Source organism: Ambystoma mexicanum, chromosome 8 (assembly GCF_040938575.1).
Source record: "Ambystoma mexicanum isolate Mex_15411 chromosome 8, UKY_AmexF1_1, whole genome shotgun sequence".
NCBI classification, from domain to species: domain Eukaryota; kingdom Metazoa; phylum Chordata; class Amphibia; order Caudata; family Ambystomatidae; genus Ambystoma; species Ambystoma mexicanum.
In genome coordinates this window covers 106,937,780-107,009,868 of record NC_090929.1, presented here as the reverse complement: position 1 = coordinate 107,009,868, position 72,089 = coordinate 106,937,780, and positions in this window count along the sequence as shown.

Below are 72,089 nucleotides of genomic sequence, written 5' to 3'. Positions count from 1 at the left end.
AAAAAACTGAATCCAACCGCTAATGCCTTCATTATTCTGCTATGCATTCTTAAAAAACTGAATCCAACTGCTAATGCCTGCATTATTCTGCTATGCATTCTTAAAAAACTGAATCCAACTGCTAAGGCCTGCATTATTTTGCTGTGCATTCTTAAACACTGTATCCAGCCACTAAGGCCTACATTATTCTGCTAGGCATTCTTAAAAACGGAATCCAGCCACTAAGGCCTGCATTATTCTGCTGTACATTCTTAAATATGGAATCCAGCTGCTAAGGCCAACAGTATTCTGCTGGGCATTCCTAAAAACTGAATCCAGCCACTAAGGACGGAATTAGTCTGCTATGCATTCTAAAAAATTGAATCCAGCTGGTAAGGCGACACTATTCTGCTTTGCATTCTTAAAAACCAAATCCAGCCACTAAGAGCTGCATTATTCTGCTGTGCATTCTTTAAAATTGAATCCAGCTGCTAAGGCCTATAGTATTCTGCTGTGCATTACTAAAAACTGAATCCAGCCACTAAGGACAGCATAAGTCTACTATGCATTCTAAGAATTGGAATCCAGCTCTCAAAGCCTACGCTATTCTGCTATGCATTCTTAAAAACAGGATCCAGTCAATAAGGTTTGCATTGTTCTGCTATGCATTCTTAAAAACTGAATCCAGGCACCAAGCCCTGCATTATTCTGCGGTGCATTCTAAAAGGTCGAATCCAGCTGCTAAGGCCTACATTAGTCTGCTATGCATTCTTAAAAATTGAATCTAGCTGCTAAATCCTACATTATACTGCTAGGCAGTCTTAAAAATGGAATCCAGCCACTAAAGCCTGCATTATTCTGTTATGCATTCTTAAAAAAACTGAATCCAACTACTAAGGCCTGCATTATTCTGTTATGCATTCTTAAAAATATAATCTACCCACTAAGGCCAACATTATTCTGCTATGCAATCTTAAAAATTGAATCCAGCTGCTAAGGCCTTCATTATTCTGCTATGCATTCCTAAAAGACTGAATCCAACTGCTAAGACCAGCATTTTTCTGCTATGCATTCTTAAAAACGGAATCCAGCCACTAAGGCCTGCATTAGTCTGCTATGCATTCTTACAAATTGAATCGAGCCACTAAATCCTGCATTATTCTGCTATGCATTCTTAAAAAACTGAATCCAGCCAATAAGGCCTGCGTTAGTCTGCTATGCATTCTTAAAAATTGAATCCAGCTGCTAAAGCCTACACTATTCTACTATGCATTCTTCAAAACTGAATCCACCCACTAAGGCCTGCGTTAGTCTGCTATGCATTCTTAAAAATTGAGTCCAGCTGCTAAGGCCCACACTACAACTCTATGTATTTTTAAAAGCACAATCCAACCACTAAGGCCTGCATTATTCTGTTATGCATTCTTAAAAATATAATCTACCCACTAAGGCCTTCATTATTCTGCTATGCATTCCTAAAAGACTGAATCCAACTGCTAAGACCAGCATTTTTCTGCTATGCATTCTTAAAAACGGAATCCAGCCACTAAGGCCTGCATTAGTCTGCTATGCATTCTTACAAATTGAATCGAGCCACTAAATCCTGCATTATTCTGCTATGCATTCTTAAAAAACTGAATCCAGCCAATAAGGCCTGCGTTAGTCTGCTATGCATTCTTAAAAATTGAATCCAGCTGCTAAAGCCTACACTATTCTACTATGCATTCTTCAAAACTGAATCCACCCACTAAGGCCTGCGTTAGTCTGCTATGCATTCTTAAAAATTGAGTCCAGCTGCTAAGGCCCACACTACAACTCTATGTATTTTTAAAAGCACAATCCAACCACTAAGGCCTGCATTATTCTGCTATGCATTCTTAAAAAAACGGAATCCAACTACTAAGGCCTGCATTATCCTGTTATGCATTCTTAAATATTTTATCTACCCACTATGGCCAACATTGTTCTGCTATGCATTCCTAAAAATGAATCCAGCCACTAAGGCCTGCATTATTCTGCTGTGCATTCTTAAAAATGGAATCTAGCTGCTAAGGTCTACACTATTCTCCTATGCATTCTTAAAAACTCAATCCAGCCACTAGGGCATGCATTATTCTGCTATGCATTCTTTAAATGGAATCCAGCCACTAAGGCCTACATTATTCTGCTATGTATTCTTAAAATCTGAATCTGGCCACTAAAAAACAGACTCCAACCATTAGTTCCTGCATTATTCTGCTATGCATTCCTAAAAACTAAGCCTGGCAACTAAGGATTGTGTTATGCTGCCATAGAAGTGTAGAAACACCAAATTCGAGTCACTGCGGCCTGCGTTAGTCTGCTACACATTCCTCAATAATAATTTGGCCACTAAGGCCAGTGTTATTCTCCCATTTATTTCTAAAAATTCAATATGGCCTCAAATGCATGTGCCTCGCTCCTCTGTATTCCTAAAAAAAATGAATCTGACCACTAAGACCTTTGTTATTCACCCATGTATTGTTAAAAACGGGATCTGGCCACTAAAGCCCGTGCTATGCTCCTAGGTATGTCTAAAAAATTGAATCTGGCCACTGAGGCCTGCATTAGTCTGCTATGCATTCTTGCAAACTGAATCCAGTCACTAAGAACTGCATAATTCTGCTGTACATTCTTAGAATCTGAATCCAGCCACTAAGGCTTGCATTTACCTGCTATGCATTCTTAAAGATGTAATCCAGCTGTATAAGCCTACATTATTCTGCTGAGCGTTCTTAAAAACTGGATCCAGCCACGAAAGCCTACATTATTCTGTTATGTATTCTTAAAAACTACATCCAGTCATTAAGGCATACATTATTCTGCTATGCATTCTTAAAAAATGAATTCAGCTACTAAGGCCTGCATTATTTGACAGTGCATTCTTAAAAATGTAATCCAGCTGCTAAGGCCTACATTAGTTTGCTATGCATTCTTAAAAATTGAATCCCGCTGCTAAGGCCTACACTATTCTGCTATGCACTCTTAAAACTAAATCCAGCCAGTAAGTATTACAATATTCCGCTATGCATTCTCAAAAACGGAATCTGGTCACTACGGTCTGTGTTATGCTCCAATGCAATTCTAAAAAAACTAAATCCAGCCACTAAGGCTTGCATTATTCTGCTATGCATTCTTAAAACTGAATCCAGCCCCTAACGCCTACATTATTCTGCTATGCATTCTTAAAATCTGAATCTGACCACTAAGGCCTGTGTTATGCTCCCATCTAAGTCTAAAAAACAGACTCCAGCCATTAATTCCTGCATTATACTGCTATGCATTCCTAAAAACTAAATCTGGCAACTACGGACTGTGTTATGCTCCCATGTAAGTGTAGAAACACCAATTTTGAGTCACTGCGGCCTGCCTTAGTCTGCTACACATCCCTAAATAGTAAATGTAGCCATTAAGGCGTGTGTTATTCTCCCATTTATTTCTAAAAATGGAATATGGCCTCAAATGCATGTGCTATGCTCCTCTGTATTCCTGCAAAAATTAATCTGACCATGAAGACCTGTGTTATTCTCCCATGTATTTTATAAAATGGAATCTGGCCACTAAGGCCTGTGCTATGCTTGCACATAAGTCTAAAAAATGGAATCCAGCTACTAAGGCTTGCATTATTCTGCTATCCATTCTTAAAAACCGAATCAAGCCTCTAAGGCTTGCACTATTCTGCAATGCATTCTTAAAAACTGAATCCGGCTTCTAAGGCCTGTGTTATGCTTCCAGGTAAGCCTAAAATGGAATCTGGCCACCTATGCCTGCATTAGTCTGCATGCATTCTTGCAAACTGAATCAAGTCAGTAAGGCCTGCATTGTTCTGCTGTGCATTCTTAAAATCTCAATCCAGCCACTAAGGCCTGCTTTAGTCTGCTATGTATTCTTAAAAATGTAATCCAGCTGCGTAAACCTTCATTATTCTGCTAAGCATTCTTACAAGTTGAATCCAGCTGCTAAGGCCTACATTTTTCTGCTATGCATTCTTAAAAACTGAATCCAGCCACCAAGGCCTACATTATTCTGCATGCATTCTTAAAAACTGAATTCAGCTACTAAGAACTGCATTATTCGACTGCGCATCCTTAAAAATGTAATCCAGCTGCTAAGGCCTACATTAGTCTGCTGTGCATTCTTAAACATTGCATCCAGCTGCTAAGGCCTACACTATTCTGCTATGCAGTCTTAAAACTGAATATAGCCAGTGAGGACTACATTATTTTGCCATGCATTCTCAAAAACTGAATCTGGCCACTGGGGTCTGTGTTATGCTGCCATGCAATTCTAAAAAATGGAATCCAGCCACTAAGGCCTGCATTTTCTGCTATGCATTCTTAAAACTGAATCCAGACACTAAGGCCTACATTATTCTCTTCTGCATTCTTAACATCTGAATCTGGCCACTACGGCCTGTGTTATGCTGCCATGTAAGTCTAAAAACACAAAATGTCATCACTGCAGCCTGCATTAGTCTGCTACACAGTCCTAAATACTAAATTTGGCCACTAAGGCCAGAGTTATTCACCCATTTATTTATAAACATGGAATATGGCCTCAAATGCATGTGCTATGCTCCTCTGTATTCCTAAAAAAATTATCTGACCAATAAGACCTGTGCTATGCTCCCATGTAAGTCTAAAAAACGGAATCCAGATGCTAAGGTTTGCATTATTCTGCCATGCATTCTTAAAAACTGAATGCAGACTCCACGGCCTGTGTTATGCATCCAGGTAAGTCTAAAACAATGGAATCTGGCCACTTAGGCCTGCAGTAGTCTGCAATGCATTTTTACAAACTGAATCCAGTCACTAAGGGCCTCATTACACGGAAGGCGGTGAGCCATGGCGCTATTAGCGCCATGGCTCATGCCGGTAAAATACTGGCACCGCCTTGGCGGAAAGGGGATTTACCGCCCCATTCCAAGGTTGGTGGGGCGGTAAATCCCCCTTCCGCCATTGCCCTTCCCCATTCCCATTTCTGCCCCATAGGGCTCTATGGGAATGGGGAAGGCGCTAATTACGGCACTGCAATTTTGCGGTGCCGTAATTAGCTCCGAGGTCCCTTAGCGGGTTGGTTTTTAACGCCTGCAAAAAGCAGGCGTTAAAGCACCAACCCGCTAAGGGACCTCGTAGTAAGGCGGTAATGGTTAACGGTCACCGTTACCATTAACGGTGGCCGTTAACCATTACCGCCTTCCGTGTAATGAGGCCCTAAGACTTGCATTATTCTGCTGTGCATTCTTAAAATCTGAATCCAGCCAATAAGGCCTGCATTAGTCTGCTATGCATTCTTAAAAATGTTACCCGACTGCTAAGGCCTACATTATTCTGCTAAGCATTCTTAAAAACTGAATCCAGCCACTAAGGCCTACATTAGTCTGCTATGCATTCTTAAAAATAAATCCAGCTGCTAAGGCCTACACTATTCTGCTATGCAGTCTTAAAACTGAATCCAACCAGTTGTCAGTCTAGAAAAATGGATACCTCTCATATGTGACGGCAAACGTATTTTGGTGGCCGTGGGCCAACCGTCTCATGCACAATATGACAGACATATAGGTTTCCGAGTTTGCAATGAACGGCCATTTTGATGTAACAAGGATCACCATTTTGTTTTCTAACCATTATTCATTGCTTTCTGTTCTTATTGCTTCGCAGTACATTTTCTGCTTACACTGCTCGACTGTAAAACATTGTTGTCTGCACGTGAAAGGACAAGGCTGCAGGGCCGCGAGGATAACAAGAGTTTGTTGAAACACAACGTAGGCAGCGCCAGGAAAGAATGCCCGGCTCCCTCTCGAATGTAGCCTTGAAGCAGAGCTGCAGGGCATTTAATAATTTCGCAGCTGCCAGCCAGTCTCGTTATATGGTAGAATATGTTCAGAATAAAGCAGCTAAAGGCTTGAATGATGCTCTTTTTACGGCCCCCCTTTACTGAGCCCTGTTACTGCGTGTCAGCTCCCAGGACACGAATAGCACCTCATAGATAGCAAGGTCTGGAATGCAACTCTTCCCCCGTATGTAGCTCGCTTCCAAGAACAGAAGCACTGTGTTCTGTTCAACAACTGAAAGATGCCTCCGCACTTGCAAATTGCATATTGTTACTAGAATAGATATTTGAAGGTGTCATAATTGTCAGAAGTGTCCATCATCACACCGAGTTCAAAGAAACCCAATAAAGGGGGGTGTTAAACATGTCATAGCTGATTGTATGATATGCATTTTGTATATATGTAACTGATGTACGTAATTCACTCTCTTGCGTCCCTAGAGGTCTAGAGATACATGTCGCGGGGCTTGATACCGAGTTGGCCAACTGAGACTTTTTGCTTTGCAATAAACCCTAGCTTTGGGAATACAACCTCGTGTCTGGCGTATCTATCGTGTGTGGTGACTCGCCTTGTTTCCATAGACGTAAAGACCCCTAAGGGCCCCTTTCAAGATGGCGCCCGAATAGGGACCCTCCCCCACTTGTTCCATTGCATACGTTGTAATTGAGTCAAGGCAGAGAACGGCGAGGACTGGACGATCGAGCCGGGATCAAGAGGTGTTCGGGCGCCCTGTAGAAGTGATGAGAGATTCCTTTGCAGATCTGCACACATCTGATCCCTGATCGACGTGCCTGGCTAGAGAACAAGGAGGCGAGGGTCTCGAAACGAGGCGGAAGCCAAGAAACGCAGACACAACGTCATTGGTTGCGTCAGTATACAGATGACTTGTGTCCGAAAGGACAAATTGATTTATCAGGTGAGTCATTCCCCGTTTCAAAGTAATCCTGATATTGGTTGAGAGTTGACTTTGCAAAATCAAACGCCCTAGGTAAGGTTGATTAACCAGGGGGAAGGTTGAAACATGCCTGGGGTATTGTCCACACTAGCGGGGTTTTTCAGCTGTGGTAGACAATCTTTGGAAGATGGCCAAATTGCACCACCTGGGGGAACACCGGCATATGAGATGTATGTGAAGTATGGAGTGGGTGCAATAATATTCTGTGTGACTTGGCATAGGCAAACCAGAACGCAACAAGACCATCAGTGGCCGATTAATGGTAGTTTTGAGATAGCGAGAATAGATAACTTGGAAAGGGTGTTGATAAGAAAGAAAGCGCGTCCTGCAGCATTTGATATCGTTAAGGACTGGAGAAGGGAAGCAATGCTCCGATTTAGAAGTAGAGCGAAGCATGCGTGCAGGCATAAATCGAAAGGTGAAGTAGCGGAAGAAAAGGAAGAGCAGGAGTGGACTGAGAGTCTAAGGAGGTCAGGTAGACGTGACCAGTTGAATGTAGAAAAAATATACCCACAACGAGAATTACACATAGTAGATGAATTGATAGAAAACATATTGACCCATACAAAACAAGGCCCAAGATCAGAAGTGAGGCCAAACACGTCAGTAACTAGTGCCCAAACCCCACCCACAGCCCAAACTCTCCCTCCTGTAGCTCAAGCCCTCCCACAGCCACAGATCGCGCACGCAACACTTCCTATTAGCCAACCAGGCCCACAGCAGACACTCCGTGTTCCCATTGCCCCATCCGTACCTCCCGCCTTAGACAAAGACTCAGTACCGTCCGTTCCTCCCGGGGTTGAATTTGAAACCACGGGGGCGAGAGGCAGGACTGAACAACGGGGATGCACGAGGGTAACTCGCACTGCGATCAGCAAAGAAAGGAAGGTGGAATTGCAGCAACAGGCAGAGATGTATATAGACGGGAATGATGGGACGACAACATTGGCTCCGATATATGACTTCCAAAGAAGCAACGAAAGACAGGTAGTGTTGAATGTATGGGTGAATATTTGGTGGAGAAATGGAAACAGTTTATTGGGAAATTACCACCGCAGCGATTGTTAGATTTGAATGCATTAGCACGCTGTAGGGAGAGGGATGAAGAAGTGAGAGAACATGTATATGGACTTTTTGAACTTAAAAATGAATTAGATAATGATTATGCCGAAATGTTTACTACACCTGGGTACAGGGGTAAGGATATCGGGAGACATAGGAAGGGAATGCAGGGGTCACATAATGGACGGCAGCAGTTACCATCGCCGGGGCAGAAGGCGATGGTGGACGGATTATCGTTGTTAAAACAGGTGGGGGAAGACTTAAAAGTATGCCTACTAAAAACACAGGTTCTACTGCAGCAAGTAGCAGGACACAATAGAGGGAGAGGAAACGCACAAGGGAGGAGTAATTCGAATATGCATGGGGGAACAGTGGGACCAAATCAGTGTGCGTATTGTAAGGAGAAAGGACACTGGCGAGCGCAATGTCCGCATCTGTAGAATAGAAATGGGTCTGGTCAGAGGAGACAGCATAGAGGGCATCAAGGAGCGAATGGACCAAATAGGAATAGTATGCAGCAGTACCACAATAATAGAGGTAATCAAAACCAAGCCCAAAACCAAAGTGCCCCTAACCCGAGTCAGGGACAGCAAAACCAACAGTATGGAAACCAGAGTGGGGGAAATAGAGGGAAGAGTAGGAACGTTTTCGATACACAGCCAAACATGTATTACAGTAACAGTAATGATTACACATCGGACAATGTGTTATTTCCCCAATAGGACAGCCCAGGACGGGGTCGGAACCAGTGTCTATTCCCATGAATCAGAGAGGACCCTATGTAGAAATGAGAGTCGGGAATGAGGAGCACCGCTTTCTTGTAGATACAGGAGCGCAACAGTGTTCCATAGACCATCACTTGGTTCCGGATATACCACTGTCAGGGCAAAATAATGTTTCCGTAGGGTTCGTAGGTACACCGGTCATAAACCCAGTGTCCCAACCAGTCCCAGTTACTATAGGACCATTCCCTGAACATTGTCCTTTCCTTTTAACAGAAAATTTTGGGGAGAACCTGTTGGGATTAAATTTGTTGAAAAAATTAGGTTCCGTTATACATTGCACGGCAGACGGGGTGTTCCTAACGATTTGGCCACAAGATGCCCCTGTGTCAGAATTCATGTCTGAAACTTTACCAGGAGAACTAAGTAAAGTGCCAACCTGTATATGGGCAATGCATGACAACGATGTAGGATGCTTGAAAATAGAGCCAGTAAAGATAATTTTGAAAGAGGGTGTTACCCTACTGCGAATTCCCCAATACAGAATTTCGGCTGAAGGTGAGAAAGGTTTGAAGAGTATTGTTACAGATTTGGTGAAATTAGGGGTAATTGAAGAAATTACAGGCAATACATGCAACAGCCCGGATCTTCCAGTTTATATAAAAGGAGGCAATGAAGTACTATACCGTTTCATAATTGATTTGCGTACGCTAAACAAAGTAGTAGATCCACAATTTCTCTTAGTGCCAGATGTCACTACAATATTGACAATGATACCTGTTTCAGCAGAATACTTTAGTGTAGTTGATCTAAAAAATGCGTTCTTTAGCAGATATGACAAGGACAGCAGATATTTGTTCGCGTTCACATTAGGAGGATGATCATTTACATTCACGCGGATTCCACAAGGTTACACGGAAAGTCCAAGTATTAACAGTAGTGCATTGAAAGAACAGCTAGACATGCTAGACTTACCAGTAGGTTGTGTACTCTTGCAATACATAGACGATCTATTATTAGCTGCTGACACAGAGGAGATTTGTAAAGAAAGCACTGTATTACTACTGTCACACCTAGCGGCACATGGCCATGAAGCTAGTTTGAAGAAATTTCAATATAATCGAAAGGAGGTGGCTTATTTGGGCTACCTACTTTCGAAAGAAGGGAGAAGGCTAACGCCAGAACGCATAGAAAGTATTTCTTGTATGCCTATTCCAAAGACACAGAAAGGAGTCAGAGCCATAATAGGCATGGCTTCATATTGCCGACAATGGATCGGTCATTTTGCGTTAATTGTGAAACCGATGGTGAATTTGACTAGAAAGGATGCGGTTATGCCTTTACAGTGGGATGAGGAATGTCACAAAGCATTTGATCAATTGAAAACTGCATTATGTTCTGCTCCAGTTTTGGGCACACCAAATTATGAGAAGGTTTTTAGACTGTTTGTGTGTGAAAGTGAAGGATGTGCATTGGTGGTTTTGACACAGGAACAAGGTGGAAGAAATAGGCCATGCGGCTATTTTTCTTCTGTGCTGGACCCTGTAGCACGCGCACTACCACAATGTTTGCGATCTGTCGCAGCGGCTGCTGCGTCAGTGAAACAAACGGAAGGGATGGTATTGGGGCATACTTTAATTCTGATGGTGCCACATGCCATAGACGTTCTATTAAATAGAAAACAGATGCAACACCTCTGCTAGATTGTCAAGATATGAGATTATCTTGTTTGCGCCCCATATCCAAATTATGAGGTGTAGCGCTTTGAATCCTGCAGAATTAATGCCACTACCCATAAAAGAAATTGGGGAGAATGAATCACCCCCCCATGATTGCTTAATGGTCACTGAGGAAGAAACCAAGGGGAGAGTTGATTTAAGTGATACCCCACAGAAAGAGCCAGATGGAGAGTTATTTTGTGACGGCTCTTGTTTTAAATTACCTGATGGCACGACAACCGCCGCGTACGCTATCACTACCCTAGAGAGCGTTGTAGAAAGCAAAAGAATCCCCTACAACTCGGCACAAGCCGCAGAGATAATAGCATTGACCAGAGCCTGCGAGATTTCTGAAAATTTGAATGAGAATATATATACTGATAGTCAGTATGCTTTTGGGGTGGTTCATAACTTTGGTCGACTCTGGGCTGAGAGAGGGTTTTTGACATCACATGGTGCCAGAATTCAACATGGCCCTTTGATTGTATAATTGCTGTCTGCACTCACGCTTCCAAAGCGCCTAGCAATAGTGAAATGCGAGGCACACAAAAAGGTAACATGCAAAGTAGGAGAGGGAAACGCGTTTGCAGACAGAATTGCGAAACAAACTGCCACTGATTTAAATACCAAAATGATGACGGTTCAGGCTGAGGAAGTACCCTGTATGATAGAAAATGGAGTTGCCACTGTCAAAGAAATGCAGGCCGAAGCTACGGCCGATGAAATACAAGGGTGGGCAGAGGGCTCTGCTGAGTTAGATCTGGAGGGTTGTTGGGTGGACAAGGGAACTAGAAACTGGATGTTGCCAAATTCGTATGCGACTGCAATGGTCACAATGGCCCACAGACCTACTCACATCTGTGCAAAAAAGATAATACAGCACCTATCTACAGTATGGCAGAATGTAAAAATAAAAAAGAATGCAGAGAGGTTGGTGCAGAACTGTATCACGTGTTTACAACACAATGTAGGAAAGGGAACAGTGACTACAATATGCAGTTTTGGCCCGCCCTCTATGCCTTTTGAGGTGATCCATTTTGATTTCATAAAGATGGAGAAATGCCAAAATTTGAAATATGTCTTAGTGGTGATCTGTGCATTCAGCAAGTGGGTGGAGGCATATCCCTTAAAAGACTGCACAGCAAGGAGCACGGCAAAGGTAATGCTTAAAGAATATTTTTCCCATTTTGGCTTGCCCCGTGTCCTATGGTCAGATAATGGCCCACATTTTGTGGGCGCAGTGGTGTTACAGATATGTGCGGGTCTTTAGATTGATAAGAGATTCCATAGTTCAAGGCATCCGAGTTCGGCCGGTCTTGTGGACAGGCACAACGGGATACTCAAGTTAAAAATCAGAAAGATATGTGCAGGAAGCAAGTTGAGTTGGGTGGATGCATTACCAATAGCGCTATTATGCATGCGTACATCTGTACAGGCTAAAACTGGGCTCTCCCCGTACAAAATCGTAATGGGGAGGCCGGCAAATGTTTGGTGCGCACCTCAGCCAAAACGAGGTAGAACATCCTGTGCTTAGTACTTATTGTGGCCTTTTAATTCAGAAATTGCATTTGATTCATCAGCAGGTGCAGGAGGCTCTACCAGTAAGATACACCGGTCCGGGGCACGCGCTGGAGCCAGGCGACTGGGTGCTGCTTAAAAATTTTGAAAGAAAGTCATCGTTAGCACCCAGGTGGCGCGGCCCCTATCAAGTACTCTTGGCAACGCAGACGGCGATACAGGTGGATGGACGGAAATCGTGGATCCATGCCACCCATGACAAAAAGATTCCAGCTTCACTAAAAGACTTGCCTGACCCAGACGACCGGAAAGAGACAGCGGTCCCAGAAACGGAAGAAACTCTTGCCAGTAAGCCACCACCAAATCTGCCCAAGCGAGAAGTGAAACTCGAGACAAAGCCTGAGACGATTGCCAAAAAGTGGGGAGGGCAAAGAGTGCCCCAACGCTGCCCAGCAGAATCTACATCACTGTTGGCCGACACAAAATCTGCCTTGCAAATAACAGCAGAAACTAAACGTGTACCCCTTTGGCGCCCACCAGCACTTGCCAGCACGCCAAAGACCGAATCTGCATCACTGGTGCGGCGCACACCAGCACCTGCAATAGCGCCACAGGCTGACTTTGAGCCTGAATCTGGAAGTGCACCGGCACTGTTCACGGATCACACAATACCAGGAGTGAGGCGATACAATTTGCGGCCTCGAAAGACAAAGTGATCCACTGTTCTTTGGTATTTATGTCAACCTCTGGTTATGCTCATGGACGGAGAAGGAACTAGAGGTGTAGAGGAGAGAAGCGAGAGAATTGTGCAAGTCGGACAATTCAAGACTCGCGGCTCCTCGGTGCGATCATAAAAAGTACATGTGTCTGGAACCAGAGCGGACAAGCTGGGCGCACATGGTACTAAGGCAATAAGATAACTGATCAAAAGTCCTCTGAGCAGTATGAGAAAGGACAAGTGATCTTGCCTAAAAATAAATAAGCAAATCGAGGCTATAAAGGACTGGCAGAACTGAACTGTGACAATTCCGTTGAACTTATTGACATCAGAGCAAGTGCAACGAAGAGAGATATCCACGACGAACTCTAATAAGGAAGAAGAAGGTCGATGAGAAACATGTCGGGACCGGTTACAGCCTCCTCCTGCACCACTGCTGAGAATGAGTCAATTGTAAAGACTGTAAGCTTAAGAAAAACGCATGGTAAAAAGAACTGTATGCTGGCACTGACAATAATTATGTGCTTTATGAGCGTGGTAGCACCAATAACGACAGCCCTAGTATTATGGTATGTGGAATCGATACACCCATTGGGAATGTTTTTACCAATAGTTAATATATCCACTACTGAAATCCCGGTTCAGGTGATTACTTATACCCTGTCCCCAATGGAAGAAAGACACAGGGAAGGGTTTGGGAACAACATGTTGTTATTCATTATGAATATGACAGATGCAATTCTGAAGAAAACAAATTGCTGGGTATGTGCCCATTTACCGTAGCATGCTGGTAAAGGAATAAGTTGGTATGTACAGCCATTACCACTAAGTTCTGCTTGTAGTGCATCTTTAAGTGCAATGTTCTATGGGAAATGGAATAAGAGTAGTACGGGTCAGTTAGACGGAACAAACTTGAATGAGTTTGAGGAAATAATAATGAGGCCTGTGGGTTGTTCCATATTCCATAAAGCACAAGTAATGACCCCAGAGCCCACGAGGAAAAGTATGTGAAAGATAACACGACAAAATAGACAAGATAGATTGTCCCCACCAGTTAAAACATCTGTGATGACGTTTCGTGTAAGAACAGACGGGAACAAAGATACAGTTCCCCCTTCTTACACGGTAAATTATAACCCAAGAACTGTCCCTTTTTGTCTAAAAAAGAAAGGCTCCTTTTCAGTCGGAACATTTACTGGATGCATGAATACAGCGGTATTGAAATGGCAAATAGAACCAGTATATGTGGGAGATCCAGTTTATTTTATATGTGGAGAGAAAGCATATCCTTGGTTGCCCAGAAACTGGGGAGGTACATGTTACCTAGGTCTACTATTCCCAGGAGTGTTCCTCTTAGAAACAGCTGACATGGCCAGACTATCCAGATCTAGAGTCAAAAGGAGTAGCGAAGGTGTTTCGATACCGACTGACGTAGCAAAATCATTCATTCCATTCTTGTCCCAGATAGTGAACTCCTATAATATAAGGCAGCTGTCCAGAATACTAAAAAAATACCATAAACACAACGACAGATATACTATTTAACATGATGTTGGAAGAAAAAGGAATCAGGTTAATGATGCTGCAAAATAGAATGGCTCTCAATGTGATCCTGGTTGATCGTGGGGGAATTTGAAAAATAGTGGGATCAGCGTGTTGTGTATTTGTAGATGACTATTCCACTACAATCTTTGAAGCAATAAAGAAAATGCATGTCCTAAGTTCTGAACTCCCTACTGGAGAAGGAGGCTGGGGAATAGAGTCCTGGTTTTGGGGAATACTGCGTTCTTGGGGATGGAAGTTGATTTCGATATTAGTAGCGGTGTTTGGAATATTCATAACGTACTGTTGTTGCATACACTGCCTACCAATAGTTTGCACTGAGGTAACGGAGGAATGTACTAAGGGATGTATGCATATGATGACAAAAAGAAAACAAACTCATGGTCGGGCTGACCAAGACACAAATGAGATGAGAACAGTAAAATAATTGATGGCTATAGATATTAATGAAGATGATGATGCTTACAATAGCATGCAAAATTCAGACATAAATACTTCAGACTTATCGTCATTAGAGGAGGATACAATGAATGGATGAGACGTTTGGCATATGGCCAAAGGAGGGTTTGTCAGTCTAGAAAAATGGATACCTCTCATATGTGACGGCAAACGTATTTTGGTGGCCGTGGGCCAACCGTCTCATGCACGATATGACAGACATATAGGTTTCCGAGTTTGCCAATGAACGGCCATTTTGATGTAACAAGGATCGCCATTTTGTTTTCTAACCATTGCTCATTGCTTTCCGTTCTTATTGCTTCGCAGTAAATTTTCTGCTTACACTGCTCGACTGTAAGACATTGTTGTCTGCACGTGAAAGGACAAGCCCGCAGGGCCGCGAGGATAACAAGAGTTCATTGAAACACAACGTAGGCAGAGCCAGGAAAGAATGCCCGGCTCCCTCCCGAATGTAGTCTTGAAGCAGGGCATTTAATCATTTCACAGTTGCCAGCCAGTCTCGTTATATGGTAGAATATGTTTAGAATAAAGCAGCTAAAGGCTTGAATTATGCTCTTTTTACGGCAGCCCTTTACTGAGCCCTGTTAGAGAGTGTCGGCTCCCAGGACACGAATAGCACCTCATAGATAGCAAGGTCTGGAATGCAACTCTTCCCCGTATGTAGCTCGCTTCCAAGCACAGTGTTCTGTTCAACAACTGAAAGATGCCTCCGCACTTGCAAATTGCATATTGTTACTAGAATAGATATTTGAAGGTATCATAATTGTCGGAAGTGTCCATCATCACACCGAGTTCAAAGAAACCCAATAAAGGGGGGTGTTAAACATGTCATAGCTGATTGTATGATATGCATTTTGTATATATGTAACTGATGTACGTAATTCACTCTCTTGTGTTCCTCGAGGTCTAGAGATACACGTCGCGGGGCGTGAGACCGAGTTGGCCAACTGAGACTATTTGCTTTGCAATAAACCCTAGCTTTGGGAATACAACCTTGTGTCTGGCATATCTATCGTGTGTGGTGACTCGCCTTGTTTCCATAGACGTAAGGGACCCCTAAGGGCCCCTTTCACAGTAAGGCCTACATTATTCTGCTATGCATTCTTAAAAACTGGATCTGGCCACTAAGGCTTGTGTTATGCTCCCAGGTAATTCTAAAAAAACTGGATCGAGCCATTAAGTCCTGCTTTATTCTGCTATACATTCTTAAAAACTGAATCCAGCCACTAAGGCCTGAGTTGTTCTGCAATGCATTTTTTCAAACTAAATCTGTCCACTAAAGCCTGGGTTCTGCGCTAATGTAATTCTAAAAAAACGAAATCTGGCCACAAGGCCTGCATTAGTCTGCTACCCGTCATTTCTACGGTTCATGAAAGAGCTGAAGACCTTCCTCTTCAAGGAATGGCTCTTCCTTAATATGTAGGGCCACACAACCTGCTCTCCTCACCTTACCTGAGACTCAGTGATATGCCCCCCACTGTCTTCACCCCTGGTTTCTTGTAGATCCCTTATCTACCAATTGCCCACCCTCGCCTTCCGCTGCAAGCTCCCGACTCATTTTTTCAATGCTTCCCTCATTGTGTTCTTCCCTCTTTGATTGTAAAGCACTCTGTTGCTTCCCAAAGATAGATTTGCACTCAATAAATACACTAGTAATAATAACAATAATAGACCTGTTGTAGTTTTAAAAACTAAATCTGGACACTAGGGATTGCATTATTCTGCTATGCATTCTTAAAAACGGAATCTGGCCAATAAGGTCTGTGTTATGCTGCCATGTAAATCTAAAAAGTGGAAATCCGGACACTTAGGCCTGCATTATTCTGTTATGCATTCTTAAAAATGTAATCTACCCACTAAGGCCAACATTATTCTGCTATGCATTCTTAAAACCTGAATCCAGCCACTAAAGCCTGTATTAGACTGATAAGCATTCTTAAAACCTGAATCTGACCACTTAGGACTGCATTGTTCTGCTACGCATTCCTAAAAACATTGGGGCTGATTCACAGAATTATTTGCGCTGAAAAACAGTGATTTGTGCGCCATTCTGCCCGCAAATCCCTGTTTAACAAATGGGGATTTGCGGGCAGAATGGCGCACAAATCCCCGTTTTTTGGCGCAAATAATTCCCTGAATCAGCCCCTTAATCTGGCCAATAAGGACTCTGTTATACTGCCATATATTGCTAAAAACTAAATGTAGCCCCTGAGGCTGGTGTTATTCTCCAAAGTATTTCTATAAAGTGGAGTATGGCCTCAAATGCCTGTTTATGCTCTTATGTATTCCTAAGAAACGGATCTGACCACTTAAACCTGTGTTATTCTCCCATGTATTTTTAAAAACTGAATATGGCCACTAAAACCTGTGTTTTTCTCCCATGTATTTTTAAAAACGGAATCTGACCACTAAAACCTGTGTTATTCTCCCATGTATTTTTAAAAACTGAATATGGCCACTAAAACCTGTGTTATTCTCCCATGTATTTTTAAAAACTGAATATGGCCACTAAAACCTGTGTTATTCTCCCATGTATTTTTTAAAACTGAATATGGCCACTAAAACCTGTGCTATGCTCCAAGGTAGGCTTAAAAAACCGAATCTGACCTCTTAAGAGTGTATTAGTCTTCTATGCATTCTTAAAAATTGAATCCATCTTCTAAGGCCTGCATTATTCTGCTGTACATTCTTAAAAGCGGAATCCAGCAACTAAGGCCTACAGTATACTGCTAACCATTCCTAACAACTAAATCTGGCCACTAATGACTAGGGCTGGGCAAAATGTTTAAATTCTGTTCCGCCTGCCATGGGCGTAATTTTAGGGGGGGACGGGGGTGTTCGTCACCCCCAACTTTCATGGCACACCATTTTGTCCCCATTCATTTGGCTTGGCCAACTTTTCTTCAGATGTCATGTCCCCCCCCATACATTTTCAGCAAAGTAACTGCCGCCTGCCGTGTAAGCGAAATTTGAAAGTTCCCCAAAATCTGCCGTTCCGCCACCCCTGGGTATCGACAAGGATGGCGCAAATTTTCTGGTGCTGTCTCACGAACCTAGAATGAATCGAAAAGGGCAGCACAACGTTTCGCAAATTTAAAAGAGAAGCACAACGTTTTTCCTGCCGCTGTGCGAACCTCCCATGAATGGAACAAAAAGCTGAGAGAAGTGTGTCATGCCGCTGCGCTAACCTAGCACAGTTTGAAAAAAAGTGAGAAGTTTCTCGTGCCGCTGCGCAAACTTAGTGCAAGTCGAAATGAGCAACATGAAGTTTTGCGTGCCACAACGTGAAATTATTATGGATCTAAAGCAAGCCCACTCAAAGTTTCACGAGCTGCTATACAAAACTAGTACGACTCGAAAAAAGAGTAGCACGAAGTTTCTCATGTCGCGAACCTAGCACAGATCGATAAAAGACTTGCACAAAGATTCTCGCCTGGCTGCGCGAACCTCTCATGAATCAAAAAACTATGCACAGTTTCTCGTGTCGCTGCATGAAACTAGCGGGGATTAATAAAAAAGACATGTGCAAAGTTTCTCGTTGCATTACATGAAACTAACATGGGAACAAAACACCACGCTATGCGCAAAACCGAATAAAACCGGGTGAAATTTAAGTGGCGACGGAGAAGTAATGCTGATTTCTTGGATTCGGCGGAAGTGGAATAAAGTGCGCATTACACACTATTCGTTCGTGGGCAAAAATGTGGCTCACCCCTACTAATGACTGTGTCTCCAATATATTTAAAAACAATTAATTTGGCCACTAAGGCCTGTGTTACTGTTGCATGCATGTTTAATCTGCCCACTAATGCCTCTGTTACTCTCCCATGTATTTTTAAACATTGAATGCGCCCACTAAGGCCTGTTTTGTTCTCCCATGTATTTTAAAAAATGTTATCTGGCTGCCAAGGTGGTATGCTCCAACTTAATTTCTAATAAATGAATGCGGCCACTATGGCAGGTTTGTAGTAGGTGCCAGCCTGTAGTTACTCCACCACACTGCCTAGTCTTAGGCCTGCACACACAGGTAGAGATATATATGGGAACCCGTTGCAGAAACCATGACATAACTAGGCAAAGAATACTGCATCTTAGCCCCTCCCCTTACTATACACATGATAGAATACTGCATCTTAGCCCCTCCCCTTACTATACACATGATAGAATACTGCATCTTAGCTCCTCCCCTTACTATACACATGATAGAATACTGCATCTTAGCTCCTCCCCTTACTATACACATGATAGAATACTGCATCTTAGCCCCTCCCCTTACTATACACATGATTTGTCAACAAAGGTTAAGTTAAATCAGAGATGCGGTTTTCCATGCAACCCCATGGAGCCTAAACCCAAACTCCTTGAAATAGTCTACCCACACACAACCTGAAACAGGGAAACAAAGGTAAATGCCAGTGCCTCGAGTTCTATCACAAAATATCTATAGCTGACACCAATCGATACCCAAAACAGGGATAATAATAATTTAGCATTTATATAGCGCTACAAACCCTCAGGCATCTGAGCGCTGCTTATTATTACCCACGGTGTGTGGTGCTTATTTATAATCCTGCATCAGCAGGCTCTGCAGAGATGTCAAAGCGAGCGCTCTACTCACTGTGCTATCTGACCGGATGACAAGACAGCTCACTAAAGGGGTTCATTTTACAGACCTCATGAACTGTACGCAGGGGGGGCCGGATCCGTGTGTCCTTACACGGAGAAGGTGCCACTTACATGCACATTTTGTCATTTTAGAAACGGAGCGGAAATGTTCGAGAGTAAAAAAGCATTTACCCTTTGCTTTTCCGATCACTTTCGGCGAAAGAGTAAATGTTGCATGCAAATTACACCTGTAGGCAGCAATTACAAAGGATTTCTAAGCAAAAGTCCTGTTATTAACAGGTGGCAAAGTCAGGCGTATTGCATAGGAACCTTTTGGTTTCCGCCTGCATGAAAACCATAGTGCAATTTGAAGGCAGAGTGGGAGAACAGCACGGAAACGTATACACCATTCCGCCTTCAAATTGATTGAAAGTCCCCTGGAAGATTAACGCGGAGTGCAAAGAACATACACCTGGCTTGTATGCATCATTTTAACGCTTTGGGGGACTATACAATAAATCTTCATAATGTTTGTGAACTGGACCACAATCATCAAAACCTATTTCTAAAAAACTCTAATATCAAGCATTCAAGGAGGGGAAAGAATGACTATATTCGACTACATATAGCAGAGGTCTGCATCCTTTGGCTCTCCAGATGTTTTGTACTGCAACGCGCATCTGTCTTACCCATCAAAGTCAATGGCAAGGGGTCATGGGAATTGTAGTTCAAAATATCTGGAGAGCCAAAGGTTGCAGACTCCTGACCTATAGAAAATAGCTAAAACCACATTCAACATATACAATTCAGGAACTGCCTTATGCAAGCCAGATCTAAGATCTAAACTGCTGGAAACCATGCTTCTATTTTAGCTAACATCACTAAAAAGTCGCCAAATTCCCTCCAAAACTCTGTAGTAAACTTGCTTCCTCAGAAGTAAAATGACCAAGAGCCAACAGATGCAGGGAGACAGCCAGGTGTGGCTTATAGGTCAAACCTATCTAAACCCAGACATGACTCAGACCAACATGGGGCCTGCCCACAGCGTTACAGTGAATCAGACCGAGCCCACAACTCACAACCCTTCAACCACCAATCAGGGAAACAGCTAATTAGACGCTAAACAGTATGGCCAAAAAAGGCTAAGACACTTAATGCTGAAGGTGAAGCCACCCCCACTTTCCCAAGGTGCCAAACAAAAATGCCTGCCTTACTTAATCCGTTAAATTCACATTCTGGAGTCACAGAAGCATGGACTAATAGTAACTTTATGGTACAACACTTGACACACTACTCTGCAAAAAATAAAGAAAGCAAAGGGGGAGGTAGAGTGATGATCCAATGGAGATGCTCTCTGACTCCCATCCAGGGCTCAAGTCAAGGGTACACGTGTGCGGACGGAGTCCCCCCCCCCACTTTTTCAGAGGGCACCTTGTTATGCTAGCTTCTGGTGACACCACATTCAACTGGTATGTCAATGAGCCCCCCGCTTTATTTTTTTTTAGGACTTGACCCCTGCTCCCTTCAAACAATACACCTGGTTCATAAGCATAGCTGTCAAATGCAGTCCCAACCAGACATGAACATTGGTGATCTTGGAGGCTTACAGGCCTCTGGGACGAAAGGGCTCTGTTTTCCCCGGTTAGATTACCTAGTTACAGGGCAAGTCGTAGTTGCACATCTCTTTATTGTGCAGGAACCCACTAAACCCCATAAGGATCTATGGAGAATCATTGGACTGATTGTTAGTGAGCACTTTTAAAAGTCTTTCTCAGAACAACTGCTGTCAAACATACAGGCAAACTGCCTCGAAACACTGTTCTAAGTTATCTTGTCTGCGTTCAGTAGGACCATGGGTAGACTCAACCCAGAATCATTTAGAGACCTAAAATGGGGAGAAAATCACAAATATCCGGTGCAACCTCATAGTAGCCACAGTAAAGAGGGAAAGAAGGAAACCGGAAGAACATGGAGAACCCATGAAACTCGGGAGAATGAAATGTCATGCCTCCGACATGCAAGACACTACCCTAAGGCCACAAAAAGAGCTTTACAGAACTACTAGGCAAATACAATATTTAATGCATAGAATAAAACCAGTGAACTCTTCGCCATGACAAGGGAATTTACAAGCCCCGAACAATCCAGGACAAAGATAACCCCATCTCAGCAGTTGGTGCATAACATTGTAAAGGCTCACTCCCCGACTTACCACTACAAGCTCATAAAATATGACGCATCCCAGTAGGGAATGAGTCTAGGAGGACAGGTTGCAAGATGAATAGGTTTTTATATAAAGTTGGCATCCAGAGAACTCTGCTGCCTCGAGAGCGCTCTGGCAAACAATACACGTACATGAAATTATAAAGCCAAACAGCATCATCGATTACGTCATTAACATAGGGTACTACATTAGCGCAGGATTGGTTGGGGAGTGATGGTGCATATATTGCTGTAGGCGCTGCTTCTTCCGGATAGGCTGCCCAGTTGGCGGGAGGGTGAGCGTCACAAGGTCCAGCTGCCCGTGTCCCGGAGGGGTGAGGGTTAGGTCACAACGAGATACAGTTGACACTAACTAAGCTGGCATGCAAAACTACCACTAGACATATAATAAATGACAATTAATAATACACATTTATTTATTTATTTATTTATTTATTTATTTACTTATTATTTGATTAGTTCAATTCATTGAACCTTTCAAATTTTACAAAATAAATCAAATAGTCAACAAATTTTACATATACCAACTTACAAACAATATATCTGTACAATAAAGAAAAATAAATAATTATGTACTCTTAAGTTAATTTTTAGCATTGCCTTAAAATAACAATTATCAAATATATACTTGCGACACCATATATACAATAACATTTTTCATTCAATTTAGCTCTCTATATTTCTTAATAGACTTACTTATTCAGTCACCTTCAGATTTCAACAATTCATTCAGAAATTCGAACAGTAGCAATTTGTACCGACAAATTAGAAGTCGAGAATAGCCATTTCCAAGCATCAGAGTAATCACTGAGGAAGTAATACAGAGGTGACTCTGCAGAAATATTTCTTTCGCAAGTCATCAAGATTCGAACATTCTATTAGATAGTGCTTCAAAGTTTCTTTTTGGGATTGTACCCTACACCATCTGCAGTAATTTTCATTCTCTGGTATTAGTTTCCTTCTTGCCAGGACTGACCTATTATGCCATAGGTTACATCTAAAGCGCAGATATTGGTTGCGCATATCCGGTGATGGATATTTATGTAAATAACCAGCCATGTTTCCCAATTTTTTATGACCAAATGTGGTTATATCAAAGTCTTTCATTCTGGAGCATTCCTCAATAGTGACAATCATTCCATTTGGAATAACTTCAATTTCGCTCCGACAGGATTATGAAGCAGTATGTCTAGGGAGATGTTAGAGTCTGCAAGAATATTTAAGATATTCTGCGTCCATGTCTTGGAAAAGAAGTCGTTTGTGGTTGCCAAATAAGATGCTAATATTCCAACTATGTTAGAAGATCCAATATTTACCTTTAAGTAAATCTTTGCAAACCTATAAATTGCAATTGAAAAAATCCAGACCACACTAAACAGCCAACCCAATCACGTCATTATACACAGACACACACTCCAACCACTGAACCCTGCACCTTCAACATGTTCTGACTTGCCTGGGAGGCATGAACTTTAAAGGTTGTCACCAAAAGGAAAGCCTCTCAAACACACTATGCAGTCCATGCCCGATCTCAGCCATTAAATATCAAACCCAAACACTGGTGTCCTGTGTATCTAAACTGTGCAATGGGTCCTTTCAAACTGGATGTGTCCCTCCTCTCTTAAAGAGGCCTGTCCAACAGCTGACAGAAAAGAGTATGGATGGTCCTGAAATGCTGACACACTACTGACCTAGCAGTAACCTCCCTTTCATACGCAAGATACTTAGCCGACTAGTCATGTCACAAGTCCAAAACCACAGCGAACACATCCTGTTCTATGATGGACAATCTGGGTTTGCACCTAATTGTAGCAAGGAAACAACCCTAGTTGATATCAAGGAATCAATCCGTCAAGCCATCGACATGAAGAAGAAGGCTGTTCTAAATATGCTTGGCAGTCGGGAAATGGACAGCAACGCTTTAGAATGGAATCAGTCTTTCCATAATTACAGAACAGCACAGGTACAAGAAGGACAATTCAAAACCAAGACAAAATCCCTTTATGTGGAGTCCCTCAAGGGATCCTCATCGCACCCTGGCTGTTCAATGTATATACGCACCCAGTGTTTGCACCGATAAACACAGACACCAACTCATCTCAGATTAGCGTCAACGACATTCAAATCTGTTTTCAACACTGACTCGAGTCGGAAGGAGAATGACACCATCGTGGTCTCTTTGGAGACTATCCAGGAATAGATGCCTTAAAACAAGCCATGCGTTAAGGTAAGAGAAAGTATAATCCTAAATCTTAGCAACAAACCCATAGCTGAAATGCCTTTCAATTGACCAAATGCACTGGGAGCCAAACCTAAGCTACCTGCTGCAACTAAGAACCTGGGACCATGTTCTGCTCACAGCTATCCTTTTAAAGAAAATCTTTTTGTTAGTTTGGTAACAGAAAACAAAACATAAAGAACAATTGAGACAAGTTCCAGCTCCCTGTCAATCCCCTCCACCCTTTCCAACACCAACCTGTTACTGAACCGCAAAATGTATCTTCATTCATGCACTACAAATTAATAGATGCCCGTGTATTGTTAGTACAATTACCGTCTAGTGCGGTTTGTCGATTGATTGAACAAAAAGAAAACAAGGTGACACCACTTTGTAGTTTCTGATGCTCTCAGTTAGCTCAAAAAACTGAGCATGCAAAACGTTGCTTTTACTTTTTCTTTTCACATTCAAAAGCAGAGATACTGTTATTGTCATATATAGCACAAAGTCACTGCAAAAATTGTAGGTGATGTTTAATTCACATTCCTAATTTGTGGTTACAAAATATTGTCTTTAAGGCAGAAATAAGATACAGCGGTCGAGCAATTGCATTTAGCCTATGCATTTCAGTGTTTGACACCATCTTCAAGGCTATGCAAACTTCAACAGATCATCTACAATTCAAATTATATACATACCATGGTATGACAGTCATTTTCGTAGCCGCAAGAGAAACAAAACAAGACAGAAAATCTAGGTCAGCAACTGTCTCAATATCACGTCAAACTGCTGCAGATTCAATTATAAAAGTTGGTCATTCATACCTCATTCCCACTGTCTGTGCCGCTATAAACTCATAGACACGTGTAACCTGTATGCAAAATCATTCGATAGATGCGACAACCTAGGGATATCCATATATTGAGCAATCGAAGGATTGTATATCATCTTTCCTATACGCTCATGTTAAGGATTTTGCTTCTTACCTGCCGTGTCAAATCGAGTATCCAAACCGAAAGAGAGCCGCATGAATCGATTGATTGACCCTTCAGGGACGTCGTAGTGTCGATTCCCTCCTTATACTCGGGGTGGTAAGTCGTCGGGAGAGGTTTGGAAATCATTAAGGAGTGTGCTCCATGTCAACTCTAAGTCATTCTCTTCCCTTCTTTTCCCAAGTTCATGTATTACCAGTTTCTCCGCTGCCACCCATCTCTGCATATCTTGCTAGCATTGGCCCAGTGAGGGGCCTTTCAGGTGTTTCCAGGAGATGGCCATTCAGCTTATCACTAATAACAATTCAAAGGCAGCCAATCTCTTCCTATGACCTAGTTTCTTTCCCTCCTCGTAGTACTCCCAGTAAGCAAACTTTTGGGGAGCATTCCAGTTGTCCTCCTATCAAGGTATCTGCTTTAGTAATCACACTGTGCCAAACGCTTTGTATCATTGGACATTCCCACACCATCTGCCAGAATCCAGCTGAGTCCTGCCTGCACCTAGGACATCTGTCTGGGTTATCCGGATGTATCGTGTGTGGTTGTCCATGAAAAGATCAAATAGAAAATACAGAGGCAGAAAATGCTGAATTATTTTAATTCAAATTTTCGACTTGAAATGCGGGGGGTGGGCACAGCCCCCTCAACATCCCCACTAACCTAATATATCCTCTTACCCCACTCTCCGTCTATTAATTTGCTAAAAGTTTAACAATTCGGATACAAAAAAATCTGCATTTTCTGCCTCTTTTTTTCATTCAAATTTTTCTGCGGATATCATCGTGCAATTTCTGGTGGGTCATGTAAACGCGATGTAGGGTATTAAATTGTATTAATTGAAATCGGGCGTTCCTTGATACTTTACCAATCTGTGAACATATTTGAGGCCATGCCCTCTCTTCTATTGCTTCTCCCATATCTTCTTTTCCATTTCTCTTTCACCTTTAGCTGGGGTTGGGTTTCGCTGTCTTGTAGTACAGTCTATAACCTTGTTATCGTGTGTCTTTCGGTTCCTATGTTTAATATAGCATGAAGAATTGGGGCAGTCGGGGGTTCCTCCGGTATAGAGCTCCATTTGGTCGCTAAAACCTTTGTCAGTCTCGCGAGAATTCCAGAACTGCCCCGTTGGGCATCTAAGATTTCTCGGCACACTCCATGAAATGTAACAATTTCCCACCTTCAAGTCTCCTAGTGCGAGGAATCCTGTGGTGATGAATTTGGCATCACCCATATCATGGATGACTGCTGCCACTTTGGTATCCACTCGTAAGGGTATGCCGGGGCTGTAGCCTGCACCTATGCGCAATCTAGCACGTGTTCTTTCCACACTTGTCGAACCCCCCCCCCACCTCCACCCTTCTACAGGATGTTTATAATCTTCCTACATCACACCAAAGTAATTCCATCCCTGTGTAATGTTTGCAGGGTTTCCCTATTAATAGTATGTCGGCGCCGCATCTCTGTTATCCCATCTCTGTTATCCAACCTACACCCACCCACCTAGCGTGTTGTAACTGGGATGCTAAAAAGTATAGCTCACTAGCTCACAGTCTGGGAGGGCAAGCCCGCCATCTAAGCTCACAGCTATCCTTTAAATAACAAATCAATTCTCCGAGTAAAAACTCACACTTACAACTGCACACCCTAAAAAAGATGCTACCCTTCTCAGGTGTGAATCAAAAACCCGAACTTGTACAGGCATTGGGTTTGAGTAAGCTGGACTGGGGGACTGCCCTTTACCAGCGCTTACCTAAACACATGCAGTTAGCACAGAGAACAGCAGCAATGCTGGTCTTTGGACTGGAGAAAACGCGACCACATTTTACCTGCTCTAGAAATTCTTCAATAGCTCTCAGTAAGGAAGCACATTACTCTACAAAATCCACTGCATGACTAGACGGAGATATTGGAGAAAGGGATACTGGATCCAAGCTTGGGTTCTAATGACAGCTTTTATAATTGACCAAAGAATTGAGTTCTATGCGGTTTCATCAACTACACTTACCACATCGACCTTTAGTTGCATTTTTGTTAGTCGTATTTTTTGTCTATTAATGGCAGCGTACGCCCTATAACCCGTCGCCCCTATGCCCACCAAACCTCCCATCGCCTCACACCCAAAACCCCCTAATCATACACATACATATATATGTACGTTGGGCGTATGAGCTACAGGAGTCTAACCAAAGGTCAGCTTGGTAAGTGTGGATGACAGATTAGCAAAACATTTTCAAGGTGGAAAATGTATTAAGAAAACAACAAAACGCTGTTGTGACCTAGTCCCATTCATTTTCCTATAGAGAAAAGTTGCTTCCATTGCACACCCGTAGCGCTAAAACCACACATACATGATATCGCAAAAGGGATTCAAAATGACATACAGAATGCAGGGATCGAAATAAAGATTTGATGAGGCGGAGCTAAAAGCAGCTCCTGGGTATCCAACATTAACGAGTGACGAGGAGCTAACACTGGGGAACGAGGAGCTAGTGCAGTGTTCCGCAAATCTAACTTCCACATAAGATGCAAATATACAACTTTGTCAAATATTTATGCCCCGTTTGCTTTAAATGTTGTATAGATGTGTCCTAATGCCTATTTATAGATTGTCACATAGGTGTGTTTGTTCGGTGTTTGCCTGCAGAGCCAAAAGTAGCTCCTGGTAGATGTTGGTGTCAAGCTAGCCAAGCTGCGCTAATTCAGATCACCTTATCCCTCTATTAGGTTTTTTCACTGAATTTTACGTATAAAGCTACAGCGCATTGCTGCATCGAGTAAGTGCTCAACAGTATGTTTTGCACCCTGCTTCCCATCACCTCTAGGATTTTTGAAATAATGTTGGGGTCCTTGACACCCCACATTTTATGTACAGCAGCCCATGTTCGAGTTGTTCTTTTCACAGTGCATTTCATCATAAAACGCGCCAGATAGTTGCTGAGAAGGGGTAGGAGCCGAATGTGACATGTGGCACATGCCACAGTGTGCCATAGCATGCCACCAATCTCTGGACTGGCTGATGTAAAATGTACAGTTTAAGGGATTTCAAACACATTCAACAAGTGAAAAATACCCTCTCAATCATTGTGGGATTGTTTTTATATTAAAGCACTTTCAGCAAATGCATAGTTTAAGCACTTATCATGCCCCAGCATGTCACCAATCTCGGGACTGGCTGATGTCATTACTTCAAAGACATTAAACAAGTGAATATAAAGCCTCACAACCAGTGTGAGATGTTATAAATCAAATTTTTAAAAAAGGAATTAACTAAATTCCGATAGCTGTCTTGAATTTACAACCTCATGGGCTGTAGTCAGAAGTTCAACCATTGCAATAATGCTACAGATGACAAAACCCTGGTGCTAGTTTATATGACCTAATCAGACAGCAGGGTCTGCAAGTTCCTTTTTAGTATCAATTCTAACGAGGCATGCCTCCTAGATATTTCTTTATATCTGCTTCAGATCTGTTTTTTATTGCTTCAAAATTACTTCAGGCATCTCACCTCTTAGGCTCCTGTCTTATATTTCATAACTTACAGCAATTGAATGGTTGAAAGCACTTGGAACTCCAGCATGCCACAGCATGTCACCACTCTCGGGACCAGCTGATGGCAAATGTACTGTTTAAATGACTTCAAAGACATTAAACAAGTGAATATAAAGCCTCACAACCATTGTGAGATGTTATAAATCAAATTTAATAATAAAAAGTCTGTGCGTCACCTTGCGGCTGCTAGCTGTCTGTCTCCTGTGCATTGCACAATATGGCCTGGGTAGAAGTAGAATCCTCTGACAGCAAGTAAAGCAGAGAAGGGCCTTCAAACATTCTGCAGGACCCCTCTCTGGGACAGCTGATGGAGAAAGCAGCATGGGCAGGTCTAGGGCCGTTATACCATAAGCTGGACTTTCTCCTGAGCCGGGTCGACTTTTCGCAAGGGCCGACAACTGTGAGGCCCAGAGCCTGCAAGAGACAATGGCAGGAGGAACATAAGGCCAGTGGCAAACCACTCTCCGAATCGTGCAAAGGATACACAAAATAGCGGCATGCTAAGGGAAAGGCGTGATGGAAGAGACAAGGTGACATACCCATAGCTCTCAACTCACACGCTTTTGGCGGGTGTCACCCGCCTTGTAAAGACTGTGACTAGGGGGTTGTCCTTCCCTCTGTAGTTTACGAAAATCGGGTGATTTTACCCGCCTTTGCAAAACAAATGGTTGAGAGCTATGCATACCCCTTAGCCCACAGGAAGACCAAGAGGGCACTGAATGGGATTCCAGCAGCACTGAGAGTTCACACCTTTCTGTGTGCTTGGCCACTCCTCAGGAAGGAGAACCGTGCAAAAGGCACAATAAGAGCGTTTAAAAATGCAGAGATAGTTCCCTGGTCGACCCCTTTCATCCAGACCTGCTACTCCACCTGAGATCCTTGGAGGGGAAGCCCCCACTTAAGGCCAAAAGGTACTTGAGCAAGCGACTAGAGATGAGAGTCTAATTGAAGGCACAATATCCCAGACCTTCTCTGCCGGATAAAGTAGTGGACACTCTAGAGGTGGACTCATTCATGGTGAAGCATAGCAAGGACCTGAAAAAGGTATTGACCGCTCATGGATAGCATGCCAGGACACGCTCCCCGATTCCATAGGTCCATTGACCAAGATCATTAAAATGGTGGAAGAGACCAAAGAGGCTCTGCCTATGGATGTGCATATTCTGGCTAATTGCGCACAAAGAGCAGTTTGTTTAATAAGTAATACCAACTGTACGATAGCAGCGGAGTGCAGATGAACGATTTTAGTAAAGATAGTCCTGAAACTCAGGAAGTTGACATCCTCTGAGGCCGCTGCAGCAGCTAAACGGATTTTGTTTGGAGAAGCTTTTGTCAAAGACATGTCCAGATTTGTTAGCACCTTTGCTGCTCTGGACAAAGGTCAGACATCGTTAAAAACAGTGTTTGTGCCCTGTGTATCCGCCAGGACGGCAGAAGCAGAGGCGTCTCCGCCAGCCGCTGAGGAGGCCAGAGGCCCTAGAGAGAAAACAACTGGTGACAGCAGGAAGACAGAAGGCTGAATCCTTCCTTCTCCTCCCGTGGAAGAGGCAGGCGACGGGGCTGGCACTGCAGCAGCAGGTGAGAGTACAGTCGTATGCACACAGCGCAGCAGCAAGCAATGCAATTCCTGCGATAGGTGGTAGGCTAGCGATGCACCTAAGCGCTTGGGAGGAGCTTACCGTGGACTCTTGGGTCGCAGAGACTGTGCAGGGGTGTTGTCTGTAATTTTGAAAGAGCACAGACAAACGAAACTGCAGCAACCTTTCGCAATTTCAGAGTGTTAGGCAGAATCACATACAGTAGCCTTTGGGAACACAACATGCAATTAAGACTACAAGTGTCCGTACAATTTCACCTTTGGTACAAGCCTGTACTACACAGTTATGCGGTAGCATTGGCTGAGCAGCCAGACTTATCTCAAGAGTTTAAGTGAGCAGTAGAACAAGTTACACAAAGGGATCAACAAATACAGTGGTTCAAACAAATACTTACTCAAGGTTTCTTGGTAAAATAATATACAATTTATTTACACAGTCAATTAGAAAACATTACACTAGCAAAAGCAGCTTAAAATCATACACTAATACACCACAATACACAACCAATAAGTTACTGAACAAGTTCAGCTCCCCTGGAGTGGGAGCAAAATGGCACTTCAGTTACTTTAAAAAGGGTTAAAAAGACAAGGTTATAAGAAATGCAGCCCAAATACATTCAAAGGTAGGGTAAAGGGTTTCAGTTAACTACGACCAGCAATTCAATTCAATAGGCCTTTGCCAAAATCAATGGTTCAGAGTCTTTGTATAGGATAGCACAGTTCTTGTAGATAATGGTTAAGTCTTTGCCACGGTTTTTAGAAGAATGTGGCTAAGCGAAAAGTTAGACGAATGTTTAGGGAAAGATCAGCTTTCAAATAGGGGAAAGTTTCACAAACTTTCCCTCTGGTCGAAAAGATTTCGGACCGCGTTTGCACAGTACCTTTAAAGTGAAGAAGAGCTGTAGCTGAGGCAGTTGTTCCTGGCAGTTCGAGCACACCTCACTGTTCCTGTGCTTCAGTCATGGGGACAAGAAGGAGGACGTCGGGAGGTTCCTGCACTGCCCAGGGAAGAGGCCACACGCTTGGATAAACGTTGGTTTAAGGTGTGAGTGCCTTAAAGACCACAAACTGGTATGCTTCCCACTGGCGATCCAGTTTTCCACAGCACTCTGTAGAAAATTCAGCCAGGAGGGGACGGTTTTCAGGTGGCTTGTGAGTTGGTTGGTCCCACCAAACTCAAGGGAAGAAGTTAACCTTGAAGGGCTTCTCTATTGATGGAGTTTCAGGCAATTTGGACCTGCAGTAGGGCTTCACCGGTCGGCCAGGAGTTGCAGCAGTTCTCTTCCTTCAGCTCGTCTTCGGTTCTTTCGTTCCAGTGGTCGACTCTGCTTTCCAAGTCCCAGACACCTGCTTTTAAATAGTTTTCCCCCATTCATTCCAGCCTGGCTGTCACTCATACAGCAGGGTGGCTGTCCTTGCCGGACAGCCAGCCAGCCAATCACACCAGAGTGCATTCAGGTCTCCTAGGAGACTAAGCACAGGGAGTTTCGGGCACCTCCCTCACATCCTGTCCACCCCACTTCAGCACTGAAACCCGCCAAAGGCCAATGAACAAAGGGACCAAATCTGGTTTGCCGCACAGAGTAAAACACAAGAAGGACCTTTCCTAAAGGAAACGGGTAACAAAGTCAACCGGAGTCTGTTTTTACAGATAGGTCTTGGGCACCATCTTGAAAAACATGCTGACCCGATTTTTTGCTACTGTTGTTCGCGGTTGGGTAAACTCATGGTAGTTTGATCTAAACCACTGCCACCAGCCATTTAAAGTAGGACAGGGTAACATTAGACTGTTACATTAGTGTTTTGACTCAGGGGATGCTAGGCAACCCCTCCAGCACTCTATAGGAAGATAGTGTGTGATGGGTCAGTAAATATAAAGAGACTAGTAAAATCAATTTAACCTTACATGCTCTGGGAGACGGTAGTCAGTTCCAGAGAAAGTGTTTAAACCTTGGGGAGTCTGAAAGACACCCCTGTGCCACTGCACTGAAGGCGCTGTGTGACACAATGAAAAATATGATGCCTATGGAGTTGTTTTAAAACACCATAACCAAAGAACACAAAAGTAAAACACACATCAAAATACATGGAAGTGTGGGGAAAAAGGCTCATGCTCTTCCCAGGTAGAAACATCAAATCCTAGAAATCCACCAAAGTTGCTGGGGGTCTCAAAAGGTAAGGGAAATGAGCACATTTTGAGAATTCTCCCTAACACAGGAGGAACAAAGCCTCATGGACAAGGAAGTAGGATAGTTTCTAAAGAAAATGGCGATAAGGCCAGCGCAGCAGGTGGCGCAACGCTTCCTAAGCAAAGCTTTACTGGTGAAACAGAAGCAAAAGGTCAGGCCGGTCATAATCTCAGACAATTTAACGCCTTTCTCGTGTACCGACACTGCAAGATGGAGGAAATCCATCTCTTCAGGGACATTTTGCAGAAAGGGCACTGGCTAACCTGCATAGATTTGAGGGATGCCTATGTAGCAGTACCCATTCCTGAGATGCACCAGGAATTTTTAGAATTCCTCTGGTGATGGCAAAGGTGGGAGTTTATGTGTCTCCCTTTTCGGACTAACTTCAGCACTGTGGTGCTTCACAAAGCTACTCAGGAGTGAGGCTGATTTTATACATCGAGGATATTTGTCTCATGGCCCAGGATCCGATGTGGCTGCTAGAGAAAATTGTCCCAATGACGGGTCTCATACAGAAGCTGGGGTATCTCATCAATTGGGAGAAATCCCAGACCAGGCCACAGCAGAGAATGGAGTTCCTGCGGTTTATCAAAGACTCAAAGCTGGGGCACTGTCTCTGCCCCTGTAGAAAATGAACGACCCTTTGAAACATCACAGTATTGACTTTCCATTAAAGACTAAACTTTACTTGACAGTCTTATGTTTGCTCAATCACCTCTTCTGTTTAAAAGCTCTTTTAACTAACTGATCAATTTTCCATCAATCAAATGTCATAACAAGTTGCATTCCTCAGTCGTTTTACAGTCACTTATCTAAGAAGGAATCTGCTGAACCTCTAAGGGAACCTGACAGCAGGTGCAGACACTAGACAGGCAGACAACACAGGGCTGATCCCTGCTGGATTTGGAGGTGGTTCATTACAGGTTTTGTTCTTCGCTATACCCTGTTCGAGATGGAGTCATTCATTAGGAAGCTGCAGCGAGACAGTGAAAGAAAGAGAAATTGGGGGTGCGAAATTGTGAGGTGATAGGACCATAACGTCGTGATTCGTGGACTAGGACAAGTGTCATGCCTGAGTGCAATAGAGTTTCAAACTGCAAAGACTACATTGACACACACAAAAGATCTTTTTAATATTGCTGCTTGAGTTTTAATAAGGAAGAGTATGCATAATACAAGCCTCTGTGTCTTTAATAGAATCATGACTTTCCTGAAAGAAAGTATGGACAATCTGGACCATACCACAGTAGTAACTGCCTCAATGAAGTTTATCATCAGACAGCATTTCTGGCTAGTCTCTTTTTTTCTGGCAATGTATTCCATATCGTGTCATGGAGTGCCCCCTACATTTCTCTGTCAACAGAGCTGCCAAGTCTCCCTAAAATCGTGGGAGTCTCTAGCAAAAGGAGAAAGACACCTGCACTCTCGTATTTGAGCAGGATTTTCTTTTTACATTTGCAAAGATCTTCAGTTGTGCCTCAGACAGTCCCTTTGTTTGTGGCAACACTGGGTTGAAGTAAGTAACACACTGCTGAACACAGCACTCAACAGCACATGCTGGTCTGACTGGGGCTAAGCTGTGTCCTGTACTCCTCGACTGCTGAATTTCCAGCTGATCTCAGGGGCAACGTTGGATAAAGAGGGATAAATGGGATAGATAAGATGATCATGTGTGTAATTTCAGCACAGGTGGTGTGCGAGAGGCTACACAGCCCATGTGATGGTCTGACATGCATATTCTGGCACACAAACATGACCGTAGTGTCTGACAGGACATATTCTTGCTTTGCTTCTAAATTTTATTAGAAACCACATCCTGCAGTCTCATATGAAGCACAGTTTAGGGTTCCTAAGCCAGACCTTTCGTTTTTTAATGTTACATCAGGAAATGAGAGGACCTTGTAATTCTCTTATTGATTTCATGTGCAAGTTCATCACTACCAGGTCGGTGCTGCGGACCCCAATCAACGTCAATGGATAGGCTTCACGGAGGGACTAATTCACCTTAATGTCTACTTTCCTTAAGCCTCAGCCCGAGGAAAATCCAGACACTTCCCAACAGACTGGTCCCGCTGAATGTCGCTGTGGCTCATATGTCTCACACTCTGCCCGACCTCTATAGTCCTTCAAAGTCATGCATGAAATTGACAACTGCCCTCAGGGCCACAGCTTTATGGAAGAAATGGCAGCAATTATATGGTTTTTCCAGTCCATGTTGGCAAGAGAGTAACAATATTCTTATACTGCAGGCCCATGTGAAATATAGCTTTGTCTTAAAATCTAGGTTTCAAATATTTGTCCTTCTGTAGGCTGTTGATTTCTTGGAGTGATAGACGTGTGTGATATGTTGCATTTTGATAAGTCGTTCATTTTTTGAGGCCCATTGCTTCCGAGTCACATTCGACATGTTACTGCGTGGGATCTCAGCAGTGGGTCAAAGAATAAAAGAAAAGCATGACAGGGTTTAGTTAAAAAACATATTTCCAGAGACACATGGGCTAGATGGAGCCTGGGGTCTCCTGGTATATTAAACAGGCCAGGCATTTCAGGAGCCACATAAGGAAAGAAGGAAGGCCCTTTACCCTGGAATAGGGGGTGCATAGATTGGGGGCTCCCAAAGCATTGATAAACAACAGAAATACAACATTCACAAATAGAGTGTGAGGTGTTCCTTGGTCTATTGTTGTGTCGTCATGTCCACCTTTACATTTTTCATCATCCTATCATGATCGTGATGGACCCAAAACCCCTACTGCCAATTTTCCAAGGGTCATTTCTTCGCACACCACTCCCATTAGAGCGCTTGATTGCAACTGTCAGATTACATAGTCACTGTCAATGTTGATGCAGTGGCTGGCAACCCCATGGACTACCTGCTGGGTTATCCAGGTCTTCGGGCGTCAACATCTGAGGTAGTGAAAGTTGAGGCGAAAGCTCTGGTTAGTATGGTCAGATCGACGACTCCTCTAAACTCTATATCACTTTGATTGTCCTGCTGCTATTTAAATTCATTTTCAGCTGTGTGCACATCTTGATTGTCCTGCTGGTGTTTAAATTCATTTTCAGCTGTGTGCACATCTTGATTGTCCTGCTGGTGTTTAAATTCATTTTCAGCTGTGTGCACATCTTGATTGTCCTGCTGCTTTTTAAATTCGTTTTCAGCTGTGTACCCATCTTGATTGTCCTGCTCCTGTTTACATTTGTTTTTAGATGTGTGCATAACCTGCTTTTCATGAGAATGTGTTGACAAGTCCACCCCTCTGTACTCTGTCTAGTCTACTACCGGTTCCCTCACCCTTCCTCAGTCCCATTGTCCCTCTGTGCTGTTATTCCCCTCAGCCATACACCCACTACGTCCCCTTCCTCTGCGTGTTCACTGTTTTTCTGTGCATATTACCTCCCCCAGCTCCCACTGTTTTTCTCCCAGTCTTGTTCCCTGTCTCCCCCCCTCTACCTTCTACTCTTGCTGCGCCTCTGTGGCCTCAGCCTGGTTACGTGTACCTCACTCTCTGCAGTTTGCTACGGCGCTACCTATCTCTCCTATCTTCTCAAACTGCTTCTCTATCTCTTATCCTTCACCCCTTACTAAGTCTGTCAGGAAGAACCTCAAGAAGGACATACTGAGCTCTAACGCAGGCCTTCCAATTGCAGGCACCTACGTCATTGCCTCTGCCAGAAACACTCTCACAGACATACTCTATGTCGTTCCCTCACCCGTCCTATGGACTCTCCATATGATTGCTCTTTTCTCTTCTTTGCCCATCAATGGTGGCACCCGCTGGGAGGTCTTTCTTGCCCTCTCCACCTCCAGGGTCATCATCAATGTCTACTGCAATGGTACCATCATGGTCCAAGCGCCTCAACCCAACCTTCTACTCTTTGATAGGCTCCTCCCCGCCTTATCAACCTCCCTCCGCCTTTTGCACCAGCTCCTTCAGCTGCCCTGGCTCCCATGCCAGCTGTGCCCACCTTGGCTCCCTTGCCACCTCCTTACCACCCTTCTACCCTCGCCATGGCTTTTTTGCCACCACCCCACACATTGACAACCCCGTCTGCCTTCTCCTCTTGGGTGAACCAGTCACCCACTAACACTGTATCTGGGGCTCCCTTGTCCCCTGTGGTGCCTCCTGCACTGGCTCCCTCCTCACCCATTATGGTCCCGGCTCCCTTACCGGCCTTGGCTCCTCTGCCCCCTTCTACCTTTGTCCCTCAGGCACTATCGTCACTTAGGCCCACTGTCCCCTGCTCCCCCGTAAGTCTTTCACTGATTGCAATCGGCTCCACATTGCCATGGTAAGCACTCGCTCAGCTGTCAAACTCTCCTCTGATATCTGCAACCTCCTTGAACTCCTGGATTGTGATGTTCTTACCATCACTGAAACCTGGTTCAAGGATTGCTCTGTCACATGTTTTGACACACTTCTCCCAGAAGGCTACACAATACTCTCTCTTCCTAGACCAAACAGACCAGGTGGGGGAGTAGCATTGATCTTCCCTGAGTGTATCCCTGTGTCTGTCATTACCACTCAGGCCTACTCATCCTTTGAGTGCCTGATCTGCAGGCTGTCCCTCTCTCCAAGCTCTTCACTGCTGCTGTACACCTTCTTTCAGCCACCTGGTCAGCCCTCCCTCTTCCTTTTGTAATGGGCTGACCTGGCCTCCTTTTTCCTTTCCTCCTCTTCTCATCTCCTCTTACTGGGTGATCCCAACATCCATCACGACTCACCCGATTCCTTACGACATTTATGCAACCTTTGCGTCTCTCCGTTTCTTTCCATTTTACCGTCTGGCCCAACGCACAGCATTGGCCACACCTTGGATGCTCTCTTCTCAACTGACATTCCGCGATCTATCCCTCTCACTACTTCTCTCTCCTGACTGATCATTTACTCCTCTCTTCTCACTTGAAGCTCTCTTCTCCCATTGCATAGGTAAGCCCGGCACTGCCTCCCGTCTAAAAGGTCATCAGACCCATGAAAAGAGTCTCAGTAGCTGCCTTTGCCTCCACCTAGTATGCTCCTTCCGTACCTGCGACTGACTCCCACCCTGCCACAGCCCTCTCAGACTTTAACCTCTCTGTTTCCAATACTCTATATATTATTTTTTTAATTTTTTTCTTATTGTTTATAGTTGAATCATTCAACTTTTACAATAAAATTTTATATTCTTGCCTCTGTCATGAGGGTATGACGGAAGCCTACCAAAAAGTACGACTCTTGGTATGACTCCAAATCAGCTTCCTTTAAACACAAGTGCAGGGCAGCCAAATGGAAATGGGATTCCTCTGGCGCACCCTCTGACAAACTGGCCTGCTGCTTCCTCCAAAGGCAGTATAGACTCTGCATCTACTCCCAGAAAAGAGTCATTATACAAGCCCGCATCTCTGCGGTATCCAATAACACAGACACACTTTTCAAAGTCTGCAAGGAATTAGCCAACCCTACCGCGGCCTCCTCCACCATTGCACCCACCCAGGAATTTTGCTCGGCCCTGGCTGCACATTCACCTCAAAAACAGTGGATATCCTATCCTCCCTCTCTTCCTCACCACCTCATGCAGCAACATCTCTTGTACCACCCTTGGCCACCTCCACCCTTCCCCTTCTTCACCCTTCTGTCTCCCCTGTGACACCTGAGGAGGTTACTAGACAAGTCTGGTTTATGAAAGCATCCTCCAAACAGGTGGACCCCTGTCCCTCCAAAATCATCAAGGACAACATTGACTCTCTCGCTCCAGCCTTGGCTGACCTCTGCAACATCTCCTTCACCACTGGAGTGTTCCCCACCACTGCTCTTAAGCACTCACCTGTGCACCCTCTCCTGGAAAACTATCGCCCGATCTCTATCACTCCTTTCCTGGGCAAGCTCCTGGAGAAGTTTGCTATTTCCCAGCTTACCCTCCGAACTGAATCGGTTGGCTCCTTCCACGACCACCAGTCTGGTTTTAGACCATCCAGAGGCATGGAAAATGCTCTTCTGAACACCCGTGTAGATATGCTCTCAAATTGTGGTTCTAACTCTCCCTCTGTCCTCATTCTACTTGACCTCTCCTCTGCCTTCGATACGGTGAACCACAAAACACTCATTGCATGTCTCTGTGATACCCTGGTCATCACTGATCAGGCCCTGGTATGACTAACCTCCTTTCACTCCGACAGCCCATCCCAGGTGGAAATGGGGTCTTTCCTCTCCCCTATCACTCCCTCTACTTGCGTTTTCCCCCAGGGATCTGACCTACCCACCTGGATTTTCAATGGCTACATGGCCCTCCTGCCCCGTGTGATAGTCACTCTCACCTCCAACGTTCAGTGTTACACGGATGACACACAGCTCTCCTTCAGGCTACCCTCGGCCCCTTCCTCTTCCTCACTAATACCTGACTGTCTGGCCGCAATTCAGTCGTGGTGTGCTCCAAACGACCTCTGAACAGCATCCACAGTAGAATCACTCACCTGCGACAGCAATGAGGGTTTCATGTCCGTTTCAGCACCAGAGGCTTAGGCTTCCTCAGAGGTGTACTCAGAGACACCCCTGGCCACAATGGTCTGTAGCACCAGTGGATTCTCATGGGCTACTATACCACGTCCTCCACCACTGCATCCAGTGCCTCATCACCTGCACAAATAAAAACAAAACTTGAATACAAATGTTAATAGCATAGGCCACACACATAGGTATTGCAATGTTGTCAGCCAACACATGAACCTGCCATGTCACACATGACACAAACTCAGGCACGCACGCAGTGCCAATGAAAGGGAAGGGGAGCCTGAAAGCAGACAATGATGCGTGTCAAATGGCAAAAAAGCACATATACTGCAGAGCACCTGCATCACACACAAGCATGTGACTGGCATTGTCCTTCCACAAACATGACTGATGCCAATACACAGATGGCACGTAGCATAGCCATGCCAGACTTGACAACCAGCCTCAGATGGAAGTTGAATACTACTGACCATAAGCCATGTACAATGCATGTCAGATGACATTTCATGGAATTCACTATTAGAAAACACACATGTGTCACAGGGTGCAACAACGCTAGGGTGTTGTAATACAGTGAGGGCAGGCATACATATTCAATAATGCTAGGTCACATTGACATCACACAAGTGAATAGGCATATGGAAGGGGATAATAGGCTTTAGAAGTGTGTGGGTGAAGTGCAGGGCATGGGTACGGCCTCAACTATGAATAAAAACACAGATCCAGTAATGTCAGTGTCGTGGCCTGATGGCAGTGTAAGGGTAAGTGCCGTCATCATGTGTAAAGTGTTGGTGTTGGTAGTGGGTTGTAGGGATACAGTAAACCCCACCCCTAAGGGCGGGGGTGGCTGGGAGGCAGTGCATGCGTTAAAATTGTTTCTCAGAGGAAAGTGTCTTAGCAGACAGTGTGGGCAGGTGGCAAGTGCATTCTCTCAGTCATCTCGGACTACAGCAGGGGAGAGGAGGACAGAAAACACTACACATGAGGAAGCATCAGAAGTGCCTGCAGAACCAGAGAAGCTACACCTCCAGTTACATAGAGGCAGGGAGGCTGTACCAGAGGGAGGCCCCAACTCAACACAGATGTGAAACACAAACTAATTTCCATGAGGAGCAACTGACCCTGAGGGAGTAAGTAAGGGATGATCAAAGACCATGAGAATGAAGTAAATACTGGAGGTGGAGTTGAAGGAATTGCTGGCCCAGGATCCATAGGGACTTGCTGAGAATGCACAGTGTTCAGGAATGAACACTCATAGCCACTGTGAGCCTGTGCCATCATCACAGTCCTAGGGAGATACCTTGCACCAAGTCTAAAGGACTTTTCACACAGTCCAGGCCTGGCAGAGTTGCAGAGGGAACAGTGTAGAATCTCAGAAATCCTGGTAAAGCCTGTTGCATTAGTCCACCATAGGAATTACCAGTTCTCTGGAGACAGTGAGCTGCTGGGGGATGGAGATGAAAGGAAGAATGCCTCTGAGGAGGAGCAACTTGCAGGGTGTTCTCACAGAGACATCAGTCATGTGACGATTGAAGGCGACTGTTGAGTGGAAGATCATCACAGGCTATCCGCGACCACAGGTTGGAGCAAGAATAGGGCCGAGAGAGGCGGACAGAGAGTGTCATGGAAGAAGGGAGCAGGTGTGGTGATGAGGATTGCCTTGGTGTGCAGCACATGGTTTGTATGCAGTCTGCATGACAACAAGCACGTATCAATCCAACATCACATGGGTCACACATGGCAGTCATGACAATGTAGCCTGACTGGCAGACAATCTTAACAAATCACCCAAGCAACATACACATGGCCTGTACACACACGCATCACCACTCACGAGACATTCCCTCATAAATTGGCAGTTCTCCCACACCTTGGATCTGCTCCACTGCAATGAAATCACTAGCGATTTCCTCATGTCCAGTGAGTTCATCGTCCTCTGGTGGTGACCCACTGCCAGTCACCATAGTAGAGGAGAACTTTGTATCCAGCTTGTCTTTTGCTCGGTGTCGGAAGTCATTTCAATGCTTCACAACATCACCAGCTGTGCGCCTCTCATGGCCCAAGGTGCTAATACGGTACGCGAGGCACTGCCAGTGGGTCATACGCTGAGCAGGTGTATGTGTACTCCCTGCCTGCACCAACATGTCGCGGCCGTGTTCCAACATGTAGTCCACGAGCATGTCCAGTTCCTCATCACAGAAACTCCACTTTCTCGACATGTGGGACTCCTGTGCCTTGTCTGGGGTTTTAGCCTGTACCGCTGGAGCATGCTTCTGCTTCTTGTGAGGTGGTGCAGACCCTGAGTGGCTTGTACCGCTCTGGTCAGTAGGGGTTGGAGTACAGGTACAAACACACATACCCACATATGTTCAGTAGCCTGATGTTTGTGTTCTATGTTTCCCTATCCACAGCGACGATGGAAGAAGAGGGCGGAGAAGGCGCTGTGGAGCACCGCAGCAGGGATGCCTCCACCAGGCACAGACGCAGGGCCCAGTCCTCCTCCCAGGTACCGTTATCTTCCGGGAGCAAGGAGACTGGTGCCGCGTCCATGACAACGGCCGCAGCTGCTGAGGGGAGGCCCAAGAGGGTGAAGTTGGTTGTGGGCACCTCGGCTGTGGGAGGGACAGGTGAGCCCACACAGGGGCAATCCGATGCGGAAGACAGTGGGGAGTCTTCCAGGTTGGTGGTGCAGGAGGAGAAGGCCACATAGCCCAGCACATGGGGCCTGGCAGGGGTGATGAGGTAGGTGTGACTGGTGCAGTCCAGAATCAGGGGCCGGAGGCAGTGCAGGTCACGTGGAGGGGCCTGTGACTGATCTTGTCCCTGGAACTGTGACTGCACCAGTATGCACCTGCGGGCATGTGGTGGATGTATCCACGCAAATGGATCTTCCACTACCTGCGGATGAAGCAATTCGTGACAGGGTGGAACCGTTGCTAGCCGGTATTGCGAGGCATACAGCCAGCATTCGTGATGATGAGCAGACTTTCAATCGGGGGCTAGCACATCATCAAGATGAGGTCTGTCGCCTCATTAACTGGCTAGCGCAGTTCCTGATCACGAATCTGTTATGTGTGCTGGCCACTGCTGCAACCCCCCTTCTCCTTTTCCTCCTCTGTGCGTCAGTCGTCCTCTCTGCCGTCTTCCGCCCCAGATACCACCAGGGCCCCCTGTGTTCCTGTCCCAACCCCGGCAGCCCGTCTGGTGGAGATCACATCCCTGCCACAGTCGGGAGTCGAAGGAGGATCAGCAGAGGTTGTCACCGCAGCGACAGGAGCTATGGCAATAGAGGAAGTGCAGGCACCAAGCAGCAGGGCATGTGCATAACGGCCCGGGTGGTGTCATCATCCCAGAGGCTGTCCTTGTGGTGCAGGCACCAGGCATTCTGGCAGCAGGACTCGGGGAGTTCATCATCAGAGGGGCAGGTATGGGCCATCGGGCAGGAGGCAAACGTGGACCTTACGACAAGGATGTCTTCCGTGTTGTAGCGTTTGAGCCAGCAAATCGGAGCAGAGCATCAGCGGGCACAGGAGGCGCACCTCACCATGGCCAGGGCAGAGAATTCACTGCGTCGGTCAGAGATGCGGGCGGAGGTCCTCGAGGAGACTAGCAGGGAGTTTGAGGGGAGCATGGAGGAGTCCCTGCAAGCCCTCGAGGGGGAAGCCGAGGCACGCCTACTGGAAATGGACACAGTGTTCGATGATGCTCTGGCAGAGACTATGAGAGAGCATGGTGAGGAGATGGACTAGCCCACAGACTTTGTATACAGTTCTTTAGGAGTAGGTTTCATTTGTTTTTTCTTTTTATTTGGAGTTCCTGGACTTTGCTCCGCATCTTGTATATAGTTATTTTTGTATTGTATTTTTAGGATTTTTCTACGTGTTTTGGGACCATGGACCCTGGATCTTTGTAAATATTTGGATTTTAATTTGAACTGTTTTTTAACCATGAAGGAATGGTTTTCACATGATATGTGATTTCATTTGCAGATATGTTAATGGACAAGGACCACATTTTTGACTCTTTCATTTTTTACATCACATTGATTTTGGTTTTCACTTTCTTTTGGTTTTTGATTTGATTCATGCATGTTTAATTTGATGTTATTACTGTGTGTGACTTAGATACATATTTTTTAATATAATTTTTTACATTGAAATCGAAGTGGTGTCTGGTCTGAACGGTTTAGTGCATGTTTCACTCCTCCATGACTCATTTGCATGTTCCTGCTGTTCACCAATGTTGTTCATGTGTGTGCACAAATGTATACATATATGTGTGATGTTAGGATTCACATGACATGGGGCATGTATTTGGGAGCATGACCAATGGATGGGTGTTGAGGTGCACCAGGGGGGTGCAGCGTGTGGTGGCCTTTTAGTTGACATGTGCTGCGTGATTGTATGTTGGTCCAATGTGTTTTGGGGTAGGGGGCGGGGACATGTGGCCGGGCCTGCCTGCAGGTTTCCGTCACTGGTGGGGGTTGGGGACATGAGGTGGGGCCTGCCTGCAGGTTGCCATCACTGGAGAGGGGTGGGGACATGATGCGGGGCCTGCCCGCAGGTTGCCGTCACAGGTGGGGACATGTGGCGGGGCCTGCCTGGAGATTACCGTCTCTGGTGGGGGTTGGGGACATGAGGCGGGGCCTGCCTGCTGGTTACCATCACTGGTGGGGGGTGGGGACATGAGGCGGTGCCTGCCAGCAGGTTGCCGTCACAGGTGGGGGCATGTGGTGGGCCTGCCTGCAGGTTGCCATCACTGGTGGGGTGTGGGGACATGAGGCGGGGCCTGCCTGCAGTTTGCCGTCACTGCTGGGGGGTGGGGACATGAGACGGGGCCTGCCTGCAGGTTGCGTCACAGGTGATGACATGTGATGGGCCTGCCTGCAGGTTGCCATCACTGGTGGGGTGTGGGGACATGAGGCGGGGCCTGCCTGCAGGTTGCTGTCACTGGTGGGGGGTGGGACATGAGGCGGGGCCTGCCTGCAGGTTGCCGTCACAGGTAGGGACATGTGGTGGGCCTGCCTGCAGGTTGCCATCACTGGTGGGGTGTGGGGACATGAGGCGTGGCCTGCCTGCAGGTTGTCGTCACTAGTGTGGGGTGGGGACATGAGGCAGGGCCTGCCTGCAGGTTGCCGTCACAGGTGGGGACATGTGGTGGGCCTGCCTGCAGGTTGCCACCACTGGTGGGTGGTGGGGATATGAGGCGGGACCTGCCGGCAGGTTGCCATCACAGGTGGGGACATGCGGCGGGGCCTGCCTGCGGGCTATGGTCACGGGTGATGGGGTGGTGGACGGGGTACGCGCAGGCCTTCCCACGTGATTTGGCTGGTGCGAGCAGGGTACGTGATTTTGCTGGGGTGCGGACGGGGTACGCACGGGCCTTCCCACGCAATTTGGCTGGTGCGAGCAGGGTATGCTCTGATTTTTCACACGACTACAATGGGGGGCTGTGTGCTGGGCCACGGGGGGCGCGGGGCCTTTCACCGTATTGGGCATTTCACTGGCTTTTTCCTGCACATTGGGGCGTGTTGGGGGCGTTACTGGCGCTGCTTGGTGTTTATTGCACCACGGCGACTGATGCCTCGGAAAATCCATGAATACGTGTGCTGTGCAATTGCTGGTTTGTGTCACAGCTGGAGCACGCTTGGCGCGCGCTCCTTCTGGGCACGCAGCACTTGCGCTGCTTTTGTGCTGGATTCTATGAATTGGGCCCTAAATCTAAAGATTTAGCAACATTTGTAAATTATGTTTTCATGATCGTGCATATACTCTGATATATAAATTATAAACATTATCAGTAGGTTATGGTTGTACTGTATTTATCACAGTTCGTACAGTCCAGTGTGAAACGCATGAATTAATGTACAAACACACGCACTTTAATATTGCGACCATACTGTTTTGGAATACATGTACACAATACATGTTTGACATTTAAAGCCTTACACAGTAACAGATTTTGGATTGAACTGTTTTTTAAATTTAGTATTATGCAAGAAAAGCACAAGATGCAAATACTTACAGTAAATTGTTTCTATCCTGCAAACTTTCAGAAACAAACATGCAGTTTGTTTTAGATGTAACTTAAAATAAAAAAGGACCATCATTGAACCATGTGATAGTTCACATTAGAGGTAGAATTTAAACACTTGCATAACTTGTAATGTAGTGGTGCAGTGGTTAACGAGCTAGGCTTGATATCACAAATTCTTGAGTTCGAATCGGCTTAGAGCCTTTCAGCTTTATTTTTACAAAAAAGGGATTATAATTAGTGCTTCCCATTTTTATTTTTAAAAAGGAAGATTAAAACGAAGAGACAGACGCCACATCTGATATTTGTTTTACCGTGGCTTGTGAAACCTTTTTTTGGGGCATGGCATGTGACACCTGCCAGTGTCACGTGTCACTTGTAGTGGTGACATGCAGTGGCACGTGTCACTGGCATATGACACATGCCATATTCGGCTCCTACCCCTACTGCAGTTGCTCAATGAGTAAAGGTCAACACTGTAACAAAGAACTCCAAAGAACCCCGGACCCGTAATGTTCAGTAAGGGGGCATCAGGGTGTGATGTGAACAGTACCCCACGCGTACTTCTAGCCCCAAATTGGGGTCGTAAAAGGTGGCCGATTCGGTTGGGGCTGCTCTTCCTGCGGTTCCACGCAGAGGTCAAACCTCATCACCGCGCGGCCTACTAAGGGACTCTGAATTATGGCGCGGATTGCGGCGCCTTAATGCGCGTTTGCAAAGTCAGGTTCTTGTCGCGGGCCATTAAGGATATTTAATGTGGTCGGAGTCAAACTCTTGCACTTTTGCACCATATATCACCAGCGCTGCGCCGCGCCCGCCGGCTGCCCCTTGGGAGAGAGGCGAGAGCTTTCCGGGAATCGTCCATCTAATGATATTATGAAAATTAAAAAGTGCCCGGAGATGGAAGATGAAATGACAGGGAGACGTGGACAGTTCTGATGAGGGGATGGGAACGGCTTCTGCGGGTCACGTCTCGCAGCCATCTGCAGCGTTTTCATAAATGAACCCCTTTTTGTGGCAGTCTCGTGAATGTAAAAGTCTGGATTCAGTGCAATCAGCCTTTTCACATAACGAACACTGAGAAAGGGATTCCTGGAGTCTAATTGTTATCCAGAAGCAAGACAACAACACAACGATGAATAGTGTCCCTGGACCCCAGATGGTTTTACCATTGAGGGTAGTCAAGGTTCTACTTCACCATGCACAGTGGATGTTTGTGCAATGCAGTTTTATGGCAGTGCACCATTTAACCCTTTGTGATCAGGGCCATCAGACACATGAGAGCAGTGTTCACTTAATTAGACTTCACTATAGGGCACGTGCAGAAGATTGGAGATCAGGTTGAAAGGAGTGAGCACTCACATATAACAGGACAAGTTGAAGCACCGAGTCCACGCCACTAACAGCCGGTTCACTCTGAAGGTGGTGGGTGCGGTGTGTCCTCGCTTCTCACATTTTTACTTTGTAGGAGGATCTTTTGTCTCAGTCAGGTAGACCCCAAAACTCACGGCAGACTCCAATCGTACTTGTGTGACGTTTTCCTCAACGTCATTCTCTCTTGCGTGTGGTTCTTAACTCGTCTTTCTTTTTCCTTCCTCAAAAGGAGCCCCACGTACCCACGTGTCTTTTATAACCGCTTCTCGAAAATTCCATCCCCTCACTTGCTGCCACTGGCACCGATTCAAGCCTGGTTACAATTCAAGGTGTGTTGCCTCACCTACCATAGCTCTCAACCATTTGTGTTGCAAAGGCGGGTGAAAACACCCAATTTTGTTTTTGGCGGGTGAGAGCACATTGGAATGAATGGGCGCGCAGGAGGCTTGGCGGGTGAGTCGGCTCTTTACAAGGCGGGTGACACCCGCCAAAAGCGTGTGAGTTGAGAGCTATGCACATCTCTTGCCGGGGGCTATCGCACTTATTTAGTTATCAAGGCAAAAATGGCCCGTGGTTGTGGACTGCTTGACATTGTGTGGTCTGGAGATCCTATCAGTCTTAACGAGATTTCTAAGCAGTGGTGCAGGAAAGGCACCCACAGTGCGGGTGTCTCTGCCACCCTAGGTCCAGTGTCATGGTGAGGGCTGGGCTGGCGCGCCGACTATGGCTAACTGGCGGCACGGGAGGTAGGTGCCTTGCTTCCGGCTCCCCGGTGCCACGCCACGAGCGGGAAAGCTCTTACAGAATGCAGTGTGAGTGAATGTGAGAGAAGGTGCATCGTTGAGTGACTGGTGGTGGGTGAATGGATATGAATTCGACTGTGAATGTTCTGGGTGTGTGCCTGTGTGGAGAATGCAGTGTGAGTGAATGTGAGAGAAGGTGCATCGTTGAGTGACTGGTGGTGGGTGAATGGATATCAATTCGACTGTGAATGTTCTGGGTGTGTGCCTATGCGGAGAATGCAGTGCGAGTGAATGTGAGAGAAGGTGCATCGTTGAGTGACTGGTGGTGGGTGAATGGATATGAATTCGACTGTGAATGTTCTGGGTGTGTGCCCGTGTGGAGAATGCAGTGCGAGTGAATGTGAGAGAAGGCGTATGGGTGAGTGGCTGGTGGATTCATTGGTATGAATGTGATTATGTGTATGTGTGAATGTTCTGGGTGGATGCCCATGTGAAGAATGCAGTGTGAATGTTCTGGGTCCGCATACGAGTGACTGTGAGAGAATGTGTATGTGTGAGTGACTTGTGGGTGAATGGGCATGAATGTGATTTTGTGTGTGTGCTAGGCTCTCGGGGCCCAAGGAGCACTGGAGCATTCTTGACATTTCCCTGGAATGACATGGCATGTTTCACTTGTATTTTTGGGCAAGGCCAACTTCAGGAGTGTTATTACATGGCTAGACTAGCATTTTGGTGCAGTCAGTCTAGCCATTGCTTACTGTGGCATGGCATTTGTTTACTAGACATGTGTGATAAAGCAAGCATGATACTTGGCATAATGTGGTTAGACTGGCATTTCTGTGCAGTCAGTCTAGCCATTTCTTACTGTGGCATGACATTTTGTGCTTGGCATGTATGATAAAGCAAGATTTGTTTGGGTTATTAAGTGGCTGGGCTGGCATTTTGGTGCAGCCAGACTATCGATTTCCTACAGTGGCATGACATATTTTACTGAGCATCTATGATAAACCAAGCATGATAAGTGTTCTTACATGTCTAGACTGGCCTACATTGGATCCAGCTTGGACTTGTTTTATTATTGTGGCATGGCATGTTTAATGGCACAGCCAACAGAAATATGTTCTTATGTGGGGGAACTGGCCAATATTGGCAGAGCCAGCTTAGACATGTTGTCTTATAGTATCATTACTGCATTATGTGCGAAGCAAACACGAGTATGTTATATGGGAATACAGGCATATATTGGTGCATATAGCATAGAAATGTATGGGCACAGCCAGCATAATTTTTTTATCCTGGCATATATTGTGGGGAAGGGCATGACAAAGCATTGGAAATGCTCCTGTGCACTGTTGGTGATTTGCATCTGTTCGATTTTTTCATGAGTCAACCTACAAAACCAAAATGTCTTGCTTTTTACCCAATCATTTCGCAGAAAGTACAGTATAATGCACCATTTTCACCCATTGTTCAAAATATTTTCTCGGGGTTGGGGCAGTGGACACACCCGAACTGCCTTTTGTTAGTTTGAGATCCCTCCCTTTGCTCGGGAGTTCTCACATACTTGTGCAAAATATTTATGCTTCTCCAATTATAAAATTCAGCAGCTGCCACTGGTGACTAGTATGTTTGGGTGACAGGGGCCAGGCACCACCCCCTTGTTTTTATGCTAGGCGAAAGACTTAAACTTTGATTAAAAAAAATATATTTATATATATTTTATTTTCTAAATTATTGTATTGTTTATAGTGTGTACCTGGCCCGTAAGCAGTGCAGTGCTTTACAGAGTTCAGGAGGAACCAGAGGCTAGCATCAAGCTCGCATTTTTAACAGTAACGCAGCACTGTGGGGGATTGTCAGGGTTTCAGTCTTGCGGCGGAAGCGATGAAAGAGCCATTTCTTCACGATTTTGCAGAACTGCATGATGGAAGGGGCAGTACGAGCCTCCAGGGGAGTGAGTTCCAGAGGGAGGGGGCATAGCAGGAGAAGGACGGCTTTCTGGTCCTTTCCTTATGGGTAGGCGTGGACTCAAATCTTTTGATGGTCGAGCTACGGTAGGTACGGGAACCTCCTGAGGTACAAAGTTGGCTGCCAGGTAAGATGGGGTTCCGTTGGAGACCGCTTTGTATGTGATACATGCGGTTTTAAAGAGAATCCTTGTGGGGAGGGGGAGCCAGTGGAGATCACGTAGGATGGGGGTGATGTAGTTGAATCTGCGGGCACCCAGGATATGACGGACTGCGCCGTGGTGGCCAGTTTTGCGAAGAGCCAGCTACATGACTGGGAGCACAGCGAGGAGGGCATTTCCCCCATCAATGTGTGAGAGGACCAGTGCCTGGACTACTGTATGGAAGTTAGCAGGGGGGATGAAGGGTTTGATTTTCCTAAGTGTGGAGATTTGAAGTCAAGCAGTTTAGGTTCATTTATCAGCGCTGTTTTATAGAGTTCGGGTAGGAGCCTTCAGCAAGAGAGGCATTGGCGATATTAAAGAGTGCGTTGAGGGCGTGGCCTTGAAGCTGTTTGATGATGGAGGCTGCGGGGAGATTGACTGAGTAGGCTGTGGGCTTGAGGGATGCAAGGGTGTCAGAGAGGTCCTTAATGGTTAGAAGGGTAAAGTCTGATCAAGGGGGTGGGGGATCCCGGTGTGGGGTGTGGGGTGGCTCCTTGGAGGACTTTGCAGAGTCAACAAAGTCCCAGATTTTGGAAATTTTGTTGAGGAAGAAGATGGGACCTCGGGGTCCAGGGTAGGCCTGGCGCAGTGTCTGTCAATGTTGAACAGAGTTCTGCACCTGTTAGAGGCACCCTTAATTGGAGTGGCATAATAAGCAGATTGTGTGTCATTAATCAGCTTTTTGCGCCACGTTCACAGGGTCTTCAGTGAGGAGAGATCCTCCGAATGGCAGTGTTTACACTACCGGTTTTCCACCAGTGTAACGGGGGTGGATGGTCTGGCCTTGATCCGAGTGTTTTTTTTAGCAGGGCATGGGTTTTAAACAAGTCAGTGGCAGCAATAGAGAAGGCTTCAAGCAGGTCCAAAGCATGTCTGGTGCAGAGGACGGTGGCAGATCTGGCTCAAGGAGGTCCACAGAGAACTGATTGAAGGATTGGCGGGGGATCTCAGGGTGATTAGTCTGCCCCTTATGGGGCTTTTCGTAGTGTTGTAGGGTCAGATGGATTGCAAGGTGGTTTGACCAATCGAGTGGGATGGGATCAGCACAAGAGAGGCGAGCTGGAGGGGTAAAGATGGGGTTGAGCATGTGCCCTCCTGGGTGGGTTGGAGAGAGGATGATTTGTTGTGGGTTGCATGAGTCGGCTAGTGCATAGAGTGGGTCGCTTAGGTGTTTAGAGGGTGGTGCATCTGGGATGTTTAAGTCCCCAAGGAGGATGTTGCTGGCATGGGCGATTAATGCCAACATGACAGGGATTCAAATGAGGGGGAGGGTGGTGGATGGCAGGACTGTGTAGGACCAGTCTGACTTATGGTTTACAGCCACCCCGCCACCTGTCTTTCCTTGCCGGTCAGTATGTTCAACATTGTATCCGGGTAGTAGGAGAATGTTGAGGATGTGCTGGGAGGAGGGGGTAAGCCACGTTTCCATAATGGAGATCGCGTCAAGGCTACTCTCAGTGATTAGGTCAGCGATGTCAGCGGCGTGGGCTACGTCCAACCTGGCGTTTACCAGAATGATGGTTTGGGAGCACATGATGTGAAGGTGTTGTTGTGGGAGATGCGGTACAGTGATTTGGTTGGATATAGTGTCCACTCATGGCTGCCTAGTGCGCATTGGAGCACCGGCTTTGGAGATCATAGGGATAGGCTGCGGACAGACGAGACACATGGTGATGTCTATTAGAGCATTTGAGGGGCAGTGTGGTTGACCCTGGGCCCTACCAGGCCCTAACAGGCACAAACAGGCAGTGTCCTTGCGCTTGTATGTCCTTAGCCAAGGACGCCCGGTGCTGAGGACACCTAGGTGAGACAGAGGCTATAGAAGGGAGCCTAGGGGGCATAGGCTGGAAGGTCCGCTTAAGTAGGAAAAAGATCTGGAGAAAGGGCGGCAACACCAGACGCTTACCAGTGATTAACAGGTAGGAGGAGACCTAATCCCCTTGCCCCAGCTGAAAAGGAGGCTGGAAGGCCTGCCTAAGTAGGAAAAAGAGCAGGAGCAAGAGAACAAAATCCCAAAGCTTACCAGTGATTCGCAGGATGGAGGAGACCTAATTCCCTTGCCCCAGCTACAAAGAAGGAGGCTGGAAGGCCTGCGCTAGTAGGAAAAAGAGCAGGGAAAAGAACAGGAAAACCCAAAGCCTACCAGTTACTAGCAGGTGGGAGGAGACCGAATCCCCTTGCTCGAGCTGCAAAGAAGGAGGCTGGAAGGCCTGCTTAGTAGGAAAAAGAACAGGAAAAAGAACAGGAAAACCCAAAGCTTACTAGTGTGGAAGGTGGGAGCAGACCTAATCCCCTACTCCCAACTGCATCTTTCACCTAGTGCAGTGCACGCATGCTCCGGCAGTGTCATGATCCTCATGGGCATTGTGCACACGTGGTGGTCCAGGCTTGCCCGGAGTGTGATGTAACACAAAATGTAGTGCCCCACATGTGAGCCATGCTAAGGAGTCCCCCCAAGCTCCTCAACAAAGCAGAGTAAACAGTTGGTCCTGACCCAGCCATCACCCTGACTTTAGCCAGGGTGTGGGCTGGGCCAGGACTTGTTCCTGGACCTGGGGCCGCTGGACGGCCTGCACCCTAGGTGCTGCAGGTGCCGTTGCTAGGCAACTGGGTGCCTCCTGTGCTTTGTTAAGGAGCCTGGGGGTGGGCCTCCTCAACATGGCTGACAAGGGGACCCCAAAATCTTGTGTTACGCCACTGTTTCTTAGACCTACCGCCCCTACATGTGACTGCCTTCTAGTTTGCTGTGTGTTAGGAAACCCTTAAAAACAAATCTGCTCCCCCACCTATTTTTCAAGTCTCTCTTGTCCTTAGAATGTTGCTGCTGTTTTTTTGCAATCTGCTTTTGATTATATGTGTTTACTTTGTGGTTCTCTTCTATAATTACTGATCTTTTTTCTACTTACTCTACTTGCCATATGCCCCTTTAGGGTTTAGGTGAGCTGTAGAAAGTAATATAATTAAGCAACAGTGTCTTCTCCAAAAACACAATGGGCCTCATTCCGAGTATGGCGGTAAGGGATAGCGGCCACCGGTAACGAGACCGGTGGCGGTATTCCCTTACCGCCATACTCCGAGTTCCCTCTGCGCCCTCGCCCTTAACGCCTGCTTTGAGCAGGTGTTAAAGTCGAGGGCGCAAAGGGGCCTGCAAGCCAATAACGGTGACCGTAATGAACGGTCACCGTTATTTGCATCTTCCCCATTCCCATTGAGCCCTATGGGGGCTCATTTGGGAATGGGGAAGAGCCTTGGCGAATGGGGAATCACCGCCCCGCCAACCTTGGAATGGGGCGGTGATTCCGCCATCCACCAGGCGCTGCCGGTCCGGGTACGGCGTCAACCAAGGCGTTAATAGCGCCATTGGTTAGCGCCGTACTCGGAATGAGGCCCAATGTTGATCAGTTTGACGGAGCTAAGGCCAAGAACAAGGCCTCTCTACATAAACATGGCTGAATCTGTGATACAGCAGTCAGCTTCATGACAGCAAGAATAAGAAGCATGGAAACCAGACTTGCATATAGTATATATTTTAGTGGTAAGAATAAAACTGACAACCAGGCTTTGTGAGAGTCAAGTGGAGAGAAATGATGAATGATAGACAGGCTGCAGGCACAAAGCTAAAATCACAAAATAGGCAGTTTTTGGGTACCACCTTTAGTAGCAACAAACAAAATGCTACCAAAAACTGAATTTGTGGCACATATATGGCAAAATATAGGAAAATATGGCAAAATGTAATGTATTTACAAGAGGGGGTTAGAGGGCTCATGTGAATGTTGCAATGTCGGTGAGATAGCACAGCGAGCTAAGCACTTGCCCCTGATATCTGTGTGCAGCCTGCTGTGTCAGGTTTGAATCCCGACAGGGTCAACTCAGCCTTTCATCCTTCCGAGGTTAATAAAATGAGTACCACTCTGTGGGAGAATATCTTCTGTTATTGGAGCGCTCTGAGACCTATGGGTGTGTAACGCTATATAAGAAATAAATTATTATTGTTTGGAGGTTACTAACTGGACCATTGAGGTACTCTACTGGCGAAAGGGGGGGGGGCGCGATTTGAAGGAAGACCTATAGAAAGTCTCTGTCCTGTTCAAAAGGAAAGACGTCATCCTGCATATCACAGTTCCCTCCAATCTGATGCCCACAAATCTTTTTAGGAGGATTTTGTGACTGATGGTGTTAAAGGTTGCTGGGTTACCCAGAATCGGGCTGTCACCTGATTCCATGTCAGGAAGGATATCCTACTCCACTCTTGTGCTTTGCTTTTACCTTGTTTTTACTTCAGCCCATTCTTTTCAACTGAACTGAACGAAGGGTACAATTCGCAGCAGGAGATTGATGGACAAGTGAAAGCCCAGTCCTTGGACATGACGCCTTCCCGACATGGAGTCAGGTGGGAATCCTAACAGGCGGATTAGTGCACATGGCTTTCCTGACTCAGGAATTGTGAGTCCCATATGGAGAAGAGGGTTCATTCTCTTACCCTCCTTGCTGTATTACGTGCATGACTTTATTGGTTGCTCCGTAAATTGATGGTAGATTAATTTCTCTCGGATTGCTGCTGTAAGGGAGTGGTGATGATAGGCACGATAGCTTGCAGGGTCCTTGGTGTGCGCTGTCGTTTTCTTTGTAAGGACTTGATACACCCAGTTTTGAAGGCTCGTGGGGTGGTACCTTGTTCTCTTGATGAGTTGAGGAATAATTGCTAGAGGGGTGCGCGAGGATATTGTTGTTCTCCAGGTTTGTGCATGTTTGAACGCATGGTTTTTTGGGTGATCCTGCTTGGCTGCTATCTTGACTGTACTCGTGAATTCCTGTGTGGAGACAGAGAAGAATGCTAGTAGGCCAGGGGCGTTGCTAGGTTTGTAAATGATCTGGGGCTACACTATTGTCGGGACTGTCGGGACTCGGGGCTAGCTAGCCTTTTGGTTGTAGCCGTTGAGCTTCTATCACAGGCTACAAACAAAAAACCCGAGCTATAGCCCACCAGCCTGCCCCTAGCAACGCTTCTGCTACCAGGGTCTGTTTGGGTCTTTTGTGGGTGCAGGTTCTGTTTTGTGATTGGACATTGCTGTAGAGTCCATTTTGTTTGTGCGGTCTTAAATTTGTAGGATTGTTTAATTATAGTGGGAGAGTGATGGAGTAATTGAAGTGTTGAAGGCTGTGAGTTTTTTTTAGTTTATTATATTTTTGTTTTATAACGTGCAAAATAAAAACAGAACTGTTTTAGAGTGCAATCAGTTGTTGAATTTGAACACGTCAGTGGAAACTCTGGATTAATGCCTTACAGAAAAACTCATTGATAAATGAAGGACCTTTTTGTTGACCCTACGGTCAACCGGTTCCAAATGGACCTTCTCTTTATCGCGTCCATTCTCTTAAATATACAAAGAGGAACTGCCGTTCCCTCACTTCCTTTTGGCTTACTGCACAAAAACCCAGAATCACTTATAGTGGAAAAGGTCGCTTTAATGTGACAGGCCAAAGCTTACAAATAACCGCTTACCTGGCTCCACGGCCTTACAGACTAACAAAATATTTTAAACAACCAATTAATAATTCAACACTTTTATTTTCCCCAACAATTAAATAATTAAATAGTTCCACTTGCTCCCTAACTATCCCTTGGACCCTACCGTCTTCTTACCACTTCTCAAGGCATCCCGCTCTTTCCCTGGGGCCATGCCCCTCCAGGTTCAATACCTGTTCCCCCGGGGTAGCCCGTTTGTGCAAACAGCACCACCCTGAACCTTTCCCGTGCCATTCCCCCATAGTGCTTCCCTCTCCCCACATCTAAAGGGGCCATGCCCCCGGCACCAGAAAAACCCTCCCCCGAGGTGTTCTTTCTGCCCCACTCCCCCATTCCTTTCTACTTCCAACTCTTTACAATATCTCTCACCAACCAGATCAACTTCGACAGATAATAAGTATTACCAATCTTTGACAAGTGGACACCATCCTCTCTAAATATCATGAAGGCTTCATAAACTATTTATTTGTGGTCCAAAACCTGTACCGCCGCCGAGGCACAAAATTTTACCAGCTCTCTGTTTATCCCCTTCCTTGCCTGCTCTATCACTCCCTCACTTCTCGCCCCCCTCCAAACTCTCTGCGGCAACAACTTAGTCCAAACTACACATGCTTGAGGCCACATTTATTGGACCCATAACAAATCCCTTTTCATTTTTCTAAGAAGAGCCACACCAGTATCTCTTACCAGGTCATTTTCCCCTGCATGAATAATCACCCCATCTGGAGACCCATAGCGTTCCCTCAACCCAGCCAACATAGGCAGTGACTGATCCCAGCAATGCCTCCCTAAACTGGACCATCTTTCCAATACCTCTTTATAGCTGCAACCCAATTGCCTGCCAAAAGCCCTTTTCTCTGCTTCCTTCCCCGCCCACTTAACAATTGAATGGCCGACAATCCAGATTTGCGCCATCTCCCCCGACCTCCGAGCAGCATCTGAATTCTTTTTTAAAAATAACTTACAAATCAAACCAACCTACCACATACCACTCTCCTTAGGTCCTCTGCAAGCTTCTTTCAAACATCCCCTTTACCCAAATCCCTGACATACCCTTTGTATCTCCCGGACCTCCAACAACCCAAACTTTTCACCTTATCCTCCGAAAAGCCCAGCCTACTACCTTCAGATGCTGCACGTATCCTAAAGGAATGTGTTCCAAACTCCTCCACCTTTTCCCCTACCGCTACCATAACCTTTCATAGTACCCCCAGAACTTGTGCCGCTGATACCGGCGCCCCAGCCTCATGCTGAAAAACCAAACCTATCCTCCCCCCACAACGCTCCTTCCACACCAAACCTGTCTGAACCAGGCATAAATCCTTGCTCCCCGGCCCCAGCAAAACCCAAGAGCCCTTTCCGTTTTGATCTGTCTTAGAGCTCTTGATCTTGATGTCCAAACCTAGCTCGGTAAATTTAACATCTTCCCATCGCAGTCCCCCTACCCCACTTTTTCCCCCCACCAGCTCAGAAACCCTAAAGGCCCCGAAGAATAGCCAAGTAAAACAAGTCGCAAACAACTCTCCTTCCCAGGCCGACCAGCAAACCCCCCGACAGCCTGACACACCCTTGTTAGCAATTCCGCTGATACTGGTCTCCTCTTATCCTTTTCCCTCTTACTTTCCCTTGCCCATCCTTCCAACATCCTGTTTGCCATTTCTCCACCGCTCGGCTGAAAACCCCAAAACCACTTCCCATAGAAAGCAATCCCTGCCAATTTCCTCGTTATAGTTGCCCTAGACCAGCCCCTATCCATGCACCTCAAGAGGAAGTTAGTGACATCATCCCTTCTCCTTTCTTCTGCATCCCCACTACTCTTCCAACTACATGCTCCCAATCCTATAAAATCCTCCCAAGCTCTCCTGTACACCTCTCTAGATGCCGGGGCAAGCAAACCCTCCACCAATGCAAGCGCTCTCAGCTTCCGATTTTCCACAGCTCCTCCGGAATCCGCTGCCCCTCCTGATCCACATCTGGAGCCAATCCACGGAATCTCTGCCATTGAAAACGAGACAATGCATCAGCGATGCCATTATCCTTCCCTGGCACATGTGTTGCCTTAAACACCACATTCCATTCCATGCAACGCAGAACGAATTCTCTCATCAGTCTCGTCACCCTCTGATCCCTTGCTGACTACTTGTTCACTACACGAACCACGCATTTGTTGTCAATGTTGAAATGCACTTTCTTGTTTTGCAACTCCTTCCCCCACGACTCCAATGCAACCAGCAAAGGGAAAAATTCAAGGAATGCTATACTCCTTCCTTCTTTCAACCAAAGCGATGGCTATTTCTCTGCACACCACTTTCCTCCCCAGAACACCCCAAAACCTCCCGCCCCTGCTGCATTCGAGAATATCTGCACCTCCCATGACACCGGATCTCCCTGCAACCACATGGACACTCCGTTATCCAAAAAGCGCAACCAAATTTTACAATCTTCCCACACTGCACCTGATACTCTTTTCCGATGATGTGGACACTTAGCTCCCGCCATAGACTGCGCCATGTTTCTGCAAAAAGTCTGCCCTGTGGCCACCACCTTGCATGCAAAATTCAAATTCCCCACCAATCTCTGCATTTCCACTAGCATTATTTTCTTGGCCCCCACCACTTTCTCCAGCAACCCTACCAGTTTGCTCACTTTGTTGTGCGGCAAGTGTGAGGTCATGACCACCGAATCCAGTTCAATCCCTAGAAATGTTAACACCACTGCCAGCCCTTCTGTTTTGTCTTCCGCTAGAGGAACCCCCAACTCCCCCATCAAATCCTGAAACAACTTTAGCATCTCCTCGCACTCTCTCTCTCTTTCTGCCCCTCTAATGAACAGAAAATCATCTAGGTAATGCAGAACACTTTCCCAACTGGAACTGTATGAAAAAACCCACTGTAAGAAGGAACTGAAACGCTCAAACAAGGCGCAGGAAATTGCGCACCCCACTGGCAAAGCTTTGTCGATGTATATGCGGTCCTCAAATTGCAAACCCAACAGCCAAAAATCCTCTGGGTGCACCGGCAACAACCTGAAAGCCGCCTTAATGTCACACTTGGCCATGAAGGCCCTGCACCCCTCTTTCGTCACCAAATCCACCGCCTGGTCCACACTTGCATATACAACCCCACATTCTTCAGGGGCAATGAAAAATGGTGTATCAATCTGAACTCCCCGGGGCTTTCTTAGGCACAACATCCAGCGGGGATACAACTAAATCACCCGGCAGATCATCAAATGGCCCTACTATCCTCCCTGCTGCCATTTCCTTGCCCAATTTTTGTCTTACCACCTCAACATTTTCTTTGGCTGACTTCAGATTTTCCGCCCACCGATGCACCCTTGGTCCCTGATAACCCAGCCTGAAACCATGACGAAAACCCTCACTCAAAATCTTAGCCCCTTCCCTGTCCGGTTAAAATTCCAACCACTTCTCCAGCACATCCAACTTAGTTGGAGTAAAAGCCTTTCCCCACAACCCCTCTGCCGGATCCTCTCCACCTCCCCCTGTTTCCCTGCTGGAAACACTGAGTGAGAGGGTGTTTCCCTGCACATTTTCTACATTCATGTCTGAACCTACATAAGTTTCTTGTGCAGCCGTCCTTATTAAATGCCCAACACGCTGCTGAGGACTGCCCTCTGCAACCTCCCCCTGCCCCCTCATGGGCGGGGCGACCAAGAAAGGGCCGGAAAGGCACAGGCAGCCCACTTGCTGTGAGCAATGTCGGGGCAGGCCTTGTTGGTGCCATCCATTGCAGCCATAGATCCATGTCTATTTCCCCCCAGACAGCCTGACTGTCCTCAGCCATTCTTGCTCTGAATTCTTCATCTTAACGCAAAGCCCCCAATACTTGTAAATGCCTTCCTGATCACATCCATATATTTTAGCAGAGCCACACATCGCTCCGGAAATTTCTCACAATAAACACTGGCGTAAATAATAAATGCCGACGTCCAGTTTTCAATTGTCACTGGGACTCCTGGGCACGAGGTCAGCTCTCTCTCCTCTTCCTTAGAACCCTCCTTTGCTCTCAATTCCCTATGAAGCAGCTTAAACACATCCACAAATTCCCCTGCCTTAATCTTACCCTTAGTTGCTGCCATCAAGTGCGCCCCCAAAGCTTTCGTGATGCCCATATAAGGTAGCTTTTTCTCCTTGCCCTTCACTTTAGCTTATTTTTCTTTTGAAACCTGTACCTCGAGCGCCAATGGCTCAACCACCTTGTCTGTTTGTACCTCCACCGAGCAATTTCCTTTTTCACCCACCAAGGCTCCAATAGCCTGTACACCAAACTCTCTCCTTGCCCCTTTCAGACCAGACTCTTCGTTTCCTGCCCCCGTTCTCGTATCCCCCCTCTGCAATGCAGTTGACCAATCCCTTTCCCGCTCACCTCTTTCCGACCTGCCATCGCATGTCCGTGGTCTGACCTCCACTCCGATGCTCCTCATCTCTTTTCTTACTGGGCTCCTACTGCGGGGACAAAACATGTCAGCAGTCTCACCCAGCCAATTGTTCCCCCGACCTCTTGTCCCCCAAACCTCCTGCTCCCGTCTTTCACAATCCCACCTAAAACCCCTTCTCTCATTCCCCCTCCTCCTTACCGCCCTATAACCTTCATCCTCCCACTGCCCCACATATTCCTCAATCCCAACTTCATCACCCCTGAAATACCATTGCTGATGCGGGCTCATGCTCGGGTTGAGTAGATCCTCTTCTTGTGAGCCTGGGGCGTCCGCCTCGCCAATCCTTTGGCATCTTCTCGGCGGGGCCGCAGAATCCCCTTCCTGGTCCTCTTCTCTGGGGCGAGGTGTGTTCACCTCCACCGTATGGTCCTCCTCGCTAGGAGCCGTGCTGCGCCCTCTAGACTGTCCTTGCGCCGACCGAGAAGGGGCTGTTCCTAAACCCCCTCCATATTGATCCTCTGGCACAGCGGGGGCTGCGCAGCGCACTCCGCCCGACATCCTCCTAGCCGAGGGGGACGTTCTGCACCCCTCCCTCACCTCACTAATTGATGGGGACCTCTCTCTCCTTCTCCCACCTGCACCCTTCCGCAGGTATTCCCCTTTCCCCTCTGACCTGTCACCTCACTCTGCCCCCCCACCATCGTGATCTCCTTGCCCTACCCCTTTTTGGACACTCCTAACATCCCCAACCTCCCCCTGGTCATTATGCATCACATCCTTAGCTCCTCCCCCGCCCAAATACACTTCTCCCCTGGATGCTCTCCTGTCAATCTTCCTCCTCATCTTCCTGCCCCTGGATTCCCAGACCTCCCCTTTACCAGCCGCAGGGGTGCAAGCCACCACTCCTGCGAGTGCCCCATCTTCCGCTGCTCTACGATGCGGCCTTCCCCTACCTGCCTCCCCTTCTCCCGTAACCTCCACCACTGCCCCTTCTAGCTGGGCCTTAGATGCCCTGCTAATGATTTCTAGGGCCTCCCTCAGAGCCCTAGCATCAACTAATCCTTTCTTACTGGCTCCCTGGCCCACCATGGTGCACCAACTAATAAGGCTGTGCACTGAAATATGCCCCTAAAATGATGCCAGCTGTACTAAACCCCCGAGCCAAAACTACCCGTGGAGCAGAACTAACAATGCAAATGCCCTAGTAAAAAAGGGATGGGGCACGCCACAACTATAGCCTTGTAATATAAAGAGTAATTAACTATTTATTATATCACTAGCAAAATTATTTAAACTTGTGTGAAATATTTCAAAATATATATATATTTTCTTTTTATATACCCTGGACCCATTAACCCCTTTACTGGCCACAAAAAATTGACCAACTGACAACCCCCCAAAACCAGTCTGTCTTTACAGACTGGGAACAGAAACAACCGTAAAACTCTGCCCCCTGGCTGCGCACGTGCAACACCGCAACAGCAAGACCCAGAAAAGCAGAGCTGTCCCTTTAAGGGATCCGCACCGCCCCCTCGTTCCTAATCCGCTACCGCGCACAGCAGCAGAGATAACACTGGCTACCCGCGAGCTAATGACTGCCCTGCCCCACAGCAGAGAAGCAACACGGACTACCGCGTGACAGCACTGCCTTCCCCCACGGACACGAGGAGGCACCAGGGGCGGGATGGCCCCTGCACTGGTTGGCCCCAAAATAATAAGGGCGGCTCCAATACAGGAGTCAATGGAGCCGGAACCACCTTCCCTTCCCTCACAGAGACTTGACGCCGGGAACAGCAAAACCCTGCTCCCCCGCCACCAGACACTAAATGCGTCTGCCGCAAACAGAACAACCTAACGCTCCCTAAAGAAGCAAAAAGCCCCCAGCAACAGGAACACGAAAACCCGGAACCACGAAGAGGCTACCAACCGGACAGCCCCCTCGGCGCCAAGTGCCGAAAGGTAAATGGAGGTACCTTATTTAAGGTACCTCCGAAAAATGTATTTTTTTTAAACTTTTTTTTTACTAACTGCCTAATACAGCCTTCTAATTACACTACCCAACTCCTCACCTCTACGTCAAAAACCCCTCTCAGGCCCAAATCAGGGAAGGCTCGGGAGCAGGCGACCAGGACTGCTCAATCTCACATCCCAACCATCGCCTGCTTCCCGAACTTTCCGTCACCCCTTAAATACCCCTGGGGGCGCTCTGCGCGCAGGCCATCTCCCTGGCCTGTGCAGTGCCAAAAATCGCCTCCTTCTCCTCCTCCCGTTTCCCACTCCGCATCTTGGCTGTCCCTTAAAGGTGCAGAGCCCCGAAACACTTTTCAATTCCCTCACAGTGGACGGTCTGCAAACCCTTGGCTTGGGCACAATACGTCACTCTCCAAACAAGTGGTTGGTGCTGTGAGACTATTATAATTTAGTACATGTTTTTTTTCCATTACAATCAGCGCAAACTTTTCTCCCAAAAATGTATTCATTGTGTTACAAGCTTCCATGCTGTTTATTTTGCAAATGTTTAACGGTACAGTCTTTTCTTTATTTTATTTCTTTTCCCCATTACAGTGGCAGTGTGTAGAGTTTTTATCATATAGGTACTGTTCCCCTTGTGTTACTATCTGTGCTGAATGCAGTGACTTAATGTCTTCCCCACTTTCTTCTCAACCTCAGAGTAATGACGGTCTTGTAAGGTGTGATGGGAGGTTTCCCCGTTCCTTGAGGAAAGAAAGCCGTTTGTAACCATGGTAAGGACCAGCCCTAGGCTGCCTCAGATTGGCTCTTTTCTCCTACAGCAGGGCTTGTTTATTCACCTGGGGCCAGATTATAGAAACCTTTCACCAGTGCAATTGCAAAACTGCACCGTATTAGCACTAGGGCACAGTTTTCCCTAGTGCAAATAAACATTGGGGCCATATTCGAAAACATTTGCATCTTGAAAAGTACAACATTCCATGATTTAAGCAACAGCAAACCTTGCCCTGGTGTAAAAATCCATTGCATGTGCATGTTTTTTTTGCACTGGGGACATGTTTGTCCCAGTGCTTATATCATTAAAAAATAGCCTTTGCCACAGTGCACATTTTTTGCACTAGTGCGATATTGCTAAAACGGATACAACTTTGCACTTGCACTGGTGCAAACTTTCTGTAATCTGGCCCCAAATGTGCTCCTCTTTCCCACCTCTACTTATAAGAAGATATAACTTGTTAACCTTCTTGTCTGCAGACCTTTTTTCATTTTTTTGCACAGACTATTGATCTATACCAGGGCCACGAGCAATGTAACTCTCTTCAGAGCCCTTACACAGAACACATACAAATGAAGTCAAAATACATAACCCTTTCTACATTGTGGTTGATACAAGGGAGAGGTTTAACAGGGTACGAGCAGGCCATCAAGTAACGCCGTTAGCTAGCCTGTGTCCCTGGAAGTGATGGAAGCGAAGGGATAATGTGAGCAGCCAAGGGACTGTAGCGCAATACAAGTATTAACTAACTTTACAGTGCTCAGAGGGCTGTGCTCTCCCTTCCTGTATGGACTTTATTCAGCAGGACCACTCTGCTAAACAGTAGAGCAGCCAAGAATCTCGCAATATGACTGCTGTCTTATTAAGTCATACCAGTGTATCTTTACCTTTGCTGCGGAGAGCGTGAGGGTAGGCGCAAGGTCTCAATATGTAGGGCTGAACCCTAAGAACCCATTTAGGAAACACGGCAACCTTGGTTACTGAATGCTGATGGTCCCAGTGTTTATTGTGAAAGAGGAATTGGCTGGCTTTTCTCAGCATCCTTCCTTGCTCGTTTCAAGCCAGAGGGCGGGGTTAGCCCCTACTTTGGCCCTCATCCCCAGAACGACATAACCATATTAGTTTACAAAATAGACCTCAGAGACAGTAATCTTTTGGAACACACAGATCACATTTATTGGAGTAAACAAAAATGGGCGCCCCCAGCCTCCTTCAGTGTAAATGGCCTACAAGACCTTTTGGGTGGCCCTTTCCATTTCCCGGGCTTACACCAGTATTTGTAGTGCTTATTGTCCTCGGGTGACCCTTGTCACTTCCGGTTATTTCATAGCGGACAACCGCCTCTGATTTCCTTCACTGCCAGGCCAGTAAGTCTCCCACGCCCTTGCTTGGAGCGAATAAGCCCGGGTCCACTGTGTTCGTGGCAAGCCACAGAGCCATGCAGTTGTTGCTTGTTCAAAGCCACAGAGTGGTGCAGGGTGGGGACAGAAAACGGACCCAAATGGCATGGTTATAAAGGGATATCGGGACAGTGGTGACTGGTGAGCACCACTCAACGTAATTTCAGCTTCTCTCTGTCTCAAAATTCAAGCCACCTCTCAGGGTGCAAGCCCTCCAAAACGCCCCCCAAAAAGGTGCTTAGAATATCAACTGGGCACATAGTGTGGCCTGCACTATATCCTTCTGGTTGTACTGCTATGAGCTCAGTTCTATCATATGAAATGCTGTCTTCAACAATGGGGGTCATTCCGAGTCCGGCGTTAAGGGAAAAACGAGGTCGGTAAAGGAATAACGACTTCCTTTACCGTTACGTGCCATTCTGACCCGCCACACCGTTATTTACGCCACCATAAACTACGATGGCGTAAATAGCGGACCAGTGTCGCGCGCCCGACACACCATCGCGGAAATAACGGGAAGGCGTAAACCATCTCCGATTCCAAGCAAAGCGAACACGGAAATAACGACCTCCACAAGGGCACAAAGTACCTTACCGCCATGGCGTTAATACCGGCATCACAGGGAAGGTGTTAACAACCCTGATCAGTGTTTGGAAGAGGAACAGGTGCACCCAATCAGCCCAGGTGGAGGCAATAGAGTCTGGCACAGCACAAAAAGAACACACCCACACACCACACCCCCTCCCACACCAAGATGATACCAATTGTAGCAGCATTCCTGGAGCTGGAGGCCCTGCTTGCAAGGCAGCAACTACGACAACAGCAACAACAGCAACCACAGCAACCACAGCCCCCACCACAGAGGATACACAGGAGGAGAAGGAGGGTGAGACAGGGCCAGCATGCCCTACCGGTGCAGCCACCATTACCACACCGGCAGCCCCCAATTCCCCGCATCAGAGCCACCCCCTTCAACCTCACACCAGAGCAGATCCACACCTTGTACCGGCTTGACTGGGACACCATAACCACCATAGTGGCCCTGATACATACCGACATAGTGAGCCTCATAGAAATCAGCACTGCCATACCCCCTCTACTAACGGTAGTGTCCGTGCTCCACTTCCTTGCCACAGGCACCTACCAGCATACAGTGGGGCACATGCATGGCATTTCACAGCCAATATTTTCCCGGATACTCAGCCAAGTGCTGGATGCCCTCCTCAAGCACAGAAGGGACTACATATGCCTCCCCCGGACTCCACAGGAGATATATGATACCAAAGCTGCCTTCCATGCACTTGCAGGCATGCCAAATTGCATAGGTGCCCTCGACTGCACCCACGTAGAATTGGTGGTTCCTCATGCCATGGAGGTGCCGTATCGCAACCGCAAGCAATACCACTCCATCAACGTCCAGATGGTGTGTAATGCCAGTAAAGCCATCACACAATGCAATGCTCGGTACCCCGGATCAACTCATGACTCCTTGGTCCTGCGGAACTCAACACTACCAGGCTACATGGACCGACATGCCGGACAACGTACCTGGCTGCTTGGTGAGTAACCGCAATGGGCCATGGCAGTGCATTGGGGCTCTGAGTAGGTTGTCAGCATACCCCACTGTGAAAGGGGGTGGGGGAGATGCATACTCCACCCGGGAGGGAAAGTGGGGGGGATGCATACTCCACCCGGGAGGAAAAGTGGGGGGGGGATGCATACTCCACCCGGGAGGGAAAGTGGGGGGGGGATGCATACTCCACCCGGGAGGGAAAGTGGGGGGGGATGCATACTCCACCCGGGAGGGAAAGTGGGGGGGGATGCATACTCCACCCGGGAGGGAATGTCAACGCCATTGTACGTTGTGCACCTCACAGAACACTGTGCCCCATGACAAGTGGCACGCCACATTACCACCTAACCACACAGTTGTGAATACGAGCCAACACCTAATGGTACCTGACAAACAGTTACCCTGGCCAAAGACCACGACACATGCACCACACATCGGTGGACCTTACACACCGTAAGGTCATCGTGCACCATGCAGTGCAATAGCATCATGTTGCTGACTCCTGCATCTCAACACAAAGGACAGTCATCCATGGGAGTGCATAGAGGTTAGTCTGACAGGGATCCTACTGTGTGTGACTGGTTCGGCACCTCCATAGGATAGCTGCCAATCACCATGATAGGGATCAGTGCTGAATGAAGGGTATGCTACCAACTACTACCAACACACCCTTACAGCAGGTTTTACGCAAGTCATCAATTAATGCAGTCCAACACTGCTGCATGCATAAACGATGCACATGCAACAAGACATGAGTGCGCACCATGACCCATCAGGGAGAAGCTACCCCCTCCATCATTCCATTGGCCAGCACACATGGCCGGACCAGTAATGGGTTGACTGTATCCAGGGACATGTGTGCATGGCCAGTCATCACCCGCTGCAATGTAAGACTAGCACAGTTCTCCACCATGAATGTACTAACACTTACCTTCATTCCACTCTCATGCAGGTGATGCTGGCTACCCTTTGAAACCGTGGCTCATGACCCCGGTCCGCAACCCCCAAAACAGGCACGAGGAGGACTATAATAGATCTCATACCCGTACACGGGTGGTCATAGAGCAGGCCTTCGGCCTTCTGAAGGCACGATTCCGTTGCCTCAGCCGGTCAGGTGGGACCCTCATCTACAGCCACGAGAAGGTGTCCAAGATCACCATGGCATGTGTAATGCTGCACAACATGTGCATCCGTCGGAACGTGCCACTGCCCCCTGACGTGGTACTGCTACCACCAGATGAGGAGAAGGAGGAGGTGGAGGAAGGAATGGCAGAACAGTAACACGGTGCCGATGCACGGGAGGGACGTTCCGTGCGACAAGCATTGATCGAGCAATATTTCTGAATCACAAGTCAGCTGAGGGGGTGAGGATGACAGGGCATTGGGCACTGGGTGTGGGGATACATGTACTACATGCACTGTGAGACATTAAAAGACACATGCACAATAATGAATGTCCACTCTGTATTGTAGGATAGACCAAACTGTGTATTGTATGATGATGTCCAAACGTGTACAACAGATCCTTCACCCTCACCCCCGTCCCCCACCCCCCCAACTCCCACACACACCCTCAACCCCCTCCGCCTCCCCCCCAACTCCCACACACACCCTCAACCCCCTCACCCTCCCCCCCAACTCCCACACACACCCTCACCCCCCTCACCCTCACCCCCAACTCCCACACACACCCTCAACCCCCTCACCCTCCCCCCACAACAACCCCACAATGTTCCCATCAGTGCAGCATTGGCCACATGTGTGTGGCTGCACGGTCAATGGGCACTGCCAGAGCCTGGGGCATCCCTTCCATTCCGGCGCATCATGCGCAGTGACCTACGGACCGGGCTGGTCTGCGTGGAGGAGCTCTGGGAGGGTGGCACCTCCTGCTGGGGCTGTGGTCTGGGGGGTGCTGCCTCCAGGGCATCAGCAATCCTGCCAAGCATCTCACAGATGCGGTTTGTGCTGGTACTGATGATCTCGCCCAGAGCCTGAAGGTCATTATGAAGCACCAACCCTGATTCCCGGTTGTCCCGGAGAAACTCCTCTATCATGCCCGTGAGGTGCTGGCAGCGCACTGTTTCTGCAGCCGATGTGGGCGTTGTGGTCGGCAGGCTTCGTGTTGTTGTGCCTGCAGGACTTTCAGGACTTCCTGCAGGGGAAGTGGGCTCATGCAGACAGGTGTATCCCCTTCGCCTGTGAGCCCTGGGCTGTCACTCGACCCAGGGTCGCTATGGGCAACCTGGCTGTACGAGGGAGTGTCTGGGCTCTGTACATAGTCATTGGGCTCCTCCACGTTGTCAATGGTGTTTGGTGATGTGCTGCCTGGCACATCGAGGATGCACATGGCAGCATTCTCCCCTGACGCACTCGATTCCTCATGGTGCAGCGTGGGGCATGTGTCCCGCAGAACTGCAGGCATGTCCAGGGCCGCGGGTGGGGGTTGTGTACCCTCAATGGGGGTTGCTGGGGCAGGTGGTGTGGCATGTGCCTTCTTCCTGCTTGCAGGTGTGCGCTGTCCCCTGCCTGTGCCCCGGGAGGTACTTGTCCAGGGGCCTTCCTGGTCCTCACTTTCATGACCGGTGCCTGTGGGGGGCAAGAGAGAGACGGCATGAGCAATGATCTGGGGGTCAGAATTACTTCCAGACAATGGTATTACGATGGGATAGCAGCGTTTTGGTGACATTTGGGTGCTGAGTGGGACTGTGATCTTTGCTTGGATGGGAAAAGCATACTGTCGGCAGGGTCACTCATGTTGGCGGAGTACTGTGGTGGCTGACATTGACCAGCTTTTTGTGTGGCATGCCCAATATGGGTGTCAGCCTTGCACCTGACATCATCCTGGGTCCCAGTTGTTACGGCATCATTGGAGGGAGGGGGGTTTACCCAAACATGATGTGACTGCTTGACCAGCCCTTGGCGATGACTTGCATTAGGGATGCATGTACTGTTTACACTCATGGCACTCACCTGCGTCAGCTGATGAAGGATCACCGCAATCCATATCGCCGACACCTTTGATGGATTCTGTGCCCATCATCTCCGCACATGTTTCCTCCCAGGGCATCATTTTTATGGGTGAGGCTGGGCCTCCTCCTGTCTCTAGGGCCAGATTGCGGTTTGCTGAGAGGATGGCCCGCACCCTCAGATGGAGGTCATCCCAGCGTTTGCGGGAATGCGTCGTGCTGCGGGGGGTGTTTCCGACAGCGCTCACCCTCTGCGAGACCAGCTCCCATTTCTCCTTCTTCCTGAGGATGGTGGGCCTACGCATGTCGCTGCTGAAAACAATCTCAGCATGTTCATGCAGAGTATCGACGAGTACCTGGAGCTCATCCTGGGAGAATTTCTCTTTCCTGATGCGCGCAGCACCCTTTTTTAATGCTTTTGGCATGATGCTGGTCTCTGGAGTCTATTTTGCCTATCACAATATGCCCACGAGTCCTGTATGGAGAGGATTGCAATGGATTGTGATTTTAAAGATGGCCGCCATGATGCTTCCCGTTCCTGTTCGATGACATAATTTCCGTCTACGGTTTTTACCGGTGCCCGTAATTTACGGTCATCGTTAATTACGGGCACCGCTATTTACGCACTACGTGGAGGGCGATGGTGTTAGTTACGTCTCGGTTGTTGTCGCTAAGGGGTTTGACGCGCCCTTTACAGGTATGGCGCTAGGAGGTTTACCGGCATGGCGGAAAGCTCGTGCCCGCGAGGTCGGAATATGGTGCTAATTACGCCCTGCTACCAACGCGGATACGGTATTTCCGCCATGCTGGTAAAGTCAGAAATTTAACGCGAACCTCGGAATGAGGCCCAATTGCTCGAAACACAAATCAATTCTGACAAATCAATCTCTTCAATGCTTAAAATGAATCTTGGTTTATTAAAGTGTTCAGGTAGATGCCAATGGCCACTGCATTTCGGACAACTGAGGTCCTTATTCAGGGCAAAATCCGTTATTCTCGTGCCGCTCTTAACACCGCTCCCCTTTTCTCCCTCATGGTTTTCAGAGAGTCTTATTATTTATTTAATTTTTGGGATTTGTAAAGCGCTGTACAGCCCAAGGGCACCGAGGCGCTGTTGCAAGAAAGTGTCTTAGTTACAGGTATGAGGGTTTCGTAGTTTTAGAACTATCTTGCACTATCTTGATTGCTGGTCGTTTCTCGGCAGTGGTCGAAGTGAGCGGGAACAGTCAGGAGCGGTGTTCCATTACTTTCATTTTTTACTGTTAACAGCTCCACTACTTTTTGCAACCATTTTCACCATTCCGGAACTGTTCTTGGTGAAGTTAAAGCACGCTTCTCCACTTTACCACCGGATATCAGCTGCAGCTAAACTGAAATCTATTCCAACTCAATTGGCCGTCAAGCAGCATGACTGCAACCCTTGAAAAACGTGTTGCACGCTGCTCCCTTCCTTCCTACTATGTCCCCCGCCCAGAGTCACAGTTCCACAATTATTTTTCTGGTATACTTCTATCACTGTTTCTCAGTTGTTTCTCTGTACCCTAGGACACCCTGGTTTATGCTGGGATTAGTCAGGGGCACCAGTCACTCCCATTCTAATGATCCTGTTCACACTGATGGCAAGGCACAATCTCACTGCACTTTCTGGGACAGTTTACATCTAATAATTTAGCATTTATATAGCGCTACGAACCCTCAGGTATCTGAGCGCTGCTTACCCACGGTGTGTGGTACTCATTTATCGACCTGCACAGTTGTCAAAGCGAGCGCTCTACTCGCTGTGCTATCAGACAGGCTATCTCCTCATGCAATGATTCGACAGCAGTGGCGGGGCAGCTTTTGCTTCTGGAATGGGGGTTCTGAAGGAGCACTTCCAGTATAAATGACACCAGGTAACCCAGACAGGACAGCTGTCGATTTTCTCATTGGAGGTGCAGTAACATTTCCTCCAAATTTGTGAGCGCGACTGAGTGCACTGACAAAGCCAGAACCAATGTTGGAGGCTTTTGGGGATCCCCACTTGAATATATTTTTAAAATGGGCTGAAATGGTGCATCTTATTGAAAAGTCAATCTTAGTAAAAAGCTACAGAATTTACAATTGGTTCTGTGAAAACATAATCCAGCCGATGGATGCCAGGTCACCATCAGTCTACAGGAGCATCGCATCATATTTTCCTTCCTTTTTTCCCTTGCCCATCCTTCCATCATCGTACATGCCATTTCACCGCCACTGGGCTAAAAGCCCCAAAACCATTTCCCGTAAAAAGTAATGCATGCCAATGTCCCTGCTATCGTTGCCCTAGACCAACCCTTGTCCGTACACTGCAATATAAAATCAACTACATCATCATCCCTTCTTCGCTCCTCTGCATCCTCCATACCCTTCCAACTGTGTGCTCCCCCTTTTATAAAGTCCAACCATGCCATCTTGTGTGCAGTCCTAGGCGCAAGGGCTAGTGAACCCTCTACCTAGCGGAGTGCTTTCAGTTTCCTCCGGGATCCGATCCCCACTCACGTCCGCTTCTGGTGCCATTCCACGGAATCTATGCCACTGAAAACGAGATAATGTATCAGCGATGCCATTATCCTTCCCTGGCACATGAGTTGCTCTAAACACCACATTCAACTTCATACATGGCAGTACAAATTCTCGCATTAGCCTGGCTACCCTCTGGTCCCTGACCGACTGCCTGTTCACAATGCAGAACACTGCCTGATTGTCGATGTTAAAATGTACTTTCTTATTCTGCAACTCTCAGCCCCACAACTCCAGTGCCTCTAACAATGGGAACAACTCCAAAAAGGTTATGCTTCTCTCTCCTCGCTGCCAATGCTCAGGCCACTTCTCGGCACACCACTTACCCCTCCAGAACACTCCAAAACCTCCTGAACCTGCCTGTTCTGAAAAAGCATGAACTTACCACGATACTGGGTCGCCATGCAGCCACATTGACACTCCATTAAATTCTTCCAAAAATCTTGCCAAAACCTTGCAATCCTCCCTGACCTCTCCAGACATCCTCACCCTGTGATGTGGATACTTAGCCCCGCCATAGAACGTTCCATGTTCCTACAGGAGACAACTGCCCTCCCCAAATCATAAAAGATGCAGCTAGAGACCTAGCCCCCTTCATCTCTAAACTCATCAATGCATCCTTGAAGTCAAACCTAGTGCCCAATAACCTAAAACACTCCTGGGTGCTCCCCCTCCTAAAAAAACAAACACTTGACCCTGCTATACCGACAAACTACAGACCCATCACCACCGTCCCATTCTTGCTTAAAATCATTGACAGAGCAGCGTATCTGCAAATACAGGATTACTTAGAAACTAACAATCTACTAGGCTCTCGGCAATCAGGCTTCCGTCCGCTTCATGGAACTGAGACAGCCCTGATTGACCTCAAGACCCAAATTGACGAGCTGAAGGACAATGGCAAATCAGCCATGCTACTCCTCCTTGACCTTTCCGCGGCTTTCGACTTGGTAGATCATGCAGTTCTATGCAATCACCTTAGTTCTGCCGTTCATTTTTCAAGTGATGCCATAGCCTGGATACATTCCTTCCTGGCAAACCGGACAATGAGAGTATTTTCCCCCCTAGCAGCTGCTGATCCCATACAAGTTTCATGCGGTGTCCCCCAAGGATCATGTGTATCTCCAACGTTGTATAACATCTTCACTAAGCCCCTGTTCGACAAGCTGGATAGACTGGGTGTCATCTACACTAATTACGCTGATGACACGCAGATCCTTATTCCCCTCTCAGGCAACTTCTTGGCGGACACAGCCTTAGTGAACAAGATATATCTCCTCATTCAGGCATGGATGGCATCTCACGGCCTCTGCCTGAACGACGACAAAACTGAGCTACTGATCCTCGGCTCAGAGCTGGCCATCAAAAAACTGGACCCTAATTATGCCTCATTTAACATAGACAATAATATCATTAAAGTGATGCCTGCAGTTAAGACTCTCGGGGTCCATCTTGACTCAGCGCTCAACTTCAAGAAACAAACTAACTCACTAGCATCCTCCACTGCATACACCTGTAAACTGATCCGAGCATGCAGACCTTTCCTAACGGAAGCTAGTTGCATTACCCTAGCGAACGCACTCATCATATCCAAGCTGGATTACTGCAATGCCTTATACGCTGGCTCCAACAAATACATCCATGACAAGCTCCAAACGCTCCAAAACAACGCTATCAGAGCAGCTTTAAACATTCCTAACAGAGTTCATATCTCCACCGCTAGGAAGAACATTCACTGGCTAAAAATCAAAGACAGGATTGCGCTCAAGACCTTATCCCTTACCTCCAAATGCCTCAACCACATAGCGCCCCCCTACCTGGTAAACAGAATCAACAAGAGAATCTCAAACCGACCCACCAGAACGACGAATGCCTACACACTAGTGGTGCCCAGATACAAAAAGAGCACAGCGGGCGGCTCTAGCTTCCCGGTCATAGCTGCTCAAACCTGGAACAAACTCCCCCTTGACCTCAGAATAGACCAACCATACACCAGCTTCAGGCGTAAAGCCCTCTCCTGGATTCGCTCCCTCGACACTTAGCCCGTCCGTCCACCTCACCGCCACTTTTCCCGGATGTGCATAACTAGATTACAGGTCGCTAGACTACCTGCTCTATCTACAGTTCTGTATTTTGTACTGCCTGTATATGCTTTCCTCTCATCTGTATAACCTTTTCTTGTATTGCAACTAAGTTCTCAAGTATCCTTGTA